Raw genomic sequence first — 72089 nt, forward strand, 5'->3', positions numbered from 1 at the left:
TCATATGTGAATGGTTGTTTAAATTTCATAACTAACTACCTTTCTTTATAACATGAAGATGGTTTCTTTATAAGGTTTTGTCCATATGTTGTTGTGTTCTCCGAAATTGGTTGTTTTGCAGGACAAAGGAACAAGAGGAACTTGAAGAAGGGTTTGGACCCTAAAGGACCTTCTCAAACGTAGGACCTAAGGTACGCCCCCTTATCATAGAATTTTCTTATAATAGCTTAATGGTTGTGTGAATGTGTGTTTCTCTGTATAGACAACTTTTAGTCTACTAGGGTTTCAACCCAAAAGCCCTAGGGGAACATTTCCCTTAACAGAATTGGCGACTCCACTGGGGAAAACACTGTTGTTGTTCCTAGTTTGGGTGTTTTCAAGCCAATCAGGGCTTAGCTGCCTGTTTGCTTGCTGTTGCTGTGTGGTATGTTCTTGAATTCTAAGTTTTGCCAGTTTCTTCAGTTTGTTTTTTATTTTTCTTGAAATCTTTTATATACATTGTTTTTCTTAGTTACAGAAGCGTATATACGCATGTTTCCTTAAGTGAACCCGTGTATACGCAGGTTTCCTTAGGCACAATCACGTATACACGCAATCTGTACATAAGTACAGTCGCGTATATCTAGCAATTTTCAAGATTTTTAAATCTTTTTACCTCTGAAGGTCTATCTGCTGGTTTGATTCAGTCTGAAACAGTCACTGTCCAGTATCGGTTGTTAGTTTTACAGCAAGCATCTTGTTCCAAATTCTCTCTGATTGTAAGGAGTATTGGTCTTGTTTTTGTTGTTGCAAGCGTCATCATTTTTTGCTTAAGCATGCAAGATTTCTTGCTGGGAATCTTGGCTACTCTGACTCATCAGGGCAAGAAGATTGATCTCAATCTTTGTGTTAAATCTTGCTTTTGGTGACTTTTTGCTTGCTTGACAAAACCGCTTTTTGTGACCATCCACTTCTTTGTTTCATGAAAGTTGTTGATTGATACTTTCTTGAAATTTGTATTTTTGATCTTTTTGGTTTTTGTTGCCAAAGCTTTAATTGCTGCTTTTGATTGTTAAGAGCATCCTTAAACACATTTATTGTTGTTGAGTTTTCATCCATTGTGTGGTGTCAACTTGCAAAAGTGTTTGTTTCCTATTCTTCAATCACAAAGTTTCAGTCTTGTTGAGAGCATTTTTTGAAAAGACGTTTTTTTGTTGCTTTTGAAGAAAACTTTTGAAAAACTTAGTTTTGCTTTCTTGAACTTTGTTTTGATTTGGTTTCCTTTTAGTGAATGAAAGTGCTTTTTGTTTGTCTTAGAACTTTTTTTAGTGTTTAGACAAAATGAACGGTAGCATCTCATATTCCATCTAAACATTTTAAGTGGCAAAATAGAAATTGATAAGCAAGCAACTTTCATTTCTTGATTTTAGAGTAGTTTTGAATCTTGCATCAGCATATATTTGTTGCATTAGGATAGATTTGCATATATTTTTAGGCATCCATAGCTTTGTTAACTTTTGTGAGTGTGAAGCGTGAATTAACGAAAAGAAAAGAAAAATTTGTTTTATTTGAAGTTCCTCTGAACCCTGTAGAGATTGTTTTTCATCGAAAAACGAAAACAAGTGCATGTGCATGTAGTTTGGTTTTTATTAATTTCTTTTGTGTCAAAACACCACTATTTTCACTTCCATTTATCCTGTGACTTAAAGAACAGCCTATTTTAAAATCAAGTGCTAATTAAAATTCACTAAAACTTTTTTTTTAAGTTAGATACACCAACAAGTTTTAGGATTTTAGGGCCTTGGATTAGGCGAGTGGAGAGTTAACTCTCCAAGGCCATTTAAACCGTTAAACATAGGAATCATAATAGTGAGTGAAAATCCAATAGCGTTAGGAAGACCAGGAAAGCTCCGGATCTGGGAGTTAAGCACGAGGGTCTGTGAAGGCAGGGGAGAGAGATACCCCCTCTCCTACTTGTCCGAACTTACCTCATGACTGTTCTGCCTGGCTTCTGCGATGAGTTGGTATCCATAGCTGCTACTCCTAAGGATCTACAAAGGTGGCTGCGGAGGGGAATCCTGTGGCACCTGAGGTCGACGTTGCATCACTCTCAACGGTACTACTGGAGGGCACCCTTGCGAAGCTTGGGGTCTTGCACTGGCGCAGGCTATTGTTAGGAGGTCAGCGTAACTTCCTCTGTTACCTTCGCTGATAGGACTAGGCCCTCATCATCCCAGATTATCTTCGGAAGGCCCCTTAATTCACTTTCTTGTATTTTGGTGTCCGGTCCTAACCACCTGGAGCGGAAATACTCGGAAGTTGTTTGACTGGCTAGTATCTCTAGGGACTTTATAGTGTGTGCTTTGTGCTCTTAGTTGGCCTAGCTTTCAATTTTTTGGGTCTTTAGTTAGATCTTAACAAAAAATTCAAAGTGGTTGACCGATCACCCAGATGGTCTCGAAGAATTCGTGGTCTTTCACCACCAAGTTTAGAGCCTTCTCCTAGAAGGCGCAGAGGTAATACTGCTGGTGGGTTTCATCCCACGGCAGTTGACGCATCAGGGATTGATCCTCCTCTCAGGGGCATTAGTGTTCAAGCAAGGCCTGGCACTTCCGCAAAACAAGAGAGGAACACTCCAGTTCTTTCTCGAGTTCTCTTCCAAGCAGAGAATAACATAGAGGTAGAAGAACTCTCAGAGTCGTTAGCAGCTCCGGATTCTCCCCTACCATCTAGCCATCCGGACATATTACAATACGTTGGGACTCCGACGCATAAACCGTCAAGTCCAGGTTATGCTACGCGCTTACCATCGATGACTACTACTGGAAGCATGGCTTCTACTACAAGTGCTATAACTATGCAGACTCCAACATCGGTACAAGGGGGAGGAACGATTTCCATCTCCTCTGCTTCTTTGTTTGGATCTTTTGCTAGCACATCTTTAGTTGGGTCTACCTCCATTCCATCCATGAGTGGAAATTCCCAAACCAATGCTTTTGGTTCTGGATTCTTCCCATTTGGCACCCATTCATAGGGTATTCCATCAGTTCCGTTTAGTGCCGCCACGTCCATGATGGGTGGATCGGCTTCATTCCAGGGTTTTCCTTTTGGAAGTGGTCATATACCACATTCCAACCCGACGATAGGATCCATGCCTTTTTCTTCTATAGGACAAAGTAGCAATCCTTTCCAAGGTTGGACTAACCCTGGGGTTAGTGGCGCGGGAACTGGGAATCCATTTTTCGGCCAACAAGGGAATAGGCCGTACTCCACAATTAGTTCGTTTCAAACTATTCCTCCCTTAGCTTTGGCTTGGAATCCGTATCAGGGGTTATCAACTCCTTATAATCCTTTAGGAGGAAACTTTGCTGGTTATGGAGGAATTGCGGCCGGAGTTGGTCAAACTCCGAATTTTGCTAGATCACAAGGTTTGCCTTTTGGTTCAGCCGGTTCTGTTGGTTACTTCGGGCAGCCTGGTGCCTTCCAAAATCCAGGCCAATCTTTTCAGAACTTTGGGAGCTCCGCCCAGTCTGGGTGGAATCCCCAAGGTCCTCCTAGGCTTCCATTTCTGGAAACTTTGAACTTGCCATATCTCACTAAGTTAACAAACGATCCAATCAAGTACAATTTGGCCTGGCCTCCAGTCCCAACCAAACTCCCTTCGGACATTCCAAAATTCGAAGGGAAGAGCGGTGAAGACCCAGGCAACCATGTAACCACATTCCATTTGTGGTGTTCATCGAACTCCCTGACTCGATTAGGTTGAGACTTTTTCAACGCACCTTGACTAGTAATGTGGCCAAATGGTATATAGAGTTGTCAGGGGGTAGCTTTACATCTTTCACTGAATTAGCTAATATTTTCTTAAATCATTTCCAGTTGCCCGTCCGTTATGATGCCAGAACTGAACTTCTGGCCACTTTTCGTCAGGATAAGGCAACTCACATTTCTGACCATATTCAGGAATGGAGACGGAGAAAGAGGCTCATTAAAGCCAAAATCCCTCCGGAGTACCATCTCGAATGGTTTTAAGCCATTTTTAGGGCCTAGCAATTAGAATTGATCTACTCTCAGTTTGGGATCCTACAAAAATACTTGCCGGATGCTCCTGGGTCTAAGGTTGACATAGCCAAGTCGAAGCCAGGTCCCCATGCAGATGGTACCGTTGGGTCGGTAGACACAAATGCAGTGAACTTGGTGAACCAATTGCAGCAGTTGTCTTTACAAACTGCTTCTAACAACCAAGTCACATCGTCTAATCCTCTGAATTCCCAAACCTCTTCGATTAATGTCGTCCAATCTAATAACCCCAAAGGAAATCAAAATTCCAATGGAAAAAAGAAAGGACAAGGTAAGAAAAAGAACCAAGATGGGAAGGCTGACGCAAATAAATCCGGCAATAACGCTGGTGGTGGTAGAAATGAGTCTAGAAAGAAAGTCAAGTTTCCATGCAAGTTGTGCAGTGGAGACCATTTAACTCACCTCTGCCCCAAGATTGAAGATGCTCAACGCTTGTTAGGGCAGCAAGGGACTTTTAGTTCTCAGGCTGTGTTAACCAACCCTTTTCCCCAAGGGCAGCAACTTCTTGCTGGCGCGAGGTCAAATCTTGGAACCTCCGCAGGGGGCAACCAGGAAGGGGAAAAATCATCAAATGTTTTCGTGATGGGTTCTAACGTCCATGTGGCTACTTAGTCACGTGATTACGGTGAAGCCGAAATTTCCAAAGACAATACTGCTCCCGGAAATACCGACCTTCATATTGAGCGACCCCCTGTCAAGACTATACCACGGATACCGAAAGGTTCCGCTAAACGTGTGACTATTAATCCTCATGCTAGGGCTACCTAGAATTACTCCATTCTAGAGGATCTGGCTCAAAGTCCATGCGCCATGTCCACTTCAAAGGTTCTCCAGTCGTGTCTAGCTCAGCTAAGTGCTTTACTTTCCACGATTGGGGCATTCGATCCAACTAACTCTTTAGTGATCACTTCTGACATGTTAAATGTCAAAAAGCGACTCCCTCATCATATGGCTCCAAATACCACTCTTATGGTTTGTGATGCTGCACTCATGGCCTAGGGCAACCCCTCCTTCCAAACCTGGTCCAAAATTTAAGAAACAGTGTTTTATCCCTTATACGCGACATTGCCCTGAGTTAAACACGTGTATACGCAGGTAGGCATATACCCAACCTGCGTGTATGTATTAAAACACTTAAAAAAATATAAAACTCCTTAATTTTGGGCGGAGATCGCGGGTTTTACCTGTTGATCACCTGTTAGTGCCCGTGGCCCAACTGTTCCCAACCAACTCCCAACTAAAAAACTACTTTGGGAGAGGTATAAAAAGACCTCAATGGGAAGGCCTAAGGGAGGAGAGAAGAGAGAGAAAGGTTATTATGCTGAGATTTTTCCCCTGACCAGGTCTGAAGATCCTTGTGCCTCCTGCACTTCCCCCATTTGTACAGGAAACCTTTGTTTCCTTGTGTGTTGATGTTCATCCACTACTTGTGACATCATGGAGTAAGTCATGGAAGGAGTTTTGTTAAAGGCTTGAGGCTGGACGAATCCGGAAGAAAGCTTTGCTTGGAGCCTGCAAAAGGTGACTCAGGTGAAATTATTCCTTTTCTGTACTTTATTTGTCTATAATAAAAGAAACACATGTCTTGGTTCTTGATATAAATCTTCTTTATGTTGGCATTGTGATTCTGGTATGGCTCTATGTTACAGGTGTTGTACTTGATGACAACTCTCTTAAGTGGCAATGCTCTATTCAGGCTCTCAAAATATGTTGGAAAATAAGAGGTACCCAGGTACACCGTACAAAAGCTGCGGACACGCAGGAATATCATAGATAAAGTGCGTACATACCCGCAGGTTACCCGTTCATGAGGTGCGTACCCCCAGTTCACTCACTTCAAGGCAGAGAAGCGCGCTCACGTGGGGTTTCTTATGTTTGGCCCGTGGTATTTAGCCCGTCGTTCTTGATTCTATGGTTTTGGCCCATGGTATAGGATCTAATTTAGCCCCGGTTTGGATCCCTTGTATTGGTTATTGATGGTTTTGTCCCATGGTGTGGATAAGGGCTTGACTATAAATAGAGAAGGAGATCACTTGGCCTATGTATCTTTGCAAATGGAATATCTTAAGATCTGAAATATTAGGTTATCAGTTTAAAAGCTTGATCTATATAAAAGTGAAGTTGAAAGTGAATCTATGAAGTGTGATCTCTCGGGCGCATGATCAGATCTGGGCATCTGACTATCTGTGGTACACTGGTGGACTGCCAATTTGGCCCTAATCAGAGGTTCGCAGGTAATTAATTGTGCAAGTGCGGGGGTACGCAGAGCAGAGAAAGGCGCAGTGCGTGGGTACGCACAGCAGAAGAAGGCGCAGTGCGTGGGTACGCACAGCAGAAGAAGGCGCAGTGCGTGGGTACGCACAGCAGAAGAAGGCGCAGTGCGTGGGTACGCAGCGCGATAGAAGGTTCAAGTGCGGAGGCACAGTAAAGATATGCGGCGCGACAGAAGCCGCAGGTGCGGAGCTACAGTAGAGGTACGCGGCGCGATAGAAGCCGCAGGTGCGGAGCTACAGTATATGTACGCGGCGCGACAGAAGGTGCAGGTGCGTAGATACGCAGTGCAACAGAAGGTTCTCTGCGGGTATACGCAGGGGAGCAGAAGGTGAAGTGCAGAGCCACGCAGGCCAGCTAAATAAAAACTGTGGATCTGTCTTAAAAACATTTGTTGAATATCTTTTATCTATTGCTGCAGAGTTCTGGGTTTATATTTCTGGTACTGTCTTTCTGTTTACAGCGGTTGGTTGACTCTTGGTTGATTGTATAAGGAGTTTGGGTAATTTTCATGTACTTGATGATTATTTGATATTCTTGGATCCAGTTTGAAAAATTATGAAAAGTGGTCCTTGAAAGAAAAGAAGTAGGGGGTTGTAGCTCCCCTCCAAGAGAGACTGGAAAACGAGAGAGAGTTGTAGCTCTCTGCAGGTTGCAGCCTGCGTACTGGTAAAGGACTGCACCAGTACAAAGCCATTGTAAAAGGAGTTTCTAATTTGAAAGAAGATAGAGACATATTGCAGCAGGTGGTTTTCACCCACATTGGGTTTCCACCTTATATCTGGTGTTCTTTGGTGTGACTATCTGTTTTTCTTGTTCATGCTCATTATTTTATGGTACTGACATGAAAAAATAATTCAAAGTATAAATAAGGAATATTTATTAAAAGAACTTGATAATACTGATTCACCCCCCCCCCCTCTCAGTATTATTTCCAACAATTGGTATCGGAGCAGGTCCTTCAGAGAAGCTTGATCGCTTGAAGGAAGATCATTCATCATGAGCAACTACAAGAGGGAAGCATCAATCAGGCCACCAATTTTTGATGGGACAAACTTTAATTATTGGAAGGTAAGAGTTACTGCCTATCTTCAATCTCTTGGTACAGAATTTTGGGATATCATAGATACAGGCTACACTTTTCCTTCAGCTACTCCTACAGATACGGCCGAAAAGAAGAAATATGAAATAAATGCTAAAGCAGTCAATACTCTGCTGGGATGCGTATCTCAAACAGAATTCGTGAAGGTTATGAAATATAAATCCACAAAAGAAATATGGGACAAGATTGTCTTGAGCTACGAAGGAGATGAACAGGTAAAGCGTGCTAAAATTCAAACCCTCAGGATTCAGTATGAGAATCTCAGAATGTATAATGATGAAAGTGTGGCTAACTATTTCCTTCGGGTAGAAGAGATTGATAATTGCATGAAAAACTTAGGTGAAGAAATAAAAGAGGCTATTGTGGTTGAAAAAGTTCTAAGATCATTGTCCCCCAAGTTTGAATCTAAAGTGTCTGCAATAGAAGAAAAGGAAAATCTATGAACTCTTACTATGTCTCAGCTACACGGAATTCTAACTACTTATGAAATGAGAAAGGGAGGTCCATCAGACAGGAGAGAAGTTGCCTTCAAGGCTTCAGGCAAAGGAGACTACTATGAAGCAAGTCACGTGCCAGAAGAAGAAGAAGAATCAAATTTTGTAAGAAATCTTCAACAGGTTACTGGAAGGTTCAGAGGTAAGTTACCTTTTAAATGTTTTGCTTGTGGAAGAGTAGGCCATTATGCTACGAAATGTCCTCATAAGGATAAGATTGACAAAGGAAAGGAACCTGCTAGATGGAACAAGAAACAGAATGCAAATAAGAAAAGCTACTACACTCATTAAGATAGTGATGGTCTATCAAATAGTGATGAAGATGAACGAGGTAATGACTATAAACTTTTAATGGCATTTGAAGATGATGATTACATGGATGCTATAGATGTGGATAGCTTTTATGAAGAAATTTCTAGACTCAAGACATGTATAGAAGAAAAGAATAGGATCATTGATACCCTACAACTTCAAATTGATGAAAAAGAAAAATATCTTGAAAAGCTAGAAGGTGAAATTGTTGGTCTTAGAAAAGAGATTGAGAAAACAAAGGCTATTAATCTTAAGTTTGTCAAAGGATCTGAAACTCTAGATGAGATCATCAATGTACAGCGTTCTCCTCTAAACAAGACAGGTCTGGGCTATAATGGAGAAACTTCTCAAGCATCCACCTCAAGAAGTTATCTTGATGCAGCAAGAAGGAATGAGCAAAAGCGCAATGGAGATCACCAGGTAAAGCAGGGATGAATTGCAAACAAAGACTATCAAGGGCAATCCGTCTTAAGGGTAAACAAAAGCTACAACCAGCCACAGGTAAAATCTTCTCAATTTGGCTCAAGAATGGATAACAATAGAAATTACAATCAATTGGCCGGTAGATTTGATAACCGCAGAAGTTTCTTCAATGGACAATGTTTCTCTTGCCATAACTTTGGTCACAAAGCAGCTCAATGTGTTACATATAAAACAATCATGACTAGAGAAGCTCAAAAACAAAGAAGTATGACCGGGATTACAAAAAGGACCTATAACAACTTTTCGGCTCTTGAAAATGAAGTTGAATGTTCTATTTGCAATAAATTTGGTCATGAAGATTCTGAATGCAGGAGCAGGTTTCAGCAGACAAAGTAACAAGCCTCAAGCACCAAAACATGGAGAATAAAGGAACCACAAACAGAAAGATGTGGGATAGCATTTTATGCAGAGGGACAGGAAAATCTATGGTACATTGACAGTGGATGTTCGAAGCATATGACAGGTGATAAAGAAAAACTTGAATCATATTCTGCTTTAGAAAAGGGAAAGAAAGTTTCTTTTGGAAATGATACTCCTGCAGCTATAAAAGGAAAAGGCACTGCTCAGTTAAAAGAAAAGGTCAAAGTTGGAAATGTCTTGTATGTTGATGGATTGAAGCATAATCTTCTGAGTGTCAGCCAAATGTGTGATCAAGGAACCGAGGTGATATTTAGATCAAATGGATGTCTTGTTCGTGATCTTGATACAGGTAAAACAGTGATCAAAGGTGAAAGAACTCCAAATAATCTATACATATTTGAAGAAGGACAACAACAATGCTATCTAAGCAAGGATGATGAACACTGGTTATGGCACCGGAGGTTGGGCCATCTAAGCTTTTCACAAATAAGGAAAGCATGCAAATATCAGATAGTTCGCGGTCTTCCAGATATCAAAATTCCAGACAACACCATATGCAAATCATGTCAGTTTGGAAAGCAAACCAGAACTAACTTTCCGGAGAAGGAAGGATCAGCTAGCATGCCTCTTGAGCTAGTACATACAGATGTATGTGGTCCATTCAGAAAAAGGACACCTCGAGGAGAAGAATACTTGATATTATTCATTGACGATTTCTCCAGGTTTGTCTGGTTAGGACTTATGAAGCACAAAGATGAAGCATTCGAAAAATTCAAATCCTTTAAAGCCTTGGTTGAAAATGAATCAGGATACAGAATTAAGTGCCTCAGATCCGACAGAGGTGGAGAGTTTACCTCAAATGAATTTTTCGATTTCTGTGAAGAACATGGGATAAGAAGAGAATTCTCTACAGCTAGAACTCCTCAACAAAATGGAGTGGTGGAAAGAATGAACAGAACAGTCCAACAAATGGCTCGTGCTATGCTTGATGAGTCTGGAACTCCTGCAACTTTCTGGGGTGAAGCTGCATATGCTGCAGTTGTTATTCTCAACAAAACAAATGTCCGGGTGAACAGCACTCAAACCCCTCATGAGCTCTGGTATGGTGAGACTCCTTCGGTAAAGCACTTCAAAATCTTTGGGAGCAAATGCTATATTAAGAATACTGATGAGCAACTTGGCAAACTTGAACCTAGAGCAGATGAAGGCATTCTTCTTGGTTATTCTCCACACAGCAAAGCATACAAGTGCTACAATAAAAGACTTGGAAGAATTGTTGACAGCATTGATGTAGTGGTTGATGAGAAGGGATACATTCCTAGGCAAGTAAATCATGAAGATATTGAAGAAGATGAAGACTACCCTCAAAGACAGAATGATGAAGAAGAAGAACCTCAAGAAGAACCAGAGGAGCAGATAAGGATAGAAGAGAAGACTCCATCCAGATATGTTCATAAGAATCATCCAGAATCTCAGATTTTGGGGCAAAAAGAAGCAGGTGTTCAAACAAGAAGAACAATTGTAGAAGCTTCAAGCTATTTGGCATTACTCTCTTCCACTGAACCACAAAATGTGAAATAGGCATGCAAATATGAATGTTGGGTCAAAGCAATGGATGAAGAACTTGAGCAGATCGAAAAGAACAACACTTGGGAGCTGGTTCCTAGACCAAAGGATAAGAATGTTATAGGGACAAAATGGGTCTTCAAAAATAAATTGAATGAAAATGGAGAAGTAATTAGAAACAAGGCCAGACTTGTTTGTAAAGGGTATGTGCAGCAATAAGGAATAGATTTTGAAGAAACTTTGCTCCTGTTGCAAGACTTGAGGCCATCCGAATGTTCCTTGCTCTCTCAAGCTTTCAAAACTTCAAAGTATTTCAAATGGACATGAAATCAGCCTTTCTGAATGGAGACTTGGAAGAAGAAGTATACATTGAGCAGCCAGATGGTTTCATTCTTGGAAATGATCCAAATCTTGTATGCAAATTGAAAAAGGCTCTCTATGGTATCAAACAAGCTCCAAGGGCTTGGTACTATCGTTTGGACAAATATCTTCATCAACAAGGTTTTTCAAAAGGATCAGCAAATAGCAATCTTTATATAAAAGTTGAAAACGACAAATTGCTAATACTTGTTGTGTATGTAGATGAAATTATCTTTGGCAGCAATGAAGAAGCTATGAGTCAGAGCTTTGCCTTGGTAATGCAGAAAGAATTAGAAATGTCCTTGCTGGGAGAACTAACATATTTTCTTGGTTTGCAAATCCAACAAAAAGAAGGAGGGTTCTTTTTGTCTCAAACCAAGTATCTCAAGCAGATTTTGAAGAAATATGGCATGGAAGATGCAAAACCAGTATGTACACCCATGGTCACAGGATGTAGCCTCAGTGCAAATGATGAATCAGCAGCAGTGCATCAACCAACCTACAGATCTATGATTGGAAGTCTACTTTATTTGACAGGTACCCGACCAGACATAATGCATGCAGTAGGAATAGTTGGAAGATTTCAGGAAAATCCAAAGGAAACTCATCTTCAGGCAGTAAAGAGAATCTTCAAATATCTTCAAGGAACTCAAAACTATGGCTTATGGTATCCTAGAGATACAGATCTCACACTTCATGCTTATACAGATGCAGATTGGGCCGGAAGCGTGGATGACAGGAAGAGCACAAGTGGTGGTGCATTCTTTATGGGTTCCAGATTAGTATCTTGGTACAGCAAGAAACAGAGTTCGATTGCCTTGTCTACAGCTGAAGCGGAATATGTTGCTGCTGCATCTTGTTGCACTCAACTCCTTTGGATGATGCAAACCTTGCAGGATTTTCAAATCACTTGTATACCACCCATCTCCATCTTATGTGATAATACAAGTGCAATCAGCATTTCAAAGAACCCAGTCATGCATTCAAAGACCAAGCACATACCGATCAAGTATCATTTTCTCCGGGAACAAGTACTTGAACAAAAGGTCAAGTTGGAGTATGTTCCTTCTAAGGAACAAGTTGCTGATATACTCACCAAACTATTGCCCAGGGAGACCTTTCAATACCTCAGGCAAAAGATGGGGGTTGTTGATGCATCATCTTGTTGTTGAATCTCTTCTGATGGTTGGTAGTATGCAAGGCTCATCTGGGGTATATGCGTACATGTGTTGGGTTGCGGATTGATCGAAGATCGAATGGCACAGGTTCAGGAGGAGCATATAATGCATTGTTGGCATTATGGAGGAAGTACAGAAGGAGATCATGGATGCTGGTCTGAATATTGCGGCAATATGTCTCTATCTCTTTCATGGTCATTTATGGTGTTTGGTGGATTATGGTTCTTCTTTGCAGATCTGGTTTATCGTTAGGGGGAGCATGTTCTTAGGGGGAGCATAACCCTTTGCCCTTGATGTCAAAGGGGGAGAATGACGTTGAAGTTGCCATCAATTCCAAAGGGGGAGATTGTTGGCAGTATGATTCTGGTATGGCTCTATGTTACAGGTGTTGTACTTGATGGCAACTCTCTTAAGTGGCAATGCTCTATTCAGGCTCTCAAAATATGTTGGAAAATAAGAGGTACGCAGGTACACCGTACAAAAGCTGCGGACACGCAGGAATATCATAGATAAAGTGCGTACATACCCGCAGGTTACCCGTTCATGAGGTGCGTACCCCCAGTTCACTCACTTCAAGGCAGAGAAGCGCGCTCACGTGGGGTTTCTTATGTTTGGCCCATGGTATTTAGCCCACCGTTCTTGATTCTATGGTTTTGGCCCGTGGTATAGGATCTAATTTAGCCCTGGTTTGGATCCCTTGTATTGGTTATTGATGGTTTTGTCCCATGGTGTGGATAAGGGCTTGACTATAAATAGAGAAGGAGATCACTTTGCCTATGTATCTTTGCAAATGGAATATCTTAAGATCTGAAATATTAGGTTATCGGTTTAAAAGCTTGATCTATATAAAAGTGAAGTTGAAAGTGAATCTATGAAGTGTGATCTCTCGGGCACATGATCAGATCTGGGCATCTGACTATCTGTGGTACACTGGTGGACTGCCAATTTTTCCCTAATCAGAGGTTCGCAGGTAATTAATTGTGCAAGTGCGGGGGTACGCAGAGCAGAGAAAGGCGCAGTGCATGGGTACGCACAGTAGAAGAAGGCGCAGTGCGTGGGTACGCACAGCAGAAGAAGGCACAGTGCGTGGGTACGCAGCGTGATAGAAGGTTCAGGTGCGGAGGCATAGTAAAGATACGCGGCGCGACAGAAGCCGCAGGTACGGAGCTACAGTAGAGGTACACGGCGCGATAGAAGCCGCAGGTGCGGAGCTACAGTATATGTACGCAGCGCAACAGAAGGTGCAAGTGCGTAGATACGCAGTGCAGCAAAAGGTTCTCTGCGGGTATACGCAGGGGAGCAGAAGGTGAAGTGCGGAGCCACGCAGGCCAGATAAATAAAAACTGCGGATCTATCTTAAAAACATTTGTTGATTATCTTTTATCTATTGCTGCAGAGTTCTGGGTTTATATTTCTGGTATTGTCTTTCTGTTTACAGCAGTTGGGTGACTCTTGGTTGATTGTATAAGGAGTTTGGGTAATTTGCATGTACTTGATGATTATTTGATATTCTTGGATCCAGTTTGAAAATTTATGAAAAGTGGTCCTTGAAAGAAAAGAAGTAGGGGTTTGTAGCTCCCCTCCAAGAGAGACTGGAAAACGAGAGAGAGTTGTAGCTCTCTGCAGGTTGCAGCCTACATACTGGTAAAGGACTGCACCAGTACAAAGCCATTGTAAAAGGAGTTTCTAATTTGAAAGAAGATAGAGACATATTGCAGCAGGTGGTTTTCACCCACATTGGGTTTCCACCTTATATCTGGTGTTCTTTGGTGTGACTATCTGTTTTTCTTGTTCATGCTCATTATTTTATGGTAGTGACATGCAAAAATAATTCAAAGTATAAATAAGGAAGATTTATTAAAAGAACTTGATAATACTGATTCACCCCCCCCTCTCAGTATTATTTCCAACACTTTATGTTTATGATATTCATGTTGGAATTCATATGTGAATGGTTGTTTAAATTTCATAACTAACTACCTTTCTTTATAACATGAAGATGGTTTCTTTATAAGGTTTTGTCCATATGCTGCTGTGTTCTCCGGAATTGGTTGTTTTGCAGGACAAAGGAACAAGAGGAACTTGAAGAAGGGTTTCGACCCTAAAGGACCTTCTCAAACGTAGGACCTAAGACACCCCCTTATCATAGAATTTTCTTATAATAGATTAATGGTTGTGTGAATGTGTGTTTCTCTGTATAGACAACTTTCAGTCTGCTAGGGTTTCAACCCAAAAACCCTAGGGGAACATTTCCCTTAACATTGAGTGCCCTCATAAGGAGGAGATGTGAGATTCCAAAGGAATATTTTGTTTGAGTTGGGAATTTTTACAAAGATATAAGTGATATTTGTACCATAATGAATCATTTTTCCAGATAAATGTATCATATGTATTTTGTTCTTGCCGCAACTTTTGAATGAGTGTCCACACATTTTAATTCTTTCATTCATCCCTTATTTTAGTTATCCAATTAGGTTGGATAATAGAAATGGAACAGAGCAATGATTCCACATCCTCATCCTTTCGTGAAAGTACATCTGCAACACCATTTAGCTTCCCCTTTTTGTAGATAATTTCAAAGTCATAACCCAAAATCTTGGTGACCCATCTTTTCTGCTCTTCTAAAGATATCTTTGTTCTAAAAATTATTTAAGACTATCATTATCTGTTTTTACCTTGAAGTGTCTTCCCATTAGGTAAGGTCGTCATTTCTTAGGTGCATGTATTATTTCCAACGTTTCCTTCTCGTAAATAGCTTTGTGTAAATACTTTCCTGTGATTGGATGACTTTCGAAAGAAATGGGTCTTTTTTCTTGCATTAAAACAACACCAATTTCGTTTCCTGAGACACCACATTCCACAATAAAGGTTTTTGTGAAGTCTGGCATAGCTAAGACTGGTGCTTGGCACATTGCCTCTTTAAGATGTTCAAAGGCCTTCATTGCTTCTGGAGTCCAAGAAAATGCATCTTTCTTCAATAATGTTGTTAGAGGTGCTGCTATTCTCCCATAATTCTTAACAATCTTGTGATAATAGCCTATCAACGCAAGAAATCCTCGCAGTTTTTTTATGTATGTGGGGATTTTCCATTCCTTAATGGCTTTAATTTTTCTATGGTCTACCTTAACACCTTCATGAGATATAATATGACCCAAATATTCCACCTCTTGTACTCCAAAGAAACATTTGGAGGATTTTGCATATAATTGTTTCTCCTCCAATAGTTTGAGCACTTTGTCAACATGTTGAACATGATCCTTCATAGACTTCTTGTAGATTAGAATATCATCAAAAAATAATAACACAAATTTTCTAAGGAAGGGTTTGAAAATGAAATTAATCAAACCTTGAAATGTGGAAGGTGCATTGGTAAGGCCAAAAGGCATGACCAAAATTCATAATGACCCTCATGAGTTCTAAATGTTTTTTTTGGAATGTCTTCAGTCTTCATTTTGATTTGATGATATCCTAAATGAAGGTCCAACTTGGTGAAGTAAATTGTTCTATGCAATTCATATAATTATTCATCAATGACAGGAATGGGAAATTTATCTTTAATGGTGATCTTGTTTAGCTCCTTATAATCTGGATACATATGCCATGATCCATCCTTCTTGTGCAACAATACTACTGGAGTAGAGAAATAACTTTGACTAGGTTGAACTATACCGACCTCTAGCATTTCTACAACCATACATTCAATTTCACTCTTTTGGGCATAGTGATATTTGTAAGGCCAAATGTTTGGAGCAACACTTCCTGGAATCAAGTAAATAACATGATCAAAAACATGAATAAGTGGGAGGCCTTTGGGAGTCTCAAATACCTTGGAATGATTGTCCACGTATTTTGGATATCTCAAGAAATAGATGATTTCAATGTTTGAACCTTTAGTGAGCATAATTTTGAAATTGTTCCCCATTTCTCTTTCTTCAAAATCTTTGTCATGCCATTAGAGCTAATTATCTTCCCTGGTTTCCCTGTGTTACCCCTTAATTTAATCCTTTCCTTCCCAAAAACATTTCATGAAAAGGTTCTTGAAAATTAAAAGTTATTGTCCCCAATAATTGTAACCATTGGACTCCTAGTATAAAATAAACACCACCTATTGGAATGGAAATCATTCAACTATTAAATACATATTACCCCATGGTTAGCATGATATTATGGCACTTTCAACAACAATATATACTTCCTCCATTTGCAACCATCACTTAACACTCTGGTGCTAGATATAGAAAGTATTTTAATTCCTTAGATATCTTACAATGGATAAAATTATGAGTACTACCTATTAAATCAACATTATTACCTTTTCCTTATTGATATATCCTTCTATCATGAGAGTTTGAGGAGTGTTAATTCCTGCCAATGCATTACAAGATATGGTTGGATTCATTTATTCTTTCTCTTGGGTTGGTTCCTGGTGTATATCCTCTTCTTTATTGTTTCTTGTTCGTTTTCTTCCTCCTATTCACAATCCATGTAAAATAATTTCTTCTCGGCACACTTATGACCTTTAGTGTATTTTCTATCATAGCTATAACAAATCAGTTTTTCTCTTTTTTCCTCCAATTCTTGTGGTGTCAACCTTATAGGTTGTGGAAGGCTAGAAGCAACAACACTTCCCTCTTTATAGTTGTGAGTGGTATACTTCCTTGTTTCCATAATTTTACTTTCAATTTTTATTGCCACCTTGAATGCCTTCTCCAATAAATCAGTTTCCCAAAAGTGAACCTCATGTTGGATTTTATCCTTTAAATTTCCTATGAAGACATCAATCCTATGCTCTTATGGACATTCATTTACCTTTATATTCAATCTTTGGAAGTCCTTAATGTGCTCCACCATTGAACCCTTTTGTTTGAGATTTATCAATTGGGTAAAGAAGGTATTTCTCTTTGTATCTTCATAATGTGCTATGAGTTATTCCACAAAATTGTCTAAGTGACAATTGAATTACGAAAACAAAGCCATCGATACCAGATAAATTGATTTTTTTCTAAACATAAAGATGCAATGCGTACCTTTGGTGTGTTTGACACATTATGTAGATCAAATAATTGTTCCATCTGTAGTATCCATGTTACCGGATCCTTGTCATCTAACTTCCTCATATCAATATTTGGAATGTGGTTAGTCTTAAACCCACTATTCCTTTTATCCTCATAATGATTTTCATGGAGTAACTTGTCACCACCAAGAGGCATTTTTTGTAGCAACTTTGTTAAACCCTCCTTCAAATATTCCAGGTCCCTTTTCATTTCTGTTTTTAAACCATCCTTCAAACCTTCCATCTTAACATTTATGTCATCCTTCAAATATCCCTTGTCTTCTTTTAAACGATTCTTCAATCCATCCATCTTAGCTTCCATTTCTTTTTTTTTTAATAGTTGCGAGAGCGAAATTTGTTGCGCTTGGTCTCATAATTTTGGTATATCATGTTGTTTTTCTTCCTCTTCTTCATGCATGATAATATAACTTTGTTAGGTCCCTATAATAAAAGTGCATTCCCTTATTATTATTGTCATTGTAGCCCCTTATTATTATTTTTGTGCTCATGTTGTCCCCATACTGTTATTATTGTGCCCCATAGAAGCCCACTATTGTTATCGTTGTGCCCTTACATTAATATTGTTATGTCAGTGTTGATTATATTGTGACCCCTTAGACTCCTATATATAGAAAGGAGTACTTTCCATTTGTATCATTGAAGAAATGTTCATTTTTGTAATGTAAAGGAGGTTTCCCCCTCGAAGGCACTACTTTTGAATTCATTGGTCTATCTCTTTCTTCTATTTTGTGAGCAAGTTGCATAACAATTGGTATCAGAGCTTTGGATTTTAGGATTTCACTGCTTCAAATAGGTCATCATGGAATCTTTGCTATAACATTTTTTCTACGAATTTTCAGAAGATGAAATTAAAACCCATTTGAGCCGAAATCGTGATGAACTTTGTGACTGAATTTCCGATCTTGCCTCACTATATTTTCGGAGATACGAACTGAGGAAGTTATGATTTTTGCAGGCTCCTGAATTTAATCTCAAACAGGTCACCCTTGAATAATCATCATAAATTTCTCTCTGAGCATCAGATTAAAATTTCATAAAAAGAGATAGAAAGAGAATGAGTTGTAGTTTTGAGGGTATCATTTTCAGAACAGAAGGTCGAAACAATGACACATGGCACGTTGGACAAGTTTTCTCTACTGAACTAATATATAATTTGGTCATCACAGGAGATTGGGCATAACGCTTTCTTGGGGAATCCAATTGCAATCATACTTGTGGGGCTGGAATGAGGACTCAGAGGGCTATCATAGGCTGAAATTGAAAAATTTGGAGATCCAAAATTACAGAGTTACAGGCATTTCAAGATCGAGCTCATACAAAGAAGGAAAAAAAAGGGTGTAGGTTTTTTTAAATTTTAAATAAAGTATTTTGAAGTGATTCAAAGGGAATTGTGAAGCATAATTATCATTGATTAATGACCCGAAGAAATAAAATGGAAACAGCTAGTAAGAAACCTAAAATCTCTACTATGACACATGAAGAAGAGGAAGAAATGCGACATGATATATAAAAATTACAAGACCAAGTGTGTTGTTGGGAAAAGTATCCAATTCGGAATGGCCCTATCCCACTCTAAGGTGTGATAATACCTTAGCAACAAACAAGGTAAACTAATTGAGTATTCTTCTTTATGAGATGTAAATGAGGAAGAAGGATGTAACTAACCTGTGTCTTCCGCTAGTTTGTCGATCCAAATCACTCCTCTCTTCAGTAGCTCCCAGCTTCTTGCTCCTTCACCAGCCCAGCTTCACCGAATTCCTGCAAGATTACAAGAGAGAGAAACTACACAAAGATATAGATATACATTCATAAAAAGCTCAAGATCAGATTAAGCTAAATATGTAAGCATAACAAAACATCATTGGTACACATCATGTAGGAGAAACTCAAATAGTTTATTGATAGAATAAGAAAGTCCAAGAGGAGATACAACCAAGTGAGTTCCGATCCAGCATCTACCTCCCAGCAAAGGAATCCCTTCCTCTCCTCCAACAAAGCATAAATCACCCAATGTACTAATCTCAATCTCAAACCAACAGCAATTCTCTGCAAAGTACAAAATTCCAGCCTCTTGAACCTCTGGGTGAGAGATCCATATATAGATGTAAGCAGAGAGGATGAGTCAGCTTATGTTTTGACTTGTGGCTTCTCTCTGTCAGTTCTTTCTTCCACTTGGAGGTTGAGAGCCTCTTACTCATCACTAGTCGAATTCATTGAGGCAAGTGTCATTGGAAAAGATTCTGGAAGCTTCCAGGGTCTTTCCACCTCGTTGAATGAGTTTGCCATTTGTCATTTCCCGCTCAGCGCACCCTGGTAGTGCTTCCACCTGCGTTGCAATGCACCTAGCCAGTGTAGTCTCTGCATTTCAACGCAGGCAGCTAGTGGAGCCTCTGAATTGATCCTGAATTGATTGTTTCTGAGTGGTTTTTGGTGGAGAACTTCTGGGAGAAGTTGTCATTGGTTGACCTTGTTCCTTTAGGAGCTGTAACAACATCTTTAGGGACTTTGGATCCCTTGAATTATGGACATTTCATGCTTATAGCTGTAAGGCACAAAAATTTCTATAACAGTTGCCCCCTAAAGTATGAGGCCGTTTATCGGGTGAAATGCTTTATTAGGAGGATCTGAAGTTCTTCCAATGCTGGGAGGAGACCTGTAATAAGATACAATACAATACATTATTTTTCATACTGTTTTCATGATCTAGCTGAGGCGGGCATTCCCATGCTCAGCTTTATAAATTCATTTTGATGTACATAGGACAGACAACCGTCTGATGGTAGACTGATGATTTTGATGAAATCATCATCCTTTTGGTAGGATGATTATCTGTGCTGCAATGTTGTACATGTCAATGTCTTTATTTTTCCTGAATATATATCGCAGCCCGGATGGATGAAACTAGATCCGGGGTCTTCAATCTCGTCCGATCTTCACTCTAAGTACAAGTCGATCCATGTGAGAAATGTTCTGAAGTCGAACATGGAAAGACATCGCTTGATTACCGGTCAATGATGAAAACCGTTAACAAGCGCGAGAGGAATCGCCGATAATGATAATGACCCTCAAGGTACTGCAGTACAATTCACGTGGTGTGAATAAAGGACTTGGCGTCGAACACCATGCAAAATCTTTCGGTCGAAGGTCATTGATGTATACCTGTCGCCGGAAGTGAGAAACTTGCCATTGAGGCATGCAAGCTTCAAAGTACTGAAGGGGTTGTTCCTAGATCAACTTCTTGGATAATGAGCTGATGTCGACAAGAAGCGATCCGTCAAAGGAGGGCCTTGATGTATCCCACATCAGTGACACAGAACGGAGCAAATGATTTTGATGGAGGTGAAAACGATCTGATGATATACGGTTCAGGGTGGCGGTCATGAAAGAATGAAGGATAATGTATGGTAGTGGATGGGACACGGTTGGCTTCTCTGGATGACTTCTCTTGAACATATCGGCGACACTTATGTGATGGATTTGTAGCATTTACCCCAAAGATGGATGGTATGGCGAGACCATGGCGATGTGACCGGTGAATGAAACAACCCAACCCGACTCAGGCACAGAGTGGAAGTGTCATGTTCAAGAGCGACTTGCTACCAATAAAGTTCTTTGAGTTTCTTCCCAATCTTTCCCCAGTCATTGCTGACCAGTACCTCTTTATTTTTGTCAAACTTGAGGAGGATAACATATGCTTGTTCTATAATTTGCCCTTCGGGCAAACCCATCACTATGTTTTAACGAGCCTAGCGATAGTGAAACTCGTTCTCGTCTAAAGACAAGTTTGTCGCTATTAATGTTTTTAACGAGTCTAACGACAAAGATAACTCGGTCCTTTTCATTTTTAGAGAGTCTAAAAAGGTACGTAAAGTCAACTCCGAAAGTCCTTTTTCGTCATCTAATCCTTTAAGTCCGAAAAAGTATAAAACAATACAGAAGGGATGAATTTTCGATAGTTTTAACAAGCCGAACAAAACAAGCGCTCGATCTTTTTGTGCAATAATCCCTCAGGTCCAAAAAGATTAAAATCTAGAGGAGGGATAGCACTTCCGGTCGCTTTCACGAGCTGGAAGGCCAAAACTCGGCAATCTTTTCATATTTTACGAGTCAGATGAAAAGAGCTTAAAGAAGACTCGTCATTTGAGGAACGAGTGATAAAACGGGTTAGCAGTTGATTCCAGGTAAGGGTTGGAATTTTCCAATCACGACAGTGTCACAAGGATGGCTAGTGAAATCACTCTTCGCAGCTGTTCCTCAAAATGGGTAAACAATCAATATGGAGGTGAATGATCAGCCAATGGAAAAGTGGAGGTGACGGTGCAAACACGACCAAGGCTTTAATGGCTGATAATGTTACATTCACGTTGGTTATTTACCGGAGGGTAGTTCATTTTTTAACGAGCTTAAACGCAGAAAAACACTGCTCGGTTTTATGTTTATTTTTTAACGAGCATGAACTATGTGCTAAAACTGCTCGATTTTCCAGTCATATGATAAGAATGTCTCATGTAAGATGCCATTTTTTATGGAGCTTGCGCCTTACAAAGCTTTGCCCCGCATCCTTTCGTTATGCAAGTTCGGGAACGACTAATCCTACGAGTTTAAAGGGTTAGACCTACGGGTTTAAAGGGAGGACCTAAAAATTTAAAAAATAAATAGCCGCCCCTTGCTTGCACTCCAAAAGGTTTGCATGCCCCCAGGTATAAAACAGAGTTTCAAGGTTACCTCTACTTCACTTCCACCAAAACAATTGTTTTACCGAGAGAGGCCTACCTCTTTCAGGTCACCCAAAGATTGTTCTGTTAATCTTTCAAACAAAACACTTCTTCGGCGATGTCTACCGAGATAAACAAAGGTGAGTGACAACGAGCACCAAACACATAACTTTGACAAAAGAATCTTATTCTAGAACAACCCCTCTTCCAATCACGGACGGGGTACGGACTAGTCATATTCTCCCGCGGAAACCTACCCTATACTCAAAGTTTTCCTGCCGAAGCAAACCAGGACGCATGCCCCCTGGGTTCTAGTCATATCCTTCTGAATCACTCGCGCTCATCGGGAGGACGGACCGTAGGTTGAGACATTTCTTGTGCGAAGAGACCATTTAGGGATGGTATATGACTATTTGCGATGCGTGATCCGGGAAATGAAAGCTGGTCCACGAGCTTGACCACTCTTCCTTCGTGCGGAAAACACATTACTCTAAAGAGTGAGGAGACGATGGCTCCCATGCAATATATATAGTCTCGTCCAAGGAGTAGGTTATAATCCAAGGGTCCTTGAACTACCATCACGTTCATTTGAACGGTCTTCCCTTTCAATGTTATGGGCACATTGGGGAGGATCCCTAAAGGTCGACTGGTTCCTTTATCAAAGCCTGTCAGATTTCTCATTTCAGGAAAAAGCGTTGGCGAACCAAGCGCTTTCCAAGCAATAGAGGAAAGGATACTCACAGATGCCCCCTCATCAATGATGGTGCCAGCCATGACCATTCTGTATATTTGGACGATAATTCTGAATGGTATGCTTGCTGGCAAACGGGGTCTGCCTAGTTGGTTCCAGTCGAAGGAGACAACTAGGTTGCTTGGTGGTGGGACCGAGTAGACGGTTGGGTATTGCTCTGACGAACTTCCTTCCTGCGATAAAGGAATGGGGGGATTGCCCCCGTGCTCGTCGGAGTCTGTGTTGATGAAGAGAATTTGGATGGTGTCATCTTTATCCTCTTCAGTGACTGTATCATTCGAAGATAAATCCTCTGAAGGCAAGACCGGATCAATTGCCGCCTCGACCTTTTGACTTTCGTCGGGTATGGATTCAGCTGGTTCATATTCAATGACCGGCGCTTCAGCTGGCCACTTGAGCAGGCCAGCTGGATTTTCAACTAACGAAGGACTTGGCAAGAGTTTTTTATATCCAGGAGGGATTCGTAACAGTGAAACCAGACGATCATCCAAAACTCTTTTCGCTTCGTCTAAGAAGGGACAACGGTGGATGGCATGGTTGCCTTCGCACAGTCTACAGGGAGATCTAGTTCTCCCTTTTTGTCCAAGGACTTCACTTTCGCTAGTTGACGGTATGCATTCAACATGGCTATCAGAGGTTGATGCCACCGGATTGTGCAAACGGGGAGACCAGTCCCTTAGTATCCGAGGGATGCAGGGACAATCTCTGTGGAAGTGGTTTCCCTTGCATATGACACATGGCGATTTAGGCCTAGTCAGTGCTATGTGTGGATTTTTGTCAGACGACACTTGTTTGCCCCCAGTCGCTTTTGGATCCTTCTTCTTCTTCTCTTTCTTCTTCTTTTCCTTCTTCTCCTTAGGAACTTGGTTTTTTGTTTTACCAGTTCCGTCAAGCGAAGAGGAAGGAGGAGAGGAAGAATTAGAGGAAGTAGAAGGCTGGTGGGCAACTCTGGATTGGTCTAACTGTTGATTCGATTGTTCAGGAATAGTGGTGTTCTGAACGACATTGGTTGAGAAGAGCCAGACCGGCAAGCCAATTGTCAGTCCTGGAAGCGACAATGTGGCCATATGGGGCGCACCAACATCTCCCCAAGAGGAGAAGGGACTAGGATTTCGACCAAGGGGAATTCCTTGGTTGGTGGGCTCCATTTTCTCAACCTAAAGATCAACGCAGGAAAAAAGGGTATGAATATTCCGTTTAAAATAAATTTTAACGACGCTTATACACAACTTGCTTTTTCAATATTAAAGAGTCGAGAAAAAGCAAAAGATGACTCTAGTCGCCTTCGATGTTTTAACGAGCCCGAAGTGACAAATGCTCGGATGGACTTTTTCCATTATAGAGTCTGAAAAAGGCCAAAAGGAACTGCTCTGGAGTTCTAGGTAGAGGGTGTGCCAAACTTTTCGCAAAACCGCAGAATACTTTTTAAGGTACGAGCGGTCAATCTTCCTGAATGCTGTGTTCAGTGCATTGCGATCAGCAGGGCGGCCGGCACGGCTTCCTATGGATAAAGGTTTTGTGCCTATAGGGGTCTCCCAATATATACTCGACGGTACGTGGGAGCACAATCCGTACTGGCGCTATCATCTCTCAGGAGGAATCACCCAACCATCAGCGAGATCGACAGTCACCAGGTTTTACGACACCGGAACACGTCTCTAGCCTAGACCTCTATGTTGTGCGTTAAGTTACAAAGCGTTGTTAAGTTCATTCAATTTATTTTAGGTTGATCTTTCTTAGAAGTTTTCCTTTTTGGATCACCACGAGATGTATGATACAATTCCTAAATGCAGTCTAAAGATGATAAGCAAGCTTTTATATCTTTTCAACAATGAAAATCCTAGCTACAAGGGGAAAAGAAAGACACAATCTTTTCTCAAAGAGCATAGAGCACACTGTAAATGCACTTTTCCTAAATCAAAGCATGCAAACTATCAAAATGCAAATGCACATATGCATGTATTTGTTTTCGCTTTCTTAATATTGATGCCTAAAAAGAAAGCTGTTGTACAAATTTGAATTCGATTTCAAGTGAAAACATAAACAAGTTTCTTTTTGAAAACAAAAAGACGATTATGACACTTTATGATTTTGAAGTAAACACTTGTTTTGACACTAGAAATGCATAAATTCAAACCAAAAGACAAAAGTAAAAGCGTAATCAACTGTGAACAGCAAACAAACTCACTCCTAAGATCAAAACGACACTTACGACAGGTCTAGATCTAAGGGCGACAGTATGACTAGTTTACTTTTGTAATGGGAAACTGCAAATGATGTAACAAATACACAAAGAAAAAATACAGTTTCTTTATACAACTGAGGCGGAATTGAGGCAAAGAAAAGGGATTTCAGATAGGTACATTGACTGATAACAGGCTGCAAAAAACAGAGATAAAACTGAGCAAAAGGAAGCAGGGAACCACAGCTGCACAAGGCAAGGGCTGATCAGCGCACCTTCAGAACAGAGAAACTGAACTTCAGCGCAGGTATCCTTCACGGGACCTGCGTTGAAATGCAGAACCTCTTCACAGAGTCTGCGCTAAAGCAGAAACGAGAATTGTTTCTGGGCTTTGGGTCACGGTTTGCAGTTTAATCTACAGTTTTTGGCCGGATAAAAGCTATCAATTAGGTACAATTAGGAGGATGATTTAAAGGAGGACTAAGATCTATCACAAAGGGCTGTTAGAGCACTTGTGGATCAGCTGTTCAGATCATAAAAACAGGCCCAGTGAGTGGACTAGAGTGGCAGATCTCTACTTTGCATTTGAAAATGGCAAATGCATTTCGATTCGGCACTCCTGAGTTTATGAGAAGAACAATAATAGAAACACAAATAAACTAACAAGATACTTTCCCCAGCGGAGTCGCCAATTTGTTGTTGGGAAAAGTATCCAATTCGGAATGCCCCTATCCCACTCTAAGGTGTGATAGTGCCTTAGCAACAAACAAGGTAAACTAATTGAGTATTCTTCTTTATGAGATGTAAATGAGGAAGAAGGATGTAACTAACCTGTGTCTTGCGCTAGTTTGTCGATCCAAATCACTCCTCTCTTCAGTAGCTCCCAGCTTCTTGCTCCTTCACCGGCCCAGCTTCACCAAATTCCTGCAAGATTACAAGAGAGAGAAACTACACAAAGATATAGATATACATTCATAAAAAGCTCAAGATTAGATTAAGCTAAACATGTAAGCATAACAAAACATCATTGGTACACATCATGTAGGAGAAACTCAAATAGTTTATTGATAGAATAAGAAAGTCCAAGAGGAGATACAACCAAGTGAGTTTCGATCCAGCATCTACCTCCCAGCAAAAGAATCCCTTCCTCTCCTCCAACAAAGCATAAATCACCCAATGTACTAATCTCAATCTCAAACCAACAACAATTCTCTGCAAAGTACAAAATTCCAGCCTCCTGAACCTCTGGGTGAGAGATCCATATATAGATGTAAGCAGAGAGGATGAGTCAGCTTATGTTTTGACTTGTGGCTTCTCTCTGTCAGTTCTTGCTTCCACTTGGAGGTTGAGAGCCTCTTACTCATCACTAGTCGAATTCATTGAGGCAAGTGTCATTGGAAAAGATTCTGGAAGCTTCCAGGGTCTTTCCACCTCGTTGAATGAGTTTGCCATTTGTCATTTCCCGCTCAGCGCACCCTGGTAGTGCTTCCACCTGCGTTGCAGTGCACCTAGCCAGTGTAGTCTCTGCATTTCAACGCAGGCAGCTAGTGGAGCCTCTGAATTGATCCTGAATTGACTGTTTCTGAGTGGTTTTTGGTGGAGAACTTCTGGGAGAAGCTGTCATTGGTTGACCTTGTTCCTTTAGGAGCTATAACAACATCTTTAGGGACTTTGGATCCCTTGAATTATGGACATTTCATGCTTATAGCTGTAAGGCACAAAAATGTCTATAACAAAGTGCAACAAATTTCACTCTCACAAAAATTAATTGAAGCCAATATAGATGGTTTAAAGAATGGCATGGAAGAAAATATGGATGGTATAAAAGAAAAACTTAAAGGCGACATGGAAGATTTGAAGATAGATTTGAAAAGGTTGCTACAAGAAATGCTTACTAATGGCGAAAGGGTAGTAAAGGCAACTCATGATGAGAACAAAAGAAATGTTAGTCATGATTTCATATACTCTAACATTGGATTGAACACCCACCATGTTCCAAAGATCGAAATGAGGACTTTTGATTGCAAGGATCACGTAACATGGATACTACAGATGGAGCAATATTTTGATCTCCATAATGTGCAAAACACATAAAAGGTATGCATTGCAACTTTATATTTGGAACCCAATCAGTTTGTATGGTATCGATGGCTTTTATATCGTAAAAAAATTGTCACTTAGGAAATTTTTACGGAAGAAATGATAGCACATTATGAGGATACAAAAAGCAACACTTTTCTTAGCTAATTGATAAATCTCAAACAAAAGGGTTCAATGGTGGAGCACATTGAGGACTTCCAAAAATTGAATATAAGGGTAAAATATATTCCAGAGGAGCATAGGATTGATGTGTTCATATGGAATTTAAAGCATAACATCCAACATGAGGTTCACCTTTGGGAACTTGATTCATTGGAGAAGGCATTTAGGTTGGCAAGAAAAAATGAAATCAAAATTATGGCAACAAGGAAGCCTACCACTCACGATCATTCCAAGGTATTTGATACTCCCAAAGGCCTCCCACCTATTCGTGATCATGATCATGATCATGCTATTCATTTGATTCCAAGAAGTGTTCCTCTAAACATCAGGCCTTACAGATATCCCTATGCCCAAAAGACTAAAATTGAACGTATGGTTGCAGAAATGCTAGAGACTAGTATAATTCAACCTACTCAAATTTATTTCTCTACTCGAGTAGTATTGGTGCACAAGAAGGATGGATCATAGTGCAGTGTCCAAATTATAGGAAGCTCAACAAGCTCACTATTAAAGATAAATTTCCCATTCCTGTCATTAATGAATTATTAGATGAATTGCATGGAGAAATTTACTTAACCAAGTTGGACCTTCGTTCAGGATATCATCAAATTATAATGAAGACTAAAGACATTCCAAAAAATAATTTAGAACTCATGAGGGTCATTATGAATTTTTGGTCATGCCTTTTGGCCTTACCAATGCACGTTCTACATTTCAAGGTTTGATGAATTCCATTTTCAAACCCTTAGAAAATTTGTGTTAGTATTTTTTGTTTATATACTAATCTATAGCAAGTCTTGGAAGGATTATGTTCAACATGTTGACAAAGTGCTCAAAATATTGGAGGAGAAACAACTATATGCAAAAACCTCCAAATGTTTATTTGGAGTACAAGAGGCAGAATATTTGGGTCATATTGTATCTCATGAAGGTGTTAAGGTAGACCCTAGAAAAATTAAAGCCATTAAGGAATGGAAAATCCCCACATACATAAATCATTTGTGAGGATTTCTTGGGTTGACAAGTTATTATCACAATTTTGTTAAGAACTATGGGAGAATATCCCCACCTCTAAAAACATTACTGAAGAAAGATTCATTTTCTTGGACTCTAGAAGCAACGAAGGCCTTTGAACATCTTAAAGAGGCAATGTGACAAGCACCAGTTTTAGCAATGCCAGACTTCACAAAAACATTTATTGTGGAATGTGATGCCCGAGGAAATGGAATTGGTGTTGTTTTAATGCAAGAAGAAAGACCCATTTCTTTCGAAAGTCGTCCAATCAAAGGAAAGTATTTACACAAAGCTATCTATGAGAAGGAAATGTTGTAAACACTAAATGCACTTAAGAAATGGCGACCTTACCTAATGGGAAGACACTTCAAGGTAAAAACAGATCATGACGGTCATAAATACTTTTTATAACAAATATTATCTTCAGAAGAGCAGCAAAAATGGGTTACAAAGATGTTTGGCTATGACTTTGAAATCATCTACAAAAAAGGGAAGAAAAATGTTGTCGCAGATGCACTCTCAAGAAAGGATGAGGATGTAGAAGCATGGTTTTATGCCATTTCTATTATCTAAGCAAATTGGATAAATGAAGAAAGGGATGAATGGAAGAATGACGAAGAAGTGTGGGCATTTATTCAAAAGTTGTAGCAAGATCCTAGTACATATGATACATTTAGCTGGAAAAATGATTCGTTATGGTACAAATATCACTTATACCTATGTAAGAATTCTCAACTCAAACAAAAGATTCTTCTTGAATTGCACACCTCTCCCTTAGGAGGGCATTCAGGATTTTTTAAAATGTACCACAAGGTTAAGAAGGATTTTTTTTTCGGATGGCATTAAATCTGATATTCAAAAATTTTTGGCGGAAATTTTGGCTTTCCAAAAAATTAAAGTTGAGACAATTAAGACACGAGGTCTATTACAACCTTTATCCATTCCAAGTCAATGTTGACAGGAGGTTTCAATGGATTTTATCACAGTTTTACCCAAGTACGAAGGAAAGAGTGTCGTCATGGTGGTAGTTGATAGACTTACCAAATATGCACACTTTTTTGCATTATCTCATCCATTTAAAGCCAGTACATTTGTTACTACATTTATGGAGAAAATTCAAAATCTACATGGAAACCCAAATATTATTGTAAGTGACAGAGATCTTATTTTCACTGGAAATTTTTGGACATGATTACTTTCTTATTTGGGTACTCAGTTAGCTCATAGCTCATCTTATCATCCTCAATCTGATGGGAAAACTGAGATAATGAATAAATGTTTAGAAGGATATCTTTGTTGCATTGTATTTGATAAACAAACACAATGGGTCAAATGGTTACCTATGGCAAGTGAATGATGGTATAACACTTCCTTCCTAAATACAGCAAAAATGGCCCCATTATAGCACTTTATGGATGTCATCCGCCGTCCATCACATCATATTTAAGAGAAAATTCTAAGTTTCAAGTAGTGGAATATCACATCAAGCATCAACAAAAGTTCTCCAACTCTTAAAGGATAACATCATTTTGGCACATAATACAATGAAACAACAGGAAGATCAACATCACAGCGAAAGAAGTCTTGATGTAGGTGACTCGGTATTTCCATGACTACAACCATACAAACAAATGTCCCTCAAAAAAGCTAAGAAGGATAATAAATTATCACCAAAGTATTATGACCCATACAAGGTGTTGCAAAAGATTGGTACTACGACATACAAATTGTAACTTCCTTTGTCTTCCTAAGTGCACCCAATTTTCCATGTTTCATGCTTAAAGAAGGTTATAAGTGACAAGCTCCCAGTTCAAACAATATTTCAAGAACTTGACGAGGAAGGAAAAATCATATTGGAACCTGAAGCAATGACAGAAACAAGAACTCGACAGCTACGAAATCGACCAATTTTAGAGTATTGTCTCATGAAGTGGAAAAACTTACCCGCAGAATATTCCACATGGGAGGATGAGAATTTTATAGAGAATCATCTAGAACTACTCAAGAATTGAGGACAACACTTTTTTGAAGTAGAGGGGCATGTTAGGTCCCTATAATACTAGTGTATTCCATTATTATTATTTTAATTGTAGCCCCTTACTGTTATTGTTGTGCCCTTACATTATTATTGTTATGTCGGCTCTGATTATATTGTGGCCCCTTAAACTCCTATATATATAAAAGAGGCCTTTCCATTTATATCAACGAAAATTGTTCATCTATGTAATGTAAAGGAGGTTTCCCCCCAAAGAGGCTACTTTTGAATTCGTTGATCTATCTCTCTTCCATTTTGTGAGATGGTTGCATAACAAACTTTCTGGTTACTTACTAGGTGTGTCCATTTTTTTACTGTGAGACATTTTGGAATCAAACAACGATATCTATGCTTCACTATGCTCTTTAAAACACTTCAAACTTTTTTTTCAAACAAAAGTTATGAAATTTTTTTTAAAAATACACACCTTTTTCTTACGCTTTAGGAGTCAATATTGAAAGTGTTGTATCTTTACAATTTAGGTTTTTCAAGGATTTAAATTCCATCCTTTGATATGTCTCTTAGTCTTCTTTACAACGCCACAATTCAGATCAAAATTGTATTCTTTAAGATAAAGTTATGCAAAATCTCCCACGATGGTCTAATTGTGGACTGGTTCAGTAAAGCGAAATTACATGGAATTAAATGTGTCACTATTTTATTTTTAAGTCTTAAAATTGATACAAAATAAACTCCATTCTGTGTTATTTCTGTCAATTTTTACAAAATTCAAATATGATTCTTGAAGAGAAAGTTATAATGATTCTCCCTCAGTCACTTGTTTAAGGCTGAATTATGGAGCATGCAAAAACTATAAATTCTTCAGACTATCTCTCAAAAAAATTAACTAACCAAGATCTGAAATTACTACATGATGTTTACCAATATTTTGGCTCCGCATGATTATAATTTGATCTCCTGAATATTCGTATAAAAAATGTTATATCAAAATTCCAATATGTCATGTTTGAAGCAGCGAAACCGTAGAATCCAAAGCTCTGATACCAAATGTTATGTAACCAGATCACAAAAAATATAGATCAGTGACTTCAAAATTAGCCTCTTTGGGGGGAAACCTCCTTTACATCACATAAATGAACAATTCCTAAATGATATAAATGACTAAACATCCTTGCTATATATAGGAGTCGAAGGAGGCTCTGCGGCATTCTCCAGAGGCTCTGCGGCATTCTCCCGTATTTCGTTCATGAGGCTCTGCGGCATTCTAATCCTCGGTGCGGTCTCGGAGGCTCTGCGGTATTCTAATCCTCGGTGCGGTCTCGCATTCTAATTTGAATTGTCTCGCAATATTGAACTGTCTCGGTTATATATATGTTCGGAGGCTCTGCGGCATTCTAATCCTCAGTGCGGTCTCGCATTCTAATTTGAACTGTCTCGGTTATATATACGTTCGGATTTCTACGGCTTTGGTCTTTCGGATATACACAAATACCTCCATAGCTCGAGCTATTTCGACATCCAATTTTTCTTCCACATCTTCCTCGTTTTCTCTTTGATTTCCGTCAATTGCAGCCATCAGAGGGCTTCCAACCGGTTCTCAAGCCGTAAAATCTATAAATACCTCGTCTTTCGCAGGCGATCAGTGATGGTTCCAGAGCTTGCTAGGGTTTCATCACTGGAACTTAAATCACGGGCTCAGAGCGCATGCGAGATCACTCCTCGATCTCAGTCAATTATAGCCCTCAGAGGGTTTCCAACTGGTTCTCAGGCCATAAAATCTTTAAATACCTCGTCTTTCTCAGGCGATCAGTCGCGGTTCCGGAGCTTGCTAGGGTTTCATCACTGGAACTTACATCACAGGCTCAAAGTGAACGCGAGATCATCCGCTGCCGTTTTAAGCGCTGTCGAACGGAAAATGTCCACCATGGATGCGTCTCTTTTATTTTGATATTTTGAAGTAAATATCGAGATCTAAATGCAGTAAAGTAAATATGGTCGCTCCATGAGGCACGTACTCCTCATTCATTAGCTTTCGGTATAGATCTGCGGTATTGAATTGAATCTGCGGTATAGATCTGGTGCAGATCTGCGTAAAATATGGCTCCGAGCTTCGCAAAAATAACTGGTGGCTCATCCGCCTCTGGAGGGCAATCTCCTGCCCATATCGTGAGTGAAGCCCCAGCTCCCACTATCCAAGTGGTCCAGGACTCACTCGATGAAGCTTTGAAGTTCTCCGAAAGTGCCCTAATTTGCCGGTTCAATGGTTTTTGGCCGCGGCTGATAGCACTCCACAATTGGATCTCGGAGGTATGGAAGCCTATCATTTCTGACGAAATTAATATCTACCCCTGTGCTAGAGGTTTCTTTATAGTAGATTTTGAAAATCCTGAAAGCAGACAATGTATTCTAGATTCCGGCCCTTGGTTTTGGGAAAAATCAGGCCTATTCATGAAGCCATGGAACCCATCATTCGATCCCTCTACAACAGTGATAACCTCAGCACCAGTTTGGGTGAGATTGCCAAGCCTGCCCTTGCATCTCTGGAATCTCTCCTCGCTAAAAGCCATCGGAAATGCAATTGGGAAATTTTACTGCAGGTGCCCAGAAACAGAGGAATATGCCAGAACCACCTATGCACGCATCTGTGTGGAAATGGATTTCAGTGCCGGATTCCTAGCTGAAATAAACCTAACAAGTAAAGACTATGTGTGGAACCAGAAGCTTGATTATGAAAGTGTCCTCTTCAGATGTCGATCGTGCTTTGAGATGGGGCATCTAGCCAAAAATTGCCCAAAAGCCTCTGAGAAAAATTTTGCTAGAAAAAACCACCACAGATCTACATGGTGGGAAGGAGCACAAAAAGAACACTACACTGTCATCAAAGAAGAATATTCTAGAGAAAACTCTGAGTCACAAGAAATCAAGGAAGAAGGAAACAACTCTCAAAGCAAGCAAGGAGAAAGCCCGCCCCAACAAATCAACAGTTATGAGGATTTGAATACCGCAGAAAATAAATCTTCATTTAACAGCAAAGCAAATCTCCTAAACCAAACTTCTCCGACTATAGATCGCGAAGCTAAGACACCAATGTCCCAAGAACCAGAAGAGATGAAGGAGATGCAAGACAAAGGAAGTTGGAAGACCGTAGAGAAAAGAAAGAAAGCTACAACACCAGTCTCGCCAAGAAAGACGAGGAGCCAGACAAGTAAAAATTAAGAAAATTGTAGGTCCGATAGACCAATTTGGTCTCAGTGGACGTTAACCATCATCATCATCATCATCAATATAATTAGAACCTCCATATTTTTTTTTATCTCCCTCCATCTCTCCTTTTTTGTCTCTCTATCTCACCCCACAAGATTACAAACTCTCTCTCCATACTATATATCTATCTCTCCTTCCATCTTCCTCTCCCCCTCTCTCTTACTCCTTTCTCGCCCCCCCTTCTTCCTCTCCCTCTCTTCCTTCCCACTCTTCTCTCTCCCTCACTCTTTCTCCATCTCTCCCTTGTTACACGCCCCCTCTCTCCACCTTTCTCTTCCTATGTCTTTCTTCTTCCCTCCATCTCTCTCGCCCTCCAAATCCGTCTCTCTCCCTCCCTTTCTTCTTCCCTCTCTATAGTCTTCTCTATATTTCTTCCATGCAATCCAACAATATTTACTGAAATCAATTAATTCAATTACACTTAAGCTAATGCATTAGTTAAAAATTAAGTTCACTATTTTCTATACATTTTAATGGTATAATGCTCACTATGAGATACATGTGTAAATCCTTTCATGTTCAACATGATATTGAAATATGAAACATTAAAAAGTATTAGTCAATTACAAATAGTTTATAGTTTCAAGAAGAAAATATTTCATATGAGTGAACATTTTATTTAAGATAAAAAAAAATCATGTATGTTATTTATGGTTGAATTATTGTAACATTGAAACCAATGCACGTTGTCAATATTTATTTTTTCTTACACTAAAATTAATGCACATCATACATTATACATATAGTTAATGTACATCTATCTCCCTCCTCTCTCCTATCTCTCTCTCTCTCTGCCCCTCCCTCTCTCCCACATCTCTTTGTCTCTCTCTTTTCCCTTCCTTCCCTATCTATATATATCTCTACTTCCATCTCTCTCTCTCCCTCTACTATCTATATCTATATCTCCCTCCATCTCTTTTCCTTTGTCTCTCTATCTCACCCCCCCCCAAAACACAGACACTCTCTCTAACCATATCTATCTATCTCTCCCTCCGTCCATCTCTATATCTCTCTCTTCATCCTTCTCTTCCCCCTTCATCTATATATTTATCTTCCTCCATCTCTTCTTATTTATTTCTATATATCACCCCTCAAACGTACTCTCTCTCTCTCTCTCTCTCTCTCTCTCTCTCTCTCTCTCTCTCGATATATATATATATATATATATATATATATATATATATATATATATATATATATATATATATATATATATATATATATATATCCCTCTCTCTCCCTCTCCCTCTCCCTCTCTCCCCCTCTCCCTATCTCTCTCTCCCCCTCGTCTCTTCCCTCCCACTCTCCTCTCTCACACTCTCTCCATCTCTCCCTTGTGATTTCCCCCATCTATCTCAACCTTTATCTCTCTATGTATTTCTTCTTCCCTCATTCTATCTCCCCCTCCAACTCCCTCTCTCTCTCCATCCTCTCTCCTCTCTCTTTTTTCCTCTATCTCCATTTCTCTCCCACCTCCCTCCATCTCTCTCTCTCTCTCTCTCTCTCTCTCTCTCTCTCTCTCTCTCTCTCTCTATATATATATATATATATATATATATCTTCCCTCCAATCCATTGATATATACTAAAACCAATGTAATCTAATAATATTCATTGAACAAAATGCAATCAATTAATAAATAGCATTTAAACTAATGCATTAGCTGAAAAATAAGATCACTAATTATTAGTTTTTTTAGCATTGGATGGTGTTCTAGTCTCGATACTTGGTGGAGAGGCTAAAACATAGGATTTATCCAAAACCTAGAAATTGTTTTTGGAAATTCCACCTAGAGATGGCTCAATTAAATTAATTGACCATAATTAAAAATATTGTAAGTATAACTTAGAAATGATGGTTAATTAATAGTTATCAATTGATAAAGGTGATAATTCGCTAGAAACTCACACGAATCGACTTAGAGGTGATATCAACCTTTGATTGAGTCTTAATCATGGATGTTGGAGTCCCAAATGGGGATTTTAAGAGGAGATCAATGGGTCGATACTCATTTTCCTAGGAAGTTTGAATTCCTAATTGCAGCAATGATTCAACAGTGGATATTGAGCTAGGAAGCAAGTAGCAGGTGGCAGGAGAGGTCAACAGTGATTCAAAGGAAGTTTTCCAGTTTCAAAGAGTTAGAAAGGGGAGGCTAAAAATTGTTTCTAGGAAGCAGCGTAGGGACTACACAGTTGCTTCAACAAAGAAATTTGATATGGTTGAAGCGGAGGATGTTTTCAGTTCCAGAGGCTGGGAATATTTTCCAGAGGGCCAGTGAAGCATTTCCCAAATAGTAGAAAGAAGGATGGCTTTATTTGTAGGTGTTTTGGGCTAAGCGCTAGGGTGACATGCTACTTGTGTAGAGTAAGTGGACAACTTGTTTTTGAGAGGCATTCATGTGTCAGGATTGTTTGGAGAGAGGGTAAAATCCATCAATATATTTTTAATAGTATTTCTCTTGGGTAGAATCACCAGTTTCATGACATTTTATTGTACTCGTAATTTTTTCTGAAAATAATAATATAAACCCTTAGTTGTTGCTATCGGTTTTCCCACATTGGGTTTTTCTGCGGACCATTGTCCAAAATAATCGTGTCACACTTTTTGTGTGTGCTAACATTTCTCAGTTTCTAGTGCTTGTGTTTTCCCTATTATTTTATTTGTGAAGATTGCAGTGTGATTATTTTGTTGTTTCCACAGCAATAAACTGCACAATTAATTTTCTAGTTAGAAGAATTAATTCCAAATAGTAAAATAGAAAGTCTTAGAAATATTCACATGGTATGAAAGCATAGTTGATGGAAAGGAAGCTCAGAGGTGGAAGAGGAAAATTTTGCTATTTAGAGAGAGCAGCAGCCCAAAATTTTCAAGGGTTGTGCAGTTCCTAGCTAGGTAGTGTGAATTAATGGGCAAGGGTTCAATTTTCTAGTTGTTGTTGCAAGAAAGTTCGATTTGTTCAGAATAGTGATTCCAACATGTAGAGGGAGGAGAAAAAACACAGTATTTTCACTGAGCATATTTCATGTCTGGGCACGGAGGGTTTTGCAATAGTTTACTAGAGAAAAATTAGTGCCGAGTGGCAGAGAAAGTGCACACGCATAGGGAATAATTTCCAAATTTTACTAGAGGATTTCTAGTTCTATTTTTCTAGAGGAAATCGATAATTTTTCCAGTTACAGAAGGCAGTGTGAGTTTTCTACAATCATCTTGTTTGAGTTTCTCGGGTTATAATTCGTGTGTCAGTTTTCTAGATAACGACATTCATAGATGTTGAGCGAGTGGTCCCAGGAAGAAGATGAAGGCATAACAAGGTAGACAGAGTAGCTTTACACATTCTACAAGGGAGTGTGAGTTTTAAACAAGTAGTCGAGCAAGAAAATAGGATGAGATTCTAGTTTATTTCTTAGTTTTGATTTTTAGCATAAATGGCTAGAGTCAAGCATAAAGATCAGGACAGGTTGGAGGGAGGTTCCAACTCTATCTTCTAGAAGGCCAGGATGTCCTTCCTATTAGATGAGCATGGCCTAAAAACATATGCAGAGAAAGTTGTGGCAGAACCTACTAACACAGATCAGCTGAAATAATTCAAGGAGATGACCAAGATGAAGTGAATGATCTTGGATGGAGATTGAGCTAGGAGGAGATTAGGAGGTGGCAAGAGAGGTCAGAAGCGGTTTGGAGGAATTATTCTAGTTCTGAGGAGTTAGAAAGAGGAAGACGAAATTTTTCTCTTGGAACCAGAACAAGTATTGTGTAGTTGCTTCAGTAGAGCAGTTCTATTTGGTTGAATGGTATGACCTTTTGAGTTCCAGAGACTGGGAAGATTTTCCAGAGAGTCGAGGAAGCATTTTCCCAGTCAACAGTAGGAAGGACTACTTGATTTTTAGGAGTTTTGGGCTAAGCGTGAGAGGGTATGACTAGGGTGATGCAAGGCATGCAAAGAGCAGGAGGACAACTTATTTTTCAGAGTCAGTTAGGTGTCAAGATTGTTTAGAGATAGGGTAAAATCCCTTAATATATTTTGGCTAGCACTTTTCTTTGGTAATATCATTAGTTTGGTGACATTTTATTATACTCATAATTTATGGTGCAAATAATAATATAAACTGTCAATTGTCACAAAAAGTTTTCCCACATTAGGTTTTTCCAGGTATTTTTGTCTAAAATAACAACATCACAATATTTATCTATGTGCTAGCATTTCTAACGTTCTAGCACTTTTATTTTTCGTAGTATTTCATTTTTGAATACTGTACTGTGATTAATTTTTTGTTGTCGTAAAAATAAACTACATAATTAATTTTACAATTAGAAGAATTAATTCAAGTTGCTGCAATAGAAATTTTCACACTATTTTCTATGCATTTCAATGGTATAACACTTAATATGATATACATGTGTAATTCCTTCCATATTCAACATGATATTGAAATGTGGCACATTAAAAAGTAGTATTAAATTATGAAACAAAATTTATAATTCTCAAAATTTGATTAGTTTAAAAATAAAATAAATTCAAAATTAAAACTTCACAAATTTTAATACTCTGGTTTTATTTTTTGAACTCTATAATGTGATACCATTAATTTGAATTTGAAAAATATAATTCTAAAAATTAATAAATTCATAACCACATCACAAATAAGATAGATCAACAACTTCAAAATTAGCCTCTTTGAGGGCGAAACCTCCTTTACATCACACAAATGAACAATTCTTGAATGATACAAATGACTAGACCTCCTTGTTGTATATAGGAGCTAAGGGGTCGCAATATAGTTAAAGCTTATATAAACATAATAATGTAAGGACACAACCATAACAATAGTGGGCTTCTATGGGGCATAACAATAACAATATGGGGGCTACATGGACACATCAATAACAATAGGGGGCTACACAAACAATCACAATAAAGCGGATACACTAGTATTATAAGGACCTAACATACCCCTCTCCTTCAAAAAAAAATTGTCCTCAACGCTTGAGCTATTCTGGATGCTTCTGTATAAATTATCATCCTCCCATGTGGAATCTTCAATAGGTAAGTTCTTCCACTTAATGAGATGCTCTAAAATTTATTGATTTCATAACTATTGGGTTCTTGTTTCTGTGACTGCTTCAGGCTCCAATATGATTTTTCCTTCTTCGTCAAGTTTTGGCAATATTTTTTGAACTGGGAGCTTGTCATCAATAACCTTATTTAAGCAAGAAACATGGAAAAATAGGTGTACCCAGGAAGATGTATGTAGCTCCAATTTGTATGCCATAGTACCAATCTTTTCCAACACCTTGTAAGGACCATAGTACTTGGGTGATAATTTATTATCCTTCTTAGCTTGCTTGTGGGACATTGGTTTGTATGGTTGTAGCCATAAAAATACCCAGTCACCTACATCAAAAATTCTTTCACTACAATGTTGATTGGTATGTTGTTTCATTCAATTATGCAATTGTTGGTGCTTGATGTGATCTTCCACTTCTTGAACCTTATAATTTTCCCTTAAAGATTATTTGATGGATGGTTGATGATATCCATAAAGTGCCATAAATGGGGTCATTTTGCTGCAGCATGGAAGGAAGTGTTACACCATCATTCATCCAAAGGTAACCACTTGATCCATTTTGTTTGTTTATCAGATACAGAGCAACGAAGATATACTTCCAAATATTTGTTCACTATCTCAATTTCCCATCAGATTGAGGATGATAAGATGAGCTACAAGCTAATTGAGTACCCAGAGAAGAAAATAATTTCGTCCAAAAGTTTCTAGTGAAAATGGGATCTTGGTTGCTTACAATAATATTTGGTATTCCATGTAGCTTTTGAATTATTTCCATAAATGCAGTAGCAACTGTACTGGCTTTAATTGGATGAGATAATGCACAAAAGTGTGCATACTTGGTAAGTTTATCAACTACCACCATGATGACACTCTTTCCTTCAGACTTGGGTAAACCTGTGATAAAATCCATTAAGACCTCCTCCCAAATTTGACATGGAATGACTAAAGGTTGTAACAGACCTAGGGTCTTAATTGTCTCAACTTTATTTTGTTGGAAAATCAAACATTCTAACACAAACTTCTAAATATTAGATTTAAGGTCATCCCAAAAAAATTCCTTCTTAGCCCTGTTGTAAGTTTTTAAAATTCCTATGTGCCCTCATAAGGGGGAGGTGTGCAATTCCAAAGGAATATTTTATTTTAGTTGGGAATGCTTACAGGGATATAAGAGATCTTTGTACCATAGTGAATCATTTTTCTAGATAAATCCATCATATGTATTGGATTCTTTCTGCAACTTTTGAATGAGTGTCCACACCTCTTTTTCAGTCTTATGTTCATCCCTTGCTTTAGTTATCCAATTAGGTTGGATAATAGAAATGGCACAGACCAATGATTCCACATCCTCATCCTTTCTTGAAATTGCATCTACAACAACATTTAGCTTCCCATTTTTGTGGATGATGTCAAAGTCATGACTCAACATCTTGGTGACCCATTTCCCTCCTCTTCTAAAGATAATCTTTGTTCCAAAAATTATTTAAGGCTATCATGATTTATTTTTACCTTGAATTCGCTTCCCATTAGGTATGGCCGCTATTTCTTTAGTGCTTGTAGTATTGCTAACATTTCCTTCTCATCAATAAGCTTGTGTAAATACTTTCGCATGATTGGACGACTTTCAAAATCAATGGGCTTCCTTCTTTTATTAAAACAACAACAATTCCATTTTGTAAGGTATCACATTCAACAATAAAGGTTTTTTTTTTAATTTGGTGTAGCTAAGACCGATTTTTGGCACATTTCCTCTTTGAGATGTTCAAAGGCCTTAGTTTCTTTTGGAGTCCAATAAAATGCATATTTATTTAGTAATGGTGTTAGAGGCATTTCTATTCTCTCATAGCTCTTTAAAAACTTGCGATAAAACCCTATCAACCCAAGAAATCCTCAAAGATTCTTTAGGGTTGTGGGGATTTTCCAGTCCTTAATGGATTTAATTTTGCTAGGGTCTACCTTAACACCCTCATGAGATATAATATGACCCAAATATTCGACCTCCTATACCCCAAAAAAGCATTTAGAGGTTTTTTCATATAATTGTTTCTCCTCTAATAGTTTGACTACCGTCTCAACATGTTGAACAAGATCCTTCCAAGACTTGTTGTAGATTATTATATCATCAAAAAATACTAACACAAATTTTCTCAGGAAGGGTTTGAAAATGGAATGCATCAAACCTTGAAATGTGGAAGGTGCATTAGTAAGGCCAAAGGGCATGACCAAAAATTCATAATTACCTCCATGAGTTCTGAATGTTGTTTTCAAAATGTCTTCAGTATTCATTCTAATTTGATGATATCCTGAACAAATATCAAACTTGGTGAAGTAAATTTCTCCATGTCATTCATCCAATAATTCATCAATGAAAAGAATGGGAAATTTATCTTTAATAGTGGGCTTTTTTAGCTCCATATAATTCGGACACATATGCCATGACCCATCCTTCTTGTGCACCAATACTACTAGAGTAGAGAAAGAACTTTGATTAGGTTGAATTATACTGACCTCTAACATTTCTACAACCATACTTCAATTTCACTCTTTTGGGCATAGGGATATTTGTAAGGCATGATGTTTGGAGGAACACTTCCTGGAATCAAGTGAATAGCATTATCATAATCATGAATAGGTGGGAGGCATTTGGGATTCTCAAATAGCTTGGAATGATTGTCCAAGTATTTTTGGAGATCTCGAGAAATAGATGATTTCAATGTTTGAACCTCTAGTGAGCATAATTTTGAAATTATGCTCCATTTCTCTTTCTTCAAAATATTTTTCATGCCATTAGAGCTAATTATCTTCCCTATTTTCCCTGTGTTACCCGTTAATTCAGTCCTTTCCTTCCCAAAAAATTCTCATGAAAAATTATTGAAAATTAAAAGCTATCATCCCCCAAGATTGTAACCATTGGACTCCTGGTACAACATCAGTACCACCCATTGGAATGGAAAGAATAGAACTATTCAATGCATATTACCCCATGGTTAGCTTGACATTATGGCACTTTCAATGGCAATATATAGTTCCTCCATTTGAAACCATTGCTTGACACTCTGGTGTTGGATATAGAAAGTATTTCAATTCCTTGTATATCTTACAATGGATAAAATTATGGGTACTACGTGAATCAATAAACACTATTACCTTTTCCTTCTTGATATATCCTTCTATCATGAGAGTTTGAGGAGTGGTAATTCCTACCAATGCATTACAATATACGGTTGGATTCATTTATTATTTCCCTAGCGTTGGTTCATGGTTTATATCCTCTTCTTTTGATGTTTCTTGTTCCTTTTCTTCCTCCTCTTCATAATCCATGTAAAATAATTTCTTCTCGACACACTTATTACCTTTAGTGTATTCTCTATCATAACTATAACAAAGCCCTTTTGTTTTTTTTCCTCTAATTTTTGTGGTGTCAAACTTGTAGGTTGTGGAAGGCTATAAGCAACAACACTTCCCTCTTTATAGTTGTGAGTGGTAAACTTCCTTATTTCCATAATTTTACTTTCAAATTTTCTTGCCACCTTGAATGCCTTCTCCAATGAATCAACTCCTGAAGGTGAACCTCATGTTGGATGTTATCCTTTAAATTTCCCATAAATGCATCAATCGTATGCTCCTATGGAATATTGTTTACATTTATATTCAATATTTGGAAGTCCTCAATTTGCTCCACCATTGAACCCTTTTGTTTGATATTTATCAATTGGCTAAAGAAGGTATTGATCTTTGTATCTTCATAATGTGCTACCAATTATTCCACAAAAATGGGCCTAGTGGCAATTGATTACGAGAAAAAAGCCATTGAACCAAACAAATTGATTTTGTTATAAATATAAAGATGCAATGTGTACCTTTTGTGTGTTCGACACATTATGTAGATCAAAAAATTACCCCATCTGTAGTATCCATGTTACCGGATCCTTGCCATAAAAATCCATCATATCAATCTTTGAAAAGTGACTAGTCTTAAACCCACTATTAGAGTCTCTAAAATCAAAATTCATATTCATTTTATCCTCATCATGACCTTCATGGAGTACCTTGTCACCGTGAGGAGGCATTTATTGTAGCAACTTTGTTAAACCCTCCTTCAAATCTGTCAGGTCCCTTTTCATTTATATTTTTAAACCATCCTTCAAACCTTCCATCTTAAAATTTATGCCATCCTTCAAATCTTCCATGTCTTCTTTTAAACAATTCTTCAATACATCCATCTTAGCTTTCATTTCATTTTTGGTTACTCTTTGTGAGAGCGAAATTTGTTGCACTTGGTCTCATAATTTTGATATTATATCATGTTGCATTTCTTCCTCTTCTTCATGGATCATAGTAGAGATTTATGGTTGCTTACTAGGTGTGTCCATTTTTTTACTTCGATACATTTTGGAATCAAAGAACGATATCTATGTTTCACTATGCCCTTTAAATCACTTCAAACCTTTTTTTCAAACAAAAGTTATGCAACTTTTTTTTTAAGTACACACCTTTTTAGTACATTTTATAAGGTCAATATTGAAATTGTTCTATCTTTACAATTTCAATTTTTCAAGGATTTAAATTCCATCCTTTGATAGGTCTCTTAGTCTTCTCCAACGCCACAAGTCAAATCAAAATTGGATTCTTCAAGATAAAGTTATGCAAAATATCCCACGATGGCCTGATTATGGACTAGTTCATTAGAGAAAACTTGTATGGAATTAAATATGTCACGGTTTCATATTTAAGCCTTAAAATTGATACAAAATAAACTCCATTTCGCGAAATTTTTGTCACTTCTTACAAAATTCAAATCTGATTCTTGAAGAGAAAGTTATTATGATTTTCCCTCAGTCACTTGTTTAAGGATGAATTATGGAGCACGCAAACTCTAAATTATTCAGACCATATCTCAGAAAATATAACTAACCAACATCTGAAATTCCTACAAAATGTTTACCAATATTTTGGCTCCATGTGGTCGTAATTTTAGCTTCTGAATCTTTGTATAAAAAACTTTATAGCAAAAGGTTCAATATGTCATGTTTGAAGCAGCAAAACCCTAGAATCCAAAGTGCTGATACCAAATGTTATGTAACCAAATCACAAAAACGATAGATCAATGACTTCAAAATTAGCCTCCTTTAGGGGGAAACCTCTTTTACATCACATAAATGAACAATTCCCAAATGATACAAATGACTAAACATCCTAGTTATATATAGGAGTCTAAGGGTTCAAAATATAATTAGAGACTACATAATAATAATAATGTAAAGACACAACAATAACAATAGTGGGATTCTATGGGGTATAGCAATAACAATATGGGGGCTACATGGAAATAAAAATAATAGTAGGGTGCTACACTAACAATAAAAATAAAGGGGCTACACTAGTATTATAGGGACCTAACACAGCGATGCATCGGAATTGTTTGGAGAGAGGGTAAAATCGCTCAATATATTTTTTCCAGTATTTATCTTGGGTAGAATCACAAATTTGGTGGTATTTTATTGTACTTAAAATTTATACTGCAAATAATAATATGAACCCTCAACTAATGCAACTGATTTTCCCACATTAGGTTTTTCAAGGGTTTTTTTCCAAAATAACGGTGTCATAATATTTGTGTGTGTTATAGCATTTCTTAGTTTCTATAACTTTTATTCTCCATAGTATTTTATTTGTGAAGATTGTTGTGTGTGTTAGAGTCGGTCTGGTCATCCCTCCATCAGAGACCAAAACTCTTTTTGCATTTCATGTTTAGGTGTCCCATCGCTTTCGATCAGTTGCATTTCGTTAGGAGCATGCCATAAATCTTACGCAGGGGCTTTTGTCACTCATCCCCCTAATGCTCTGGCCTGCTGGCTCAGGTCTGTCCATCAAAATCAAATCTTAAAGTCATTTGCAGTCCTGTTGCAGTTTCTAGGTCATAACAGTCATTTTAGTCATTAGGTCTAGGGTTAGTCAATTTGGTCTTCGACAAAGTCTAATAAAGCCAGCAGGCCATAGGGAGGTCCTTGATAGGTTGCTATTTCAAAAGATTCTTATCGTCATATGGATGGATTATGACTTCTCTTCAAAACTTTGTTTTGAAGATAAGTCGACATTTCATTTTTTGTAGTAATTTTTCAAAATTTTCAGTTCTTGAATTCTCCAGGCACAGCCCTGGTCTCCTTTGCCAAATTCCATGTCAGCTATCCTTGCAAAAAATTACCAAGAAATTCATTATTTCAACCAAAAATCAAGGAGGAAACAAAAAGGTCAGAGTTCTATTAATTGTGAAAAAGTGTCAATTGCAAAACATTACAAAATGGGTTTTGGAGAGACAAAAATAAAATTGATGTCTATATAAAGGTTTTTCCATGAAGATGAAAGTCATTTTGTATGCCAAGGTTGGAGAAAAGCATTTCAAGGCGAATTTGTGAGAGCAGCACGTGTTTTGGAGATATATGGCTTGTAGCTAACCGGTGCGGCACATATAACAGGCGGCGCGGCGCACATAGAGCCCGCGGCACACTGGGGATTTCCACCCAGTGTAAGTTTGAACGGGAATGATACACACAGAGAGCGCGACGCACTGGGTTTTTAGCACGGCGCATATAGCCTTAAGCCCGAAAATTGATGGAAACTTCACCAAATTGCTCATACTTTGCCTAAATTTGAGAGGTAGGCTTGCTATCTCGCTATTGCATCAAGTTTTATGATAAGAGATGGTGGTTTGTGGGTGATAGTGGTTGCAACAAAAATTCTCAAAACCTACTTCTATCGATCCTCAAGCCAATTGCTGCCAGGGTTTAAAACTCATTGTTTTGCCACCAAGATTTTGCAGTTTCTAGGTCATAACAGTCATTTTAGTCATTAGGTCTAGGGTTAGTCAATTTGGTCTTCGACAAAGTCTAATAAAGCCAGCAGGCCAGAGGGAGGTCCTTGATAGGTTGCTATTTCAAAAGATTCTTATCGTCATATGGATGGATTATGACTTCTCTTCAAAACTTTATTTTGAAGATAAGTCGACATTTCATTTTTTGTAGTAATTTTTCAAAATTTTCAGTTCTTGAATTCTCCAGGCACAGCCTTGGTCTCCTTTGCCAGATTCCATGTCAGCTATCCCTGCAAAAAATTACCAAGAAATTCATTATTTCAACCAAAAATCAAGGAGGAAACAAAAAGGTCAGAGTTCTATTAATTGTGAAAAACTGTCAATTGCAAAACATTACAAAATGGGTTTTGGAGAGACAAAAATCAAATTGATGTCTATATAAAGGTTTTTCCATGAAGATGAAAGTCATTTTGCATGCCAAGGTTGGAGAAAAGCATTTCAAGGTGAATTTTTGAGAGTAGCGCGTGTTTTGGAGAGATCTGGCTTGTAGCTAACCAGCGCGGTGCATATAACAGGCGGCGCGGCGCACATAGAGCGCGCAGCGCACTGGGGATTTCCGCCCGGTGTAAGTTTGAACGTGCGTGATGCACACAAAGAACACAGCGCACTGGGTTTTGAGCGCGGCGCATATAGCCTTAAGCCCGAAAATTGCTGGAAACTTCACCAAATTGCTCATACTTTGGCTAGATTTGCCAGGCAGGCTTGCTATCTTGCTATTGCATCAATTTTTATGATAAGAGACGGTGGTTTGTGGGTGATAGTGGTTGCAACAAAAATTCTCAAAACCTACTTCTATAGATCCTCAAGCCAATTGCTGCCAGGGTTTAAAACTCACTGTTTTGCCACCAAGATTTTGTCTCCCTCCCATTGTTCCCTTATTTTCACTAATCCCTAAATCCCTATCACCTAAATTCATTACTCCCTTCCCCTACATACTCTATCCCAAATCCTCTAACATTACACATCATAACCTATACAACTAATCCCAAACCCTAAACCCTATCCCCATACATCAATCCCTCAAACCCTCTCCCATATTTCCCTATTAAATTTCTCCCAATAATTCCCATTCCTCAATATTGTTTCCCCTTCCTAACAATCCCTAACAGTCCCTGTTGCATTTGTTTTTCCCTTGGTGGCAGAAATTGAAATACAACACCAATCATTTTGTCTTTGAGGTAGTTTGTCCAGCAGTCATGGCATCTGAGCATTCGTCGAACTATGAGGTAGAAACCCAAAGTGACTCTCCCTTGAAAGAACAGGCACCCTAGAGATTGCATAAAAGTGGTAGACATGTTAGGGAAGAGCCAATCACCCTCACAGAATTGCAGGCCTGCTCTCTTGCTATGTAGTGTTTCCAGCATCATTCATGCTATGAGTTTTGTCAAAAGGTGGCTAGTGTCCAATTTCATCATGAGTTGGCTCGTCTTTTTGTGTTGCACTTGCACAGAGATCAAGCTATCTTGGCTGGTGTCACTTTCACACTTACACCAGAATCTGTCTCATTAGCAACCAGTATACCGAACATTGGGGAACCATGGCACAAGAAACAAAAGATTGATCAGCAGCAACTTAACAGTGTATATCATTTTGCTCTTATAAAGATTTTGGTGGTTCATCGTCTTAGATTGCAGGGCATCACTTGGGATGATTTCATCTCTCGTGACTTCTTCACGGGGAGTATCAGAGGTTAAGGATGAAGGTGAACCTTCTCATCAATATGAGCACCATGAGACTGATAGTGTGCCGGTTTTCATCACATATCAGAGAGGCACCAGACATTTGTTTGCAGGGACAAAGTGAGTGTTATCTCCACCCGGGGTGGAAGGGGCCTCGCCTCCTCCATCAGCATCACAAGTACAGGACAAAGGCAAGGAGCCAATGTAGGATGAGGGGCCTTCAGGTGCGACATCAGGTGAACGAGAGACCAAGTTCATTCTCCTTCATGATGATGATACAGATACGGGTCCACAAAGCGCCAAACTTAGAGAGATCATCCAGGAGCAGCAATCAGAGATCGAAGCCTTATCCCTTGACTTGGAGAGGGCTAAGTGGACCATGAAATAATTGGAGCATAGGAACAAGCAGCTTGAGGATCAGCAAGCGATCATGGAGCTACAAAACATTCATGAGCATCGCCAAGCTGCACAAAGGAGAAGAGTTGAGCTCACATCACTGGAGCAAGAAATTAATGAGGATCGGGAGGCTAATCTTGAGAGAGTGAACATGCACTTAGAGAGGCTATTGGACAGGGCCGATAAAGACCATGCACTGCTGAGACACATGGCTTTTCATTACATGACGCGCAACAAAGTGTGCAAGGCCCGAATCAGGAATTTGAAGGCGAAATTGAGGAAGGCAATCAAGAAGAAAAAGAGACAAAGGGAGCTCGATCGTCTTCCGATATTCATGTAGGCCTCTTTAGCTCAGCATAACACTTGATAAGGAAGCTACAGCCCAAATTTCAAGAAATTTTGGGCATTTTTGGTATTTTTGGAAATTTTTGTGCAAAAAACAGGGTTTTTCTCCCTGTGCGCCGCGCCACGTGGCGCGCACTTATGATAGGAGACTCCAAATGCAAAAAAGTTTATAGTTTTGGTATTCTTATGGAAAATCGTGACGTTTGGTGGATGGCCAAGAAATTTGGGCAAGTTTTGAGTCCTCAAGAGGTCAAAAACACCCTAAAAATGACCTCTCTGCCCCTAATTTCACACACAGGAAGCAGTCTTGGGAGATTGAGGTTTTGGAGGGGCAAATGGGCACCAAATTCTGAAATTCCACTTGGGTTGGAAATTCGACAGGCAGGGCTTTCCAACAAGCACACTTGGGCTCAATTTGGACTTCAGGAAGTGCCTCAAACTCAGCCTCAAAGTGGCATAACGCATACAGATTTTGGTGCAGCGCACAGAGGATTTTTGCTCAATTTTTCACCTTCCAGCTCAGAAATTCGGCCAGTTTGACTAGTTTTGCTTTGTGATGTAATTTTTGACCTATCTTGATGTAATTGAATGGACATGATTTAATTTTGACACTTAGTTACTTGTTCTAGAGTATTCATTCACCAAAGAGTGAAAATTTAATGAATGAATCAGTTTCCTACCTTATAGAGGCAAGTTGTTTTGATTGCCTAGATTTTAGTGCTTTGTTTAGAATTGGTTGAAACAACTCCTAGAATGATGAGATCGACCCCTAGAGGCAAGGGAATGGGTTGGGCTAGTCTATATCATGTAATTTCTAAGTCATTTTCAGGGTTGGACTCTTGGGAAAAGTTTGGCACTCTATTGTACATTCATTTCTGCATTTTTGGCTAAGGAAAGACCAGGGTTTTGCAGCACTGTTTGGGATCCATGTGGTTTTATGTTTTTATGGTGTGCTTCTCTGAGTAATTGTAAGTTTATCTTATGTTATGTGTATCATTTTCAAGCTTCTTCTTCTGAATTTGAACAAATGAGTGATTAAGGTAGAATCCATAACTGTTATGCTCTGCCTTTGAATTTGTTTAAATTTTCATGTTTTCATCTGTTTAAGGGGAATTCTTGAGACTCTCTTGCTCTCCTTAGCTTCTCACCAGTCTGATCTATCCATCTCACTCACTTTAAAGCATCAAAATGATTGCCTTCCTTGCCCCAATCGGAACTCTGCAGAAACTGTGCCTCATCCCCAAGCCCAATTTGCCTTTCCCATTTTTTCAACAAAACCCTAAAAAACTCAAATCAAATCCTTTGCACTTAATACCTAGCCTAAAATCAGTTGCTAAATCATTCATCTCCAGCCCCATTGAGTATCTTTCGCTGAGATTGACCCTGAGAGAGCCCTGTCCTGTCCTCGTAGGGCTAGCTACGAGGCTGAGCATGGTTTGATGTGGACCCTAGAACCTTGTCTTTTCAGCCTGAGACAAATCTAGGCTCTAACATAAAGGTGACCATACTGGGGAAGAAAATGGTTTGCTTGTTGATGTCATTTGTTTTATAAGCTACAGACGAAGCCTGAAGTTATGCTAGGTAGCCTTTGAAACGCTCTTGCTCTGCATTAGCGGAAGTAGATAAACGTTGCTTCAGTCAATCTCCGGTCTAGCTTGTAAACGTGACATCTAACTTGTTAATTGCCCCAGTACATGTATCAAGTTCAGATCTGATTTTTAATGGTGGACAACGATCAGAAACTGGCAAGGCTGAAATGATTCACCTGGCGACTCTAAATTAGTTTTGAGATCAGATCCAAAGACTCCACTGGAGGATGAACTTAACCAGCAAAAACATGAAAGGACAATATGGACAGATCAAGTATTCAAGTTGGAATTTCATCCAAGACATTTTGTTCTTTGTTATAAATTATTTCTTCTCTTTTCCCGAGAATGTCAAGAAGGCTTTGCAAAGTATACTATGTTTGAGAAGAGATCCTTGGCCTACATTTGATTCCTTCCCTTTGAAGATTGTAAATACCAAAGATTTGCATGCCTTTGAGCTTGATCAAGACCCTTCTTCTGAATCTTGTGATGACCATCTTCAAATTGATGAGCCCCAAGAGACCAAGACTGATTCTATACCTTCTGTACATACCCCTATACCTTGTAAAATTCCAGATCGGTATAAACCTCTTGTTTTACCTTCTGTTCTTCATGCTTTCCCCAAAAACTATGATCTATACTTGCCGAGGTTTGATGGTGAAAGTAAGAATGTCAACACTGAGCAACATGTGCAGAATTTTGAGTCTTTTCTAGACCTTTTTGAGGTTGATGAAGAAGATGTCAGTATTAGGCTTTTTGCTCTTTCTTTGCAAGGCAAAGTCAAGAGTTGGTTCAAAACCCTGCTTGATGCAAGCATCTCAGATTTCCAGCAGTTCGTCAAAATTTTCCTCGACAGGTGGATGATCGGACAGAACCCTTTCTTGATTATAGAAGAGTATAACCAGCTGAAAAGACAGCCAGGGGAGACAGTACAACAGTTTTCTGCCAGATTTAACCAAGTTTATTGTTCAATGCCTGTTGATATAAGACCTCCTCCTAGATCTGCTCTCTTGCACTATCCAGGTGCCTTTGATCCAGAAATGGAGTTCCAGCTGAGAGAAAGGAATGTCGCAACACTTGAAGAAATGCAAAACATTGCAATAAATGTAGAGGCTCATTTGCTAATCAAAAGGGCAAGGTTGAAGGAAGAAGAGATGAAAAACATAGATCCAGAGGAATCGACATCTTTAGAGGTAAAGCTTGACATTTTGGTAAGTGCAGTGGAAAATATGATGGACAATATCAACGCAAGGAATGAGAATAGTGATCAAGTCCATCACTCGTTGATTGAAGAAGAACAAATGGCCGCTCCAAAACATTTTGTTTCTTATCCTAGTTGTCATAGATCTGATAATGATTGTTTTGTAGATCATCTTGGAGAAGAGAGAACTGTTGATATGACATGTATGCTTGATGATGTGTTTTATACTGAGGATTTGCCTCAGTTTGATCAGTATGATGATGATTATGTTCTCCAAACAGAAGCTAATCTTGCAAAAAAATCAGCAGCTAGTTTGTGAGAGGAGGAAGTTCACTTTCTGCAGCTCGAATATAGTGATTAGCGGATGCATATCAGCTATGACAATGACGAGGAAAGTGCAGCAAATTTTGAAGTAAGTGAAGGATCTTTACCTTTTTGTTTTGATTCATGTCAGTTCATTAGAGACAACTTCCATGCAATTAGAAATCAGCTGTCAACAAGTCTTGATTTGGACCATCTTAAGGGCAAAGAAAACCTTGTTCAAGACTTTTCATATCCAGATTTACAGCCCCCAAATGCCTTTGATTGTCAAGTTGCAAATAAAGACTTGGAAGCTGGAACATATGCTCAAATGATGCAAGATGATTCCATACCATTTTGTTTCGAATCATTTCAGTTTTTGAAGGGAAAATTGCATAGTACATCTTCAGTGAAGAATGAGCAGCATGTAGGCAATCATGTAATCACATTGGAACCAATAGAAAATGGGTTGCAGCAGTATTTTCAAGTTTTTCATGATCCAATAGCTGATGTTTTGGATGAGGTTTGCAGTCAAAGTCCTTCTCCATTGACTACATGTGAGCCTGAAACGTGTACTGATATAAACTTGACCCGGCAGCTGGTTTCTTTGTCATTTTCAGCAGGAGTCTCGTCACAAAGCTCAGATCAAAGTTTGCATTCATGGTATGAAGAGAAGAGAAGTAATCCATTGGATGAGCTAAGTCCCAGTGTCCATGAATTTCAAGATCCTTATGCAGTGTTTTTGGAGGTGGATAGAGAATCCATAGCATTCAATGCATTTGTTTCCAAGTTGTCATGGGAGTTGCCTTTCAGTAGTTCTCTCTTGTTGTTCATATGCGAGCACTTGTGGAGAATTCAAACAGCAGACGGAATACTTACTTGGTTGCATTGGTTGTTTCATTTCACTTGATCAGGTAATGAAAGAAACTATTAGAGTAGGTTTTGATGAATAAGATCCATTTTGAGTATATTTTCCAGTTTGTCGGTTGTGTTTAAGTATCGAGTCAGTTTTTAGTTGAGTGAGAGTCAAGTTGTGTTGTCAAGTCATCAGTTTTCAGTCATGCATTTCAGCTTCAGTTTTTGACTCCATTGCCCAATGGATGAAGGCACTTGTCTGCTCTTCCAAAGATCTGCAGTTCTTGGCACCTCTAAGGAGCTACCATCCCCATTGGAGCCAATGTTAGAGTCGGTCTGGTCATACCTCCGTCAGAGATCAAAACTCTTTTTGCATTTCATGTTTAGGTGTCTCATCGCTTTTGATCAGTTTCATTTCGTTAGGAGCATGCCATAAATCTGACTGAAGGGATTTTTTCACTCATCCCCCTAATGCTCTGGCCTGCTGGCTCAGGTCTGTCCATCAAAATCGAATCTTAAAGTCATTTGCAGTCCTGTTGCAATTTCTAGGTCATAACAGTCATTTTAGTCATTAGGTCTAGGGTTAGTCAATTTGGTCTTCGACAAAGTCTAATAAAGCCAGCAGACCAGAGGGAGGTCCTTGATAGGTTGCTATTTCAAAAGATTCTTATCGTCATATGGATGGATTATGACTTCTCTTCAAAACTTTGTTTTGAAGATAAGTCGACATTTCGTTTTTTGTAGTAATTTTTCAAAATTTTCAGTTCTTGAATTCTCCAGGCACAGCCCTGGTCTCCTTTGCCAAATTCCATGTCAGCTATCCCTGTAAAAAATTACCAAGAAATTCATTATTTCAACCAAAAATCAAGGAGGAAACAAAAAGGTCAGAGTTCTATTAATTGTGAAAAAGTGTCAATTGCAAAACATTACAAAATGGGTTTTGGAGAGACAAAAATAAAATTGATGTCTATATAAAGGTTTTTCCATGAAGATGAAAGTCATTTTGCATGCCAAGGTTGGAGAAAAGCATTTCAAGGCGAATTTGTGAGAGCAGCACGTGTTTTGGAGATATCTGGCTTATAGCTAACCGGCGCAGCACATATAACAGGCGGCGCGGCGCACATAGAGCCCGCGGCACACTGGGTATTTCCACCCAGTGTAAGTTTGAACAGGAACGATACACACAGAGAGCGCGGCGCACTGGGTTTTGAGCACGGCGCATATAGCCTTAAGCCCGAAAATTGCTGGAAACTTCACCAAATTGCTCATACTTTGCCTAAATTTGAGAGGTAGGCTTGCTATCTCGCTATTGCATCAAGTTTTATGATAAGAGATGGTGGTTTGTGGGTGATAGTGGTTGCAACAAAAATTCTCAAAACCTACTTCTATAGATCCTCAAGCCAATTGTTGCTAGGGTTTAAAACTCATTGTTTTGCCACCAAGATTTTGTCTCCCTCCCATTGTTCCCTTATTTTCACTAATCCCTAAATCCCTATCACCTAAATTCATTACTCCCTTCCCCTACATACTCTATCCCAAATCCTCTAACCTTACACATCATAACCTATACAACTAATCCCAAACCCTAAACCCTATTCCCATACATCAATCCCTCAAACCCTCTCCCATATTTCCCTATTAAATTTCTCCCAATAATTCCCATTCCTCAATATTGTTTCCCCTTCCTAACAATCCCTAACAGTCCCTGTTGCATTTGTTTTTCCCTTGGTGGCAGAAATTGAAATACAACACCAAAAGAGCAGTTCAAGCACAGTTTATACACAGCAGTCATTTTGTCTTTGAGGTAGTTTGTCCAGCAGTCATTTTGTCTTTGAGGTAGTTTGTCCAGCAGTCATGGCATCTGAGCATTCGTCGGACTATGAGGTAGAAACCCAAAGTGACTCTCCCTTGGAAGAACAGGCACCTCAGAGACCACATAAAAGTGGCAGACATGTTAGGGAAGAGCCAATCACCCTCACAGAATTGCAGGCCTGCTCTCTTGCTATGCAGTGTTTTCAGCATCAGTCATGCTATGAGTTTTGTCAAAAGGTGGCTAGTGTCCAATTTCATCATGAGTTGGCTCGTCTTTTTGTGTTGCACTTGCACGGAGATCAAGCTATCTTGGCTGGTGTCACTTTCACACTTACACCAGAATCTGTCTCATTAGCAACCGGTATATCGAACATTGGGGAACCATGGCACAAGAAACAAAATATTGATTAGCAGCAACTTAACAGTGTATATCATTTTTCTCTTATAAAGATTTTGGTGGTTCATCAGCTTGGATTGTAGGGCATCACTTGGGATGATTTCATCTCTCGTGACTTCTTTAGGGCTTCATGGGGAGTATCAGAGGTTAAGCATGAGGGTGAACCTTATCATCTGTATGATTTCCATGAGACTGCTAGTGTGCCGGTTTTCATCACATATCAGAGAGGCACCAGACATTTGTTTGCAGCGGCAAAGAGAGTGTTATCTCCACCCGGGGTGGAAGGGGCCTCACTTCCTCCATCAGCATCACAGGTACAGGACAAAGACAAGGAGCTAAAGCAGGATGAGGGGCCTTCAGGTGAGCCATCAAGTGAACGAGAGACCGAGTTCATTCTCCTTCATCATGATGACACAGATACGGGTCCACAAAGCACCAAACTTAGAGAGATCATCCAGGAGAAGCAATCAGAGATCGAAGCCTTATCCCTTGACTTGGAGATAGCTAAGTGGACCATGAAATACTTGGAGCAGAGGAACAAGCATCTTGAGGATCAGCAAGTGATCATGGAGCTACAAAACATTCGTGAGCATCGCCAAGCTGCACAAAGGAGAAGAGTTGAGCTCACATCATTGGAGCAAGAAATTAATGAGGATTGGGAGGCCAATCTTGAGAGAGTGAACATGCACTTAGAGAGGCTATTGGAAAATGCCGACAAATACCATGCACTACTGAGACACATGGATTTTCATTACATGGCGCGCAACAAAGTGTGCAAGGCCCGAATCAGGAATTTGAAGGCGAAATTGAGGAAGGAAATCAAGAAGCAAAAGAGGCAAAGGGAGCTCGATCATCTTCAGATATTGGGTGAGGCCTCTTTAGCTCAGAATAACACTTGATAAGGAAGCTCCAACCCAAATTTCAAGAAATTTTGGGCATTTTTGTTATTTTTGGAAATTTTTGTGCAAAAAACAGGGTTTTTCTCCCTATGCACCGCGCCACGTGGCGCAAGATTATGACAGGAGACTCCAAATGCAAAAAAGTTTATATTTTTCGATTTGTTATGGAAAATCATGATTGGTGGTGCATGGCCAAGAAATTTGGGCAAGTTTTGAGTCCTCAGGAGGTCAAAAACACCCTAAAAATGACCTTTCTGCCCCTAATTTCACACACAAGAAGCAGTCTTAGGAGATTGAGGTTTTGGAGGGGAAAAGGGGCACCAAATTCCGAAATTCCACTTGGGTTGGAAAGTAGACAGGTAGGGATTTCCAGCAAGCACACTTGGGCTCAATTTGGACTTCAGGAAGTGTCTCAAAATCAGCCTCAAAGTGGCACAACGCATATAGATTTTAGCGCGGCCCACAGAGGATTTTTGCTCAATTTTTCACCTTCCAGCTCAGAAATTCAGCCAGTTTGACTAGTTTTTATTTGTGATGTAATTTTTGACCTATCTTGATGTAATTGAATGGAAATGATGTAATTTTGACATTTAGTTATTTGTTCTAGAGTATTCATTCACCAAAGAGTGAAAATTTAATGAATGAATCGGTTTCCTACCTTATAGAGGCAAGTTGTTTTGATTGCCTAGATTTTAGTGCTTTGTTTAGAATTGGTTGAAATAGCTCCTAGAATGATGAGATCGACCCTTAGAGGCAAGGGAATGGGTTGGGCTAGTCTATATCATGTAATTTCTAAGTCATTTTCAGGGTTGGACTCTTGGGAAAAGTTTGTTACTCTATTGTACATTCATTTCTGCATTTTTAGCTAAGGAAAGACCAGGGTTTTGCGGCACTGTTTGGGATCCATGTGGTTTTATGTTTTTATGGTGTGCTTCTCTGAGTAATTGTAAGTTTATCTTGTGTTATGTGTATCATTTTCAAGCTTCTTCTTCTGAATTTGAACAAATGAGTGATTAAGGTAGAATCCATAACTGCTATGCTCTGCCTTTGAATTTGTTTAAATTTTCATGTTTTCATCATTTTAAGGGGAATTCTTGAGACTCTCTTGCTCTCCTTAGCTTCTCACCAGTCTGATCTATCCATCTCACTCACTTTAAAGCATCAAAACGATTTCCTTCCTTGCCCCAATCGGAACTCTGCAGAAACTGTGCCTCATCCCGAGCCCAATTTGCCTTTCCCATTTTTTCAACAAAACCCTAAAAAACTCAAATCAAATCCTTTGCACTTAATACCTAGCCTAAAATCAATTGCTAAATCAGTCATCTCCAGCCCCATTGAGTATCTTTCGCTGAGATTGACCCGGAGAGAGCCCTCTCCTGTCCTCGTAGGGCTAGCTACGAGGCTGAGCGTGGTTTGATGTGGACCTAGAACCTTGTCTTTTCAGCCTGAGACAAATCTAGGCTCTAACAGTGTGATTAATTTGTTGTTTTCATAGCAATAAACTACATAATTAATTTTACAGTTAGAAGAATTAAGTCTGGTTGCTGCAATAGAAATTTTTAGAAATTTTCACACTATTTTCTATACATTTTAATGGTATAACACTTTTATCAGATACATGTGTAATTACTTCCATATTCAACATGATATTGAAATGTGGCACAATAAAAAGTAATATCAAATTATAAAACAAAATTTATAATTCTCAAAATTTGATTAGTTTAAAAATATAATAAAATAAAAATCAAAACTTTACAAATTATAATAATCTCATTTTATCTTTTGAACTCTATAATGTGATACCATTAATTTGAATTCGAAACTAATAATTCTAAAAATTCATAACCTATTAACTCTATAATGTGATACTATCAATTTGAAGATGAAAATGTTAATTCTAAAGGTTAATAAATTCATAACCTATCTTCTATACATTTAAAAAGTTAAATTCTTCCACAAAAATATAAATTATATACACCATATTATTTAAAAAGATAAAGTATTCCACAGAACAAACTTATGTAGCATATACATAAAAGAATTTATGGGTAAAATATAGTTGTGGGTAAAAGAGAAAAAACATTTAACAATATTACTTTTGGTATTAGACATAGAAAGGTAGAATCCATGCTTGTGCTAGCATTTCCATTTCATTAAGCTGCATTCACCATCATTAGGGAAATTTCCTCTCACAGATAAAAAACTATTAGCTCTAGCTATATTTCTTATCTTGATCCTAGAATACTAGTGGTATATGCACCATACTATTTAAAAAGATAATAATTCTATACAAAATTGTACAATATTATAGACATTGTACTTTGTTTCTCAATGCAACAATTTCATTAATTATACAATTATATCAAAGTCTAGAATAAAGTCTCCTAAAAAAAGGTAATAAACTATTTGAAAGAAATTAATTCTACATCAAGTTTCTTAGTCATCATGTAATGTACCCGACCCCTTCGCTTCACATTGAGGAGTGGGGTAAAGGATTATCATATATATTGGTTTTTTTTCAGTGACTAATGAGGTGCAGCTTTGAGACCTTCTTGAGAAATCGATTCTTAACTTGAGACTCCCCCAAAAATCTGACTGCCTGGTTGACGTGTCATGTTTTCGGGACCCTCTGAATGTATTGAGCTTTCGAGCTAATATTTTCCCCACATAGCCTGACCCATCGGCGGACACATCGCGATTCCGTGACAATGACCAACTCTCTCGCTAATGGTTTGTCACATTAGTGTGGATCTTTCCACCCATCTTTTGTCCATCCCAATACCTCGGTCTTTTGATATTTCTGCCAGAGTGACTATAGGCTTCTGGTATTTTGGGGTGCCACGTAATCCTCCACATTCCATCCGTAGGTGTCATCTGCTTTACATGGTTTCCAACCTCTTGGGTCTAACCAGTGCATGGGTGACATCATCCAACCACATGTCGACCTATGAAAGTTCCATGTGTTCCCCATATGTAGCTCTTCTGGTCACCTAAACTCCCAACTTCTTACCACGTACCCCTCAAGACATCATGCTGACATCATATCCACTCATAACATGGAACTCCACGTGTCTGGGCTACAGAAAATGAAGAATCCCTCAGAAACTGTGCTCACACTAGACCTTATGTAATAAATGGGAACCCTCAAACCCAAAGCCCTTTAATACATCACTCAAACAATTCACAAGGTTTTGACCTTTCAGGCTTCTAGGGTGGCCACCTCTGGTAGCTTCCCTGCTTGACAGATCAAGGTGATGGAGAAATCTTTATCTTCGTCTCTTGATAGAGTGCTAGATCTACTTCAATTTATCCTCCAGCTTCAGACTCTATGACCTTTCTATGCCTTCCTTCTGACCAATCACGTGAGGGAAACCTGGTTCCACAAATCATAGGCCTCCCTTGAGCAGGGTTTTGACCATTCAAAGGATAAGGTTAGCCCAACTTCTCCTATAAGTTCACAACCTCACTCCTTTGTACCACAATAATGATATCCTTCTCATTCCTAGCATGACTTGGTCAAAGGATCTTGACTTTGCTTCATGTAGGGTCTTAGATTGAGAGCTTTCCAACTTTTCTAACTACAAGTTCAACTATCATTCAAGATTCCTTGAACTAGCCTTACAAATTGTGGTTATTTCTCAGGGGTCGAGTAGACTCCCGAACATGCTTCATGGTTTCATAACAATGCCCTTGGTTTCCTCGGTTGATTTACGACATTATCCCTCTTGAGATTGAGTGATAGTTTCTCTAATGAGTTCTTGGCCCATGTTTCTTCCCTTCCTAGGGGTAGGGAATGCCACCCATGATGGCATAGGAGATCCTACATGGTCTACCTACCACGGTCTTGGCTCAAACTTCTTAGAGGTTCCAACCTCTCGTTCCACATGCCAATGATACCAAACCTTATGTCATCTTGGAAAAAACTCCATGTCGATACATAGGGCCATTAGGTTCCTTAGAAGCCACCTTAAGATGACAACAACAAATGTCCAACCTATTGAAAAATGCAAGGTTGGAGGACATTTAAGTAAAGTTGGTGGCTCAACTAATACTAGGGGAAAAATTCCTTTGACATTAATGCAGTGCTTTCCATGCAACACAACAACTTGTAACTTAATGACAAAGGACGCCACAAGTGAATATAGACCATACTATACAGGACGTATTCTATGTTATTTTCATAATAATAAAAAGTGTCTCTAAACCCACTATTCATCAAGTGTCAATCCAAGCTCTCATATCTCGACCATTATATGCAACAAGTTCTACCTCTCTCTTTTTAAGATATTTATGTGATATTTCTGCATTATTGCACATATGTGTAGATCCATGCTCAACATAGGATTGCAGCTTAATCTTTTCTATCATACAGTATTTTATGCCTCTTATACATTGGATGGTTTGTGTCTACCATTAGAAATCATTACACATTTTTCATCCTTCCGTTTTTACACACGTGCCTCCATATATTCAACACACACACACACACACACACACACACACATATATATATATATATATCACATTACCATATTCCCATAGGGATGTACCACATATGCAAATAAAACCAACACAATGTAGTCCCTAAATCCAAAACACAACAACTTGATTCATCAAAATATAAACAACATATCTATATACTTGTCTTTGAGCGTAGATGGAAATTGATCTTGGGACAAGGACACTCCACCCAACCGTAGACAGTTGCATCCATATTTACTTTCATCTTCCACCCTCGAGCTAGATTCTAGAGTCTAGGGGGTATTTATTGCTTCTAGGACTAGCACACCAACTTCTATTGATTGTGGGACCCCATAGGACTTCCTTCCTCAACCCCACCAATTGAAAGCTACTTTCTGGGCTGACACCTGGAGTCAAGAGGCACCCAACCTCACCCCCAAGTGCACACATAGTGATTCACCCTCTTTTAGGCAGTCGAGAACCCACTATGCCATCAAGGTAGTATTCACATGTCTTCATTCTTGTTTTCCTTAGATTTTGCTTAATGATGGTCCCTACTCAAGTTGTTATAGGGCTCCAGAGTCTTCTATCTCAACCCACAGCCTCCATGGGACTCAAGCTATTACAGGGCTCAAAAGATTCCATCCCAAACAACAACCTTCAAGGACCCAAGCTATTCTAGGGCTCTAGAGACCTTTGTATCAACCCACAACATTCAGGAACCGAAATTGTTATAGGGCTCCAGGGATTCTATCTCAACCCATAGCCTCCAAGGACCCCAAGTTGTTATAGGGTTCCAAATTCTAGCCACTCAACCCACAACATCTAGGGATCAATAGTGAATCCGCTTCACTTCTCTACTCTTCCACGTTGCATATTAAAAGGTATTTTTGAACCTTCTTTCTTTACCCCTGTCTTTGAATGTCTTTATCTCCACCCTATCATATGTATGTGTGTGTTCTATCTCTTTCACGTCCTAATTTTTTTCTTGGCATCCTCCTCAGCCACCATTATTGTTGCATCCTTGTTGCCCTGGAGTGCACAGTCTCTCCATAAAATTTTTTTCCTTTCTTTCTTATGGTTTCTTCTCAAGCAACATGGGTTTGCATATTTCCTCTTATAGTTCATTTAATTTCAGGAGCTTCTTCCTCAATTCATAAACCAACCAACCTTTAATGGTTGTCCTACATTTTAGGTTTCTCTTTTACACAAGAAACCATACTGTCCCAAGAAAGCGACCTCCTCACCAACTCTGAAATCTATGTCCCTTGACTCAATCTCCTTTTTTATATAAAATATTGTAAAATATTTATAGTACATTTACAATGTAGCTTATATGAGTACTTTGGGTGAGGCTGTCACAATCCCCTCTCCATTGAGGGAACACCACCCTCGGTGTTCAATTTACCATATGCGACATAGCATCGAAATGAAACAAATACTATTTTATGGATCTTTATATACACATATCTATAAAATATTTACAATTATACATGCTTGATTTAGTCAGCAAATAAGAATGGATAAACAAATTTCATGGCATCAATCATTTCCCACATGGCCTCCTTTGGCCCAAAGTGTTTCCACTGTACCTTTACTTTCTTTATGGCTCAGTTCCAAAGCATGAAACTCCTCCAGTCCATAATGCACATTTTCTCTGGTTGGAACTCTCCTTCTGGTTCCACCTATAGCGTAGTCCAATCAATTACATGATTATAATCATGTACGTACTTTTTAAGTATAGAAACAAGGAAAAGATCATGAATTCTAATTGATGGAGGTAAGTTCAATCTATATGCTACTGGTCATATCCTTTCAAGGATTTCAAATGCCAAATAATACCGTGGTGCCAACTTGGAACAAATCCCTATCCTCAATGAACTCTTCTTGGGCTTGACTCTCAAATAACATGTTCTCCAACTTGGAATTCTTTGTGAGCCCTCTGCTTATCTGCATAGTTTTTTTGTTTATCCCATGCCACTTTCAAATTTTAGCTTATAATTTGAACTTGTTATTCCATCTCTTTAATTATATCAGGTCCTACATAGACCCTGTTAACTGGATCACCCTATATAATAGAAGTAATACATCTCCTTCCATATAATTCCTTAAAGGGGCTCATCTTTATGGATTCTTGGTGCCCATTGTTGTATGCAAATTCCACAAGTGGAATATATTCTGCACATTTCTTGGGATGATGCATCACATACATCCTCAACATGTCCTTAAGGATCTGGTTGGTCCTTTTTGTTTTCCCATCTGTTTGTGGATGATATGCAGTATTGAATCTTAATTATGTTCCCAAGATGCAAATAGTTCCTTCCAAAATATAGAAGTAAATATAGCATCTCTATTCTAATATCATTGGTAGAAATTCCATTCATTTCGTTTATTATGGATAAGGAAATTGGCAAAAGCAATGGAAAATGCTTTGGAAAGGTATGAGGCATTAATTGGCATTTTATTTATGAAAATAATGGAAATTAGGAGAAAGGAAGGTGAAATTTCACAAGTTGCATGTGAAGAGGAAAATGAAGGAAAAGAATGGAATTTGAAGAAAATAGAGGCCTCATCAATAAAAAGGCTTCTAAGGATCAGTTCACAACCTTTTTCCAGTTCATTTTTGTGGTTCTCTCTCTATTCTCTCTCTCTATTTTTGGAGTTGCAGAAAATTTATGTGGAGATCCAAAGCTTATTTTTCTTGAGGGCAAGTAGTGAGGTGACGCAAGTTAAAAGCATTGTCATTTTGGATATTTTTGGTTTTTGATTTTTGCAAACAAAAAAAATCAATGTTTCAGAGACTAGCTATTGATTTTTCATGCAGACATCAGACCGGTGAGACCAGTGGGCATGTCCCCACTCCATCGATGAACACAAACAAATTTTGGACAAATTGGAGCTAGTGGGGTAGAGACGGAAGAGCTAGGAGATCCATATTTAGTAGAGACACTAGTCGAATGTGAGCACCATATAGAGTGTCTAACTCGTAGCATTAAGGATATAGGGCCCAATCTATTTATAGGGATACACCATAGGAGTGTTGGCTTAGATTAGCTTATTGTTGCACAAGGTTTCCCCTGCAGTTGTGTTTTACCATGATCATCATAGGGATTAGTCACCTAGGGTATTTTGAGCCATATTGTTTCTAGAAGGTATCATATATTATAGGCCATGAGCCATATGTGTCTTATACATATTTTTTGTAAAACTATAAACATTATTTACAATTTCCAATCTATGGATGTTTTCTACTTATTCTACTATCTTACACAATGTGATGTTGATGATTGTATGTTTACAAATGTCATAAATATTTGTCTAAAACATAATTGGCTAATGCATTTGTTAATGTATTTATACTTCTTGGGACATGTGAATATTCAATATAATTAAAATGTCTCTCTAAGAGGCGAACTCTCAAGAACATGTGTAACATAGTTGGGCTCCTTACTGAATAAACATTATTTAAATGTAGCACCACGAGTTGTGAATCAAGTCTGAAAACAAAATGACGAATACCACATGAAATAAAATCAGATAATAGTTTGATCACAACACTATACTCAACAATATTATTAGTCATGCAACTAATGCATATTCCTTATGGACTCACTAACTCATCAATTGGAGCATATATTTCCCATGTTGTTGTGGAAACATTCTGAGCACTATGGCTAGTGCTATAATCATAACCAACACATGGTTGAGGGAATTTTGACATAAGCAAATCAAATGTAATCCAAGGTGAGCAAAAGCGGTAGAAAAATCTCAAGAAAATCACACTACAAACACACCAACAAACCTAGACAATATGTACACAATGACCACGTAGAAAAATCTAAGCATAGTATTTTTTGAGGTACAACCCATTTCAAGGTTATGCCAAGGGAATTCTATCAAAATATACAAGCTCATAGGCCCCTTTTGCAAGTACATGTTTAACTATATATGGACCTAGCCATATGGGTTCAAGTTTCCCAAATCCTAATTGATCGGCTTCGTAGTCATACAAGAGGACCAAATCACCCTCCAAAAAGGCACAAGGTTTAACATTTTGGTCAAATTGTGCTTTGATATATCTTTTGTGAGGCTATTTGGCCATAACGACTGATGAGCCCCAATTTTTGGTACAATTTGGGCTCATTTGGCCTACTTGCTTTGCTCAAACCATTCATCTTTTATTGCTTATGCATTCATTTCTTGGTTTATTCGTGTTGTTTGTAGGAAGAAGGGTAGGCATTCTATCTACGTGACTAATACATGATGATTTCAGGTTTTTGGCATTAAAAGGGAGCAATAGACCTCCTCTGTGTTGTAATGTTATTTGCCTTTCGTTCCAGCACTTTGTTTCTTTACTTTGACATGCAATTCGAATTTACAGTCTGTTGATTTATTTTTTATGAGATCGAATAGGATTAGTTTATGGTGAATTTGCTTCCAGTTGCTTAGGTGAGAATAGGATAGTTATAATTCATTGGAGCTCCAGAGAAAGGTTGAAAGGACCTCACTGCCATCGCTGTTAGGGATTGGGGTGTAGTCTGAACCAACCACCAAAACCAAACGCAGTTCTTTTCACGTCCATGCAAGCTGCAACAGTTACTTTAGTCGTAGATCCATCCATGCACTTTGTTCTTGATCATTACTTCTTCATTCCACTTCCATGCACGAGTTTCTTTCACAAATTGCACTGCTGTTCATTGGTTCAAAATAGCATAGTTAACGTAGGTTAAAGAGTTCTCGTTTTTGGTGACATTCAAAGACAATTTGTTTCATCTACACTGCTCCACACCATTCCATTACCTTCCTCTTCTTGCCAACCACACCTAAAGCCACTCAACCGACCTCTGTTCAGCTCGTTTACCTTCCAGCTCTTCCATTATTCACGTAGCTCCATTTACTTAACCTTTCGTTGATCCCATCCTTCCAGCCATCAACCCACTGCATGCACTCTTTCTCCATCTGACTTCTCTGCTCCTGAGCCATCACCAGTTCCATCTCCATCTCACCTATCCTCCCATACCACTCCATCACTTCACCATCTCCCAAAACTCCCACGGTCGAACGTCCTGTAGAATTTCACAGACTTCCTGTATAACCCCTGAGTTTCCTGTAGGATCCCCTGCAGACTTCCTATAGAAACCTACAAACTCGGTTGCTGAGCATCCGAACGTGGTAGACTTCTGTGGACTGATGCTAGAGATCCTCTAGGGCCTCTTCTAGCCCCCCTGACCTTGCCCATGCTTTCCTTCCATTCGAACCGCTCCTGCACAGTCAAACCCTAATCAAAAGCATCATCACAATAAATCCAACCACTTAATGAAAAAATACAAAAACATGTCTTTTCAGATGCAAGTAGCTTAGATGCATGTATTTCAGCTCACTGCAAGTAATGGCATCATTGGTAGAAGTTTCATTCACAGTTTTGCATTGTAAGGGCCTAGCTAGTCAAATTAGGGTTTACTAGGGTTTTCATGCTTTGTTGGCTTTCAGTTTCTTTCTGCAAATAGATTAGCCTCCTTTGAGTTAGCTTTCGTCCATCACTCATAAAGCTTCTTCTGAGAACATATAGAAGTTGGCTTGAGCCCTAGCGGACTTGTGCCAGCTGACCAAGTGACAGCTGCGACAAGAGCTAGTACTTGTGCATACAGCACCGTCGCTTCCAAGTTTGTACGAACTACCGGGTTGATAAAATTAGAGATAGGAAGCTCCAGGAGTTGTAGCATTATTGCTACAATACTGGAGCCCACCATCTTTTTGGCGCCGTTGCCGGGGAAGCGTCAGAGTATTGGCGATTGTCGCTTTTCTTCTATTTTCCACTACAAACTTCTTCTAAGTAGTTTATTTCATTTCCATTATGCAATTTCATTTATGCAAAAGTAGATTAGCATTTCCCGCTTTCATATATTAGCATTTCCTGCTTTCATAGATTAGCATTTCCTGCTTTCATAGATTAGCATTTCAATTCTGCCATTTCATTTCTGCAAGCGTAGACTAGCATTTCATTCCTGCAATTTCATTTGAGCAAAATAGATTAGTCCTTTCCTGCTTTCATTTCAATTCCGCATTTTCATTTTAGCAAGGTAGTTAGTTGTAGTTCAATCTATTTCAGTTTTGCAGGTAGAAGTAGAAAAAAAAAGAAAAAATCAACCAAAAAGATTTCATTTCATGCCTTGTAGGAGTAGAGATAAGTTAGAAAAATGATTGCACAACACCCCCACTGCTTCACACAGCCAAGATTCTCTCTTCTTCGATGGTTGTGATTGAAGAACCCCTGGGTGGACATCAAGGCATATTTAAATAACCTCTAGGGGAGAAGAAGAAGAAAACATTCCTCTGGAGCAAATGGCTACAAGCAGAAATGTTGGGAGCAACATCTTGTCCAAAGATTAATTTGAAAATCAGATCAAAGATTTCAAGAGTGATATGAGGCAGTTTCTTGCCATGCAACTGGATACCTTGCGGATCCAACAGAAGCAAGAGGAAGCCAAGAGGGCTTTGGTCATTTTTTGTCCTAGGTGCACTAGAAAGCATCCTAGGAACGAATGTCCATTGCACTCCCTAGAAGTGTGTTTTGTCTGTGAAGAATACCATCCTACAGATCAGTGCCCTTCCTTACCCAGATTCAAAGCTACATATCAGAGAGCCAAAGGAGCCATTGAATCACTCTATTACATGAACCAAAGTTGGCCGCATGGACCTAGATCTTACCAGCCGGAACTGCAAGGGACACCCGAGACCTATTATGACCCCTATCAAGCCACTTTCATGCCTTCTTGGGGTCCCTCTGCTCATCCTTCCTGGTTCACACCTCCTCCTTGTTCCTTCACAGATCCATATTATGCCCAACCAGTTGCTCATTCATTTCACTCTTATGCTCAGCCACAGCCTCAGTGGAATGCACCTTATCAGGGGTGGAGGCCCCAGTACAACTCTCATCCCGCTCATTTTCCTCCACCACCTGCTCATCCACAACCATCGCCTCCTCCTCCACCAAGGCAACCCCAAATGCCTACCCAACCACAATGCCATCCATCTCCATCTCAATTTCACACCTCCACTCACTTACCCGTACCACCATTTCCAAAACCACACAATGGAGCATCTCAACCCCATTGCAAATCTGAGGCACAACATGTGCAAATGACTCCTTTTGAGCTCAATGATGTTCACCAAAGCTCAGGAAGAGTGTTGCAAAAGAGAGAATCTATTGACAACATTGAAGGACCAAAAGCAAAAGAAGATTCCAAAGAGGAGATCAAAGAACCATGGGCTGCACTTAATGAAGAGAAGAGATCAGAATCATAGATCGAGAGAGTTCCTTCATGGTTACCATCAAATCTTCCATGTATTCAAGAGAAAGATCAACAAAAAGAGGAAGATCAAAAGGTCATGATAGAAGGTGACATGAAGAATGATCCAGATCAGCTAAAGAACCAAGGATATCAAAGCTATATTGAGATATGGTTTCAGAAGGTCACTAAGTTGCAGCAGTACTTTCTTCCTCAACTTCGTTTGATCCCTTCAAAGCCAGATCATTTGGTCTCTGAGATCTGGATACTTGTCCAAGCATGCATTTCGAGCCTTCACATCATTTTTTCTCTAATCTCGATGTGCACATGACTCCATTGGAAGTATTCTTATACTTGAAAATGATTTTGTTTTTCAAGTAGGGTAGGGTAGAAGAAAAAAAAAAAGAAAAAATAATAAAGATCGTTGGGTGAAAACCTCTCTGAGGCGCCCAAGGCAGGTGGTAGGGGTGAAAACCTCATTGAGGCGCCCCTATTGTCTTTCAAAAAAAAAAGGAAAAGGTTTGAAAAAGATCCTTGAGTGAAAACCTCTCTGAGGCGCTCAGGGCGGATGGCACGGGTGAAAACCTCTTTGAGGCGCCCCTGTTATCTTTCAAAAAAAAAGAGAAGAGAAAAAAAGAGGGAAAAAAGAAAAAAACAATAAGCAAAATATGGTAAAATTGCATGCAGGTTGCAGATGTTCTATGGAGGAGAGGAAGCCTCTCAACTCAAAGCCAAGGGTCCTTATCATGCTGTCAAGGGACCTCACCAGCACCTCCTCCAAGGATACCCATGTTTTTTCAAGGTATGTGCAATTTTATCATGGTTTGAATCTTCTACAGGAAGATGCAGTCTTTCTACAGGAAGACGCGGATTTTCTACAGGAAAGTGCAGACTTTCTACAGGAAGCCCGAACTTTCTACAGGAAGCTCTGTGTTCTACAGGAAACTTCCTGTAGAAGTTTGGGACGGCCCAGAATTCATTTTAAAAGGAGATCTAGCGACTACGGATCGGTCTGGACGCATGCAAGCCTCTGTTGGCACCCTTGCACATTGTTGTTACCTTGCTTCACCATCCTTGTCGACATGCAACCAAGTTCCCTGCACCAGCAAAGCAGATCGATGAGTTCTCGTGGGAAAAGCCATTTTCAAAGATAAACAAGTGCTGAGATCTCATACCACAGGCATCAGAAGCTCCGGGAGCGTGATCGAAAGGCCAGATCCTCCGTCGTGCAGCATGCACCCAAGGAGGAAGAACTGTTACGAGACACCCCGCGGGAATCCTGTAACAGTTGAACCTGCTAGAGTGGATACCATTCACAGCACCGCCATCTGCAATGAAACACGGGCGCATGCAACTAAAGCATCCACTCCATCGTCGGCAGCCTGTAACCATGAGCCTCCGGGTCTGTGTAAGTTCGCATGCAGTAGGTAGATCCACTCACCATCATCCAAAAACTGGAAAAATCGTGTGCAGCCACGCAGGTAAGTGTCTCGACCCTTCCTTCCATCAAATCGCATGAATTTTACTTTGAATTGTTTGCACAGCGTAAAATTGAATGGTTGGGCGGCCGTATGGCCAGTCGACTGGCCACGTCGGCTAGTTATGGTATAGTTGGATGTTTGGGTGGCGGCCACGACAAAGAGAATGAGCAGCACGCACGTGAGAACAATCCCGTCGGAAGCAATGAGTTTAACATAAAGAGGCGGCGGCAGATCTGTGGGAATGGATGCGGCAGCAAGTGAATACGCACGCGAATGATGGATGACGTCGCCCAACGGTCTGGCGGGGACAGCTCACCCTCCCACGCCACGGATTGCGTCGATTCAAAATCTAATCGGCTAGATTGTGCGCATGCATTTATCAACCACCACTTCAAACTCGAGTGGCTATTCTGATCTCTTCTGCACTTTGATACACCGAGCTTTTGGCTACCAGAACGCCGGTGAAGCACACCTCGAGCGCAGGCCAACTACAGTCATCCCCGAAATTTGCGCACTGCTCCTACAGGAACACAGTTTCTACAGGAACGCAGTCTCTACAGGGACGCAGTTCTACAGGAAGGCGGGTTCCCCACGTAAAAAAAAGGGTGGCAGAAAAAGGTAACCCTGAAACTCTTCATGCAATTGGTTTTCAAAGGTGGCAGGATCATCGTCCACAGTCTGGTCATAAAGATATCGGTGAAATTGTTGTTTGTTGTGCCTACACTGTCGTTCTACAGGATGTCAGTGTAATTAGACTGTGTTGAATTTTGTGGATTATGTGCATGCTCTGTCTCAATAGACCAAATCTCTTTCGCATTTGCCACCTTTAGTTAAAACAATTGTGTTCATCATGCCGGGTGGGTTTATTAGATGGGAACCCACTGATTCAACCAAGTTAAGGGAAAACCAGGAGGTGGTAGAACTCTTCACACGGGTTCAATGGATATCTTTTTGTGATAAATTGCAGGGTTACGATGATGAAGTGGCCGAAGAATTTCTGCAAGCTCTAAGGCCGAAATCCAAAACACTGGCTACAGTAACCTTCAGGGGCCTGAGCCTCAAGCTCACCCCACAGTATATCAGTCGGATTACAGAACTTCCTATGGGTTTGTCGTGGGATAAGGAAGAAAGAAAGCTGAGCCAGCAGGCAAAGAAAGAATTCTTTCCACCTGAGGAGGAATTCTCGGAGGGCAAAAATGGGGTGCAAAGAACGAGTCTGTTGCCACCATGGAATGAAGTTAGTTTGCAAATCATGAAATATATAACTTGTGAAGGCCGTTTTAGCATCGTGTATGCATATCACTTTCGGTTGCTCACTGAATTAAGGCACCGGATTGATCTTCCTGTAGAACAAAAACTGAGCATCCCTTATTTCCTATTGCAGTCTCTAATGGAGTGTGCCACAAAGCTAAAAGAGGGCATACCAGATCAAATAGCCCACCATGGGTTGATCAAGCTTCTTGTGGAGGATGCGCTGCATTCATATAAGGTTCCCCTCTCATGGGAATCCTTCCGGAATTTGACAAGAGATGGAGACATTAAAATGTTGATTGAAGAAGCGGGTTCTTCCAGCAGTGAGGAACAAGAAGCAGTGGCCGAGGGAAAGAGAGAAAAAGGCGAGAAGACCCCGACCACAGTACAGAAGAAAGAACAAAAGAAGAAGCATGAGGAAAGGGATGACAAAGAAAAAGGTGGCACACCTATCTTGTCAGCAAGAGAAAAGAGGCTGAAGAGCAGAATGGACAAAGCTGAGGTGGTCCACGTCAGCCCAAGTACCTCATCAGCACCTGCAACCAAAGCAAAAAGCAAAACTCAGGCAGCTAAGCAAGCAAAGGTGGAGACACCTGTGTCTACAGGAAAGCAGAAACAGGCTTCTACAGGAAGCCCGAAAATAGAGGCAAAGGCTTCTACAGGAAGCCCAAAATTGGAAAAAGGGGCTTCTACAGGAAGCCCAAAATTGGTAAAGAAAGGATCTTCTACAGAAGGCCCGGAAGTGGGCAAAGCAGGGTCTTCTACAGGAAGCCCGAGATCTGAAAAGAAGGGGCCCTCTACAAGGAGCTCTGAGAAAGCAAAACGCAAGAAAGAGAAGGCTGGTATTCTCGAAAAGGAGGCAGCAGCTGCGCTGGCCGCCCTCAGTACACCTCCAAAGCCGAAGGAGAAGAGAGAGAGGGAGACCCCTCTACCATCTGAAGCTAGGAGAAGTAAGAGGATAAACACGGGCAAGCCGCAGCCTCCACCCAACAGCCAAACCATTTTAGGGGATGTCCCTACTCCACCCAGTGCAAGAACCCCCTCTAAAACATCAGCCACCCCCGAGAGGGGAAGCCCAAAAATAACTTCCTGGACACGAAAAATAGGCCAATCGCCTTCCGCAGCCCGGCTAAAGGAAATGGAAAAGGGGGAAGAAGCGCCACCCTCGTCACCACCAGGGGCAGAAAAGGCAGGGCCACCAAAAACAGGAAAGGAAGAGCATGTTCCGGGTCCTAGTTCTCGGCCAAGGACAAGGAGTTGGGGCAAAGTTGCTCAAGGATGAGCAAATAGTTTAGCTGGGGGGTGATGATGAGCCCCAATTTTTGGTACAATTTGGGCTCATTTGGCCTACTTTCTTTGCTCAAACCATTCATCTTTTACCACTTATGCATTCATTTCTTAGTATATTCGTGTTGTTTGTAGGAAGAAGGGTAGGCATTCTATCTACGTGACTAATACATGATGATTTCAGGTTTTTGGCATTAAAAGGGAGCAATAGACCTCCTCTGTGTTGTAATGTTATTTGCCTTTCGTTCCAGCACTTTGTTTCTTTACTTTGACATGCAATTCGAATTTACAGTCTGCTGATTTAGTTTTTATGAGATCGAATAGGATTAGTTTATGGTGAATTTGCTTCCAGTTGCTTAGGTGAGAATAGGATAGTTATAATTCATTGGAGCTCCAGAAAAAGGTTGAAAGGACCTCACTGCCATCTCTGTTAGGGATTGGGGTGTAGTCTGAACCAACCACCAAAACCAAACGCAGTTCTTTTCACGTCCATGCAAGCTAAAACAGTTACTTTAGTCGTAGATCCATCCATGCACTTTGGTCTTGATCATTACTTCTTCATTCCACTTCCATGCACGAGTTTCTTTCACAAATTGCACTGTTGTTCATTGGTTCAAAATAGCATAGTTAACGCAGGTTAAAGAGTTCTCGTTTTTGGTGACATTCAAAGACAATTTGTTTCATCTACACTGCTCCACACCATTCCATTACCTTCCTCTTCTTGCCAACCACACCTAAAGCCACTCAACCAACCTCTGTTCAGCTCGTTTACCTTCCAGCTCTTCCATTATTCACGTAGCTCCATTTACTTAACCTTTCGTTGATCCCATCCTTCCAGCCATCAACCCACTGCATGCACTCTTTCTCCATCTGACTTCTCTACTCCTGAGCCATCACCAGTTCCATCTCCATCTCACCTATCCTCCCATACCACTCCATCACTTCACCATCTCCCAAAACTCCCACGGTCGAACGTCCTGTAGAATTTCACAGACTTCCTGTAGAACCCCTGAGTTTCCTGTAGGATCCCCTGCAAACTTCTTGTAGAAGCCTGCAAACTCAGTTGCTGAGCATCCGAATGTGGTAGAATTCTTTGGACTGATGCTAGAGATCCTCTAGGGCCTCTCCTAGCCCCCCTGACCTTGCCCATGATTTCCTTCCATTCGAACCGCTCCTGCACAGTCAAACCCTAATCAAAAGCATCATCACAGTAAATCCAACCACTTAATGAAAAAATACAAAAACATGTCTTTTCAGATGCAAGTAGCTTAGATGCATGTATTTCATCTCACTGCAAGTAATGGCATCATTGGTAGAAGTTTCATTCACAGTTTTGCATTGTAAGGGCCTAGCTAGTCAAATTAGGGTTTACTAGGGTTTTCATGCTTTGTTGGCTTTCAGTTTCTTTCTGCAAATAGATTAGCCTCCTTTGAGTTAGCTTTCATCCATCACTCATAAATCTTCTTCTGAGAA

This window comes from Pinus tabuliformis, chromosome Q, assembly GCF_031772625.1.
Source record: "Pinus tabuliformis cultivar Carrire ecotype Pingquan chromosome Q, CPIR1, whole genome shotgun sequence".
Lineage (NCBI taxonomy): Eukaryota > Viridiplantae > Streptophyta > Pinopsida > Pinales > Pinaceae > Pinus > Pinus tabuliformis.